The sequence below is a fragment of the Panicum virgatum genome, chromosome 6K (genome assembly GCF_016808335.1).
Source record: "Panicum virgatum strain AP13 chromosome 6K, P.virgatum_v5, whole genome shotgun sequence".
Classification (NCBI taxonomy): Eukaryota; Viridiplantae; Streptophyta; class Magnoliopsida; order Poales; family Poaceae; genus Panicum; species Panicum virgatum.
In genome coordinates this window covers 29,433,085-29,505,173 of record NC_053141.1, presented here as the reverse complement: position 1 = coordinate 29,505,173, position 72,089 = coordinate 29,433,085, and the positions used below count along the sequence as shown (strand labels likewise).

The 72,089-nt window shown below is 45.7% G+C and overlaps 1 protein-coding gene across 3 annotated transcripts; it reads right to left on the bottom strand.

Annotated features, from left to right (window-relative positions):
• Positions 1–20,313: 20,313 nt before the first annotated feature.
• On the bottom strand, positions 20,314–53,395 carry LOC120712173 (ribonuclease E/G-like protein, chloroplastic). 3 transcript variants are annotated; one of them, XM_039997890.1, is made up of 14 exons: positions 53,119–53,395; positions 52,821–52,924; positions 48,790–48,974; positions 47,025–47,334; positions 45,702–46,930; positions 44,130–44,447; positions 44,001–44,042; positions 43,110–43,234; positions 33,970–34,117; positions 33,162–33,234; positions 32,231–32,343; positions 31,659–31,778; positions 31,098–31,253; positions 20,314–20,610 (listed from the first exon to the last, which is right to left on the bottom strand). In XM_039997890.1, the coding sequence occupies exons 1-14, from the start codon at positions 53,280–53,282 to the stop codon at positions 20,578–20,580; spliced, it is 3,120 nt and encodes a 1,039-aa protein (XP_039853824.1). In that variant the 5' UTR covers positions 53,283–53,395; the 3' UTR covers positions 20,314–20,577. The 3 variants fall into 3 exon arrangements, with proteins under 3 accessions (XP_039853824.1, XP_039853825.1, XP_039853823.1); XM_039997891.1 differs by lacking the exon at positions 20,314–20,610 and adding an exon at positions 21,722–21,751; XM_039997889.1 differs by lacking the exon at positions 20,314–20,610 and adding an exon at positions 30,451–30,995 and having other exon boundaries at positions 53,119–53,394.
• Positions 53,396–72,089: the final 18,694 nt, after the last annotated feature.

Genomic DNA, 72,089 nt, shown 5'->3' with positions numbered 1-72,089 from the left:
TAGTTTCAGTGCTCAAATAACCTAAAAAAGTTGAGAGAGACATAAAAAGTCTTACGTGCATATTTTGACCTGTCTGCCAGGGCCAACCCGAAAGTTCCGGATTTGGTAATCCGGAAGTTCTGGATTTAGTACGCGTGGCATTAACAGCTAGTTGGTTTGAAAATCCGAAAGTTTCGGGTTGCTAAATCCGGAAGTTTCGGGTTCTAACTGTCACCTAACAGCTAGTTTCTTTAGGACCGGCTATTTATATCCTTTAGCCTCTGATGAGGGAATCCATTCCGACAATACAACCATGCCTACTACGCAGCAAGGACCAATGACAAGAGCCCGTACACGAGAGCTAAATTATTAGGTAAACTCGTTCCTCGTTATCCATAAATCTTCATCTCATAATTGGATGCTACTAAATCATTGTGATGATTTTATTATTATTAGAAATGATGGAGAGGAAGCTAATGGGTCAACCGATCAGTTTGGACATCAAGATTACACACCAAGTTCAGACTTCAAGTTCGTACAGCCAGGCAACATCAAATTGATTTCGCAATATTTCTCGACTTTGGATGTTGTTTGAGGCATATGAGTACTCATTGGAAAGATCTTGAAGTCTACTTTCAAATGGATCCAAGCCCACTGCAAAATTCCACCAGAGATGTTCTCAATGGACCAGAAGACGTTCGGACCTCTAGTCTTGGGCTGACAGCCTTGTAACTTGTTTGGCCCACTAGGGGCCCATATTGTGTTAGGGTTTCCACCACCCCACGCGCTCTTGGCTGCCTCCTATATATAAATAGAGGCTCCAGCCACCAGGAGGAAGGGTGGGTTTTGTTTAGATGCAAGTTTAGCTACTGCTACTTCCTAGTGAACACATGTGTTGATTAGACCACCCGTTTGCTTGATTCAGAACCCCAAACTTGTGTGTATCAGATTCATCCTTTGGGCAAGGTCTGTGTGTTGTTTGCTTGTCCACTTGTTCTTGCTTGTTCTTCGATTTGCTTGCAGGTTCAAGGTTGTTCTTGGCACAACAAGAACAACACAAATTGGAGGCGGTGTAAGTGTCGCTAAGGCGCAGCGCAGCCCTTGTGGTGTTGTAGTCAGGCAGCACAACGTCGATCCTCCTCAAATTGAGTTATCCCCCACTCTCATCGAAAGATCGGGAGCAAACCCCAGCGGGTTCCATCATGCGGTAATCAGAGCAAGGTTTTTCAATGAGAGATTCTACCCATCCCTTTACCTACAGTCCAAAAAACTCCACAAAAATAGGTTAGATTTGAAAATCCCAACAACAAGTTTGAGCTTTTGTTGTTCTGCTTAGTTCTTTGCTTGTTGAATTTTCAGTTGCATTATTTGGACTATTGCTGGTTCTTAGTGGTTCAATGTTTAGAGTTTTGAGTTCTGGTCATGTTTTAGTCACCACTAAATCCACAAAATCCATTCATATTTCCGCTGTCATTTCTGCCACCACGAATCCATCTTCCCAGATCTGAGCACTGGAAGAAAACAGTCCTATATCTTGTGTTACATGTCCGATTCAAGTGCTTAAATACAATATGGAAAACTTATTTTGTGATATTTCCAACGGATCTAACCATGCTCAAAAATTCCTTCAGAGCGCTTCGCAATAGCACTTGAGATTCGCGTCCTGCTGTCTCAAAGTTGAGACATTGAACTGATTTCAAAGGAGTTGTGTGCAGTAATCCCTTTATTTGGGTTGTTATGACACTAAACAAAAGAGTTTTAGCCCCTGAAAAGAAAAAGGAAAGAAATAAAGAAATAAAAAAAGTGTGCAAAAAAATAGTGAAAGGGGTAAAGCTGTTGTTTTTCTTGCATTCCTTGCTGTTTTGGTGTGTGACAACGTTTATGTTCAGGCTCACGTCTCTAGTTTGGTTTAGCCCTAGGACCAGCATAGGACCATCAATGAATGTCTATTCAACTTGCTTTGACTAACGTGGTTCTAATTGTACCTTGCTTTGTTTTCTTTGCAGCCACCTATAGCTCCACAAATTATCTACTACATCACAGGGTTGCGCTTGTGTCACCATTTGTGTTGTTCTTGCCGGCTGCCAACACCTTCTGCAGGTGTGGTGAGAACATGTAAGAATTTGAATAGACAAGTGTGAGTGAACATATAGTGTGCCAGCACCTATCTCCTTTAGTTGGTAGGCAACTTCTTGTGAATTTGTATGCTGCAAGCTAACCATGGCAGGAAGTGAGGATGAGGATGGTTGAGGTCTGCTTACACCTCGCACCAAAGGCATCGTACAACATTTTCAAAAGAAAGTGAGGGAGTACACCGATGAAATTAATACTGACTTACAGGTGCTTAATGAAAAGTTTGGTGTACTTGAGAGTGGACAGATTTCCACGAACAGCAAGCTTGCAGAGTTGGAGGCATCGGTTGGCGCTTTGATAAGCTCCACGCGAAGACGAATAATCAGCATAGAGGGCGTGGACAAGAGGATGAGGATGGTGCAGAGAATTCAGGTGCTGATTATGCTGCTGACACTGAAGTTGAGGATCGAGATTAGCGATGTTTACGCCATAACCATCGAGGTATGGGTGGACAGCGTCCACATGAGGTACATAACAATGACACTGCTTTTAGTGAGATAAAATTTAAGATACCCTCTTTTGATGGTAAATATGTGTTGTCGGTCGAAACCCACCGGCGAGCAGCGACGGGCAACACGAAGAGCCGGGAGGTTGCTAGGGTGCTAGAGGCACTGCTCCCTCGTCGACGGCCCGCAATTTCTGTCACGTGCCCGGAGGATGTGTGAAAACCGGGCGTGCCACCTGACCTATACCCGATCAGGAGGGTGCAGACGTGCTCCGAACAGTTTCCTGCATACAAAGACACGTGTAAACGTAAGTCCGAGCCGTGGTCGGCTCCCCGGGACGACTCTTGCATCGGCTTTGAAGAGCCGATCGAGTCCCGGTGTCAGATGGGATCTAATTGTATCCAGATATGGTAAATAAAGCAAATAACTAGAAAACTGCTTCAATTAAATCTAATTGATCTAATCCACGATAGTAACAGCTTCACTGCTAGATCGGAACATCCTACACGTGACTAGGCCTAGCAAACATAACAGACAACTAAACCACAACCCAAAACAAAGGCCTAAGAACTAGCAAGAGCCGATTCCCGGAACAATCCCTATCAAGGCTAAGATAAAGCATCTATTACACCACCGGATCATCCAATCCGTTTGCAAGGCCTAACCTAGCAGATATTATGCCAACTCTTAAGATAAGAGCAAACCATAACAGATCAGATTTACTAGACATGAAAGAAGCAGGGTGTTGCCTCTGTGTGACTAATTCTATGCGATAAGAACTAGCGTGAGATTGAAACGTGACTGCACAGAGACAACATGATATTCGCAGATGATAAGCAACGAAGCACAACAGATCTACTAAAAGCCATGCTACGAACATCATGATAACTAGTATTACTCGCCATCAAAAACGCTTCAGTACGAGTAATACCAAGGTAAAAGCAAGAACAATACTGCCCTGATCGAAAGAAGCGATCAGGACAGCATGGCACTTACTTGGATGAAACCCTAGGATTAGGGGTGGCGATGCGCCGAGAATTGTTGTTTCCGAGTCGTGATGACGCTCTCTTACGAATAACAAAGGATACATATTTATAGTCCGGAGACTTGGGAAACAATCTAAACTAATCTTGTCCCTATTGGACTCTATCTCTAACCTTGAACTAAATCTAAAGATACATGGCCCATGTGGCCCAGATGCTCACGCAGGAGCCGATTTACAAGTCTTCTTCAGTCTTTTGCTTTATGCCCATCTTGCTTTCGGCCCATAAATTAACCCTGTTAATTTATAGCGATAACACATGCCCCCTGGTTTTGGCAATGATAGTTCCAAAACCAATCCGTCGCTTCATCTTCCCGTTAATGCTCATTAAACACACTGCAACCGCCAAAGAAGACGCAACGTCTCTGCAACTGGCTCCTCGTAGAATGTGAAACTGCCGATCCGTCTTTCATCTTTTCACTATTTAATCTCACCCGAATCGGCTCCTTCCCATAGAAACTCCTTCTTCCTCCTAGAGCCAGTAGCATAGAAATTCCAATCCTCCACCAGCCATGGCCATCTCTTCTTCCTCCGGCTCCAACTCTTTTGGAGATTCCTCTTCTTCCTCCTCATCTCCTCCTTCTTCTTCTTCCCTCTTGGCCTCCTCCATCGACTCTATCCCAGAGAGCCGAGAGCCGACCCCCGAGTGGGACCCGACAGCAGCCTACGAGGAGCTGGCTCCTCTGCACTGGGATGCAGAGGAGTTCGACTTCGGGGTCGCCTCCGAGGAGGACGAGCCCATGACTGAAGGAGAAGACCTCCGGCTCCTATTCCAAGAGGAGTCGGAGAAGGATGAGGAAGAAGACCCTTCATCGGACGGAGTTGACTCTTCCTCGGAAGAGGAGATCGACTCCCCCTCCGATGACGACGAGCCGATGGGCGGAAAGCCCTTCCGGTTCCTCGGGTCCTCCGAGGAGGACAACGAGGAGGAGATCAGCGGCGACGACGACGGCTGGAGCGACTCCAGGTCTGAAGGCGGCAGCAGCGCCTTCAGCAGCGACGATGGCGACAACGACGGCAGCGACGTCGACGGCAGCAGGGATGTGCCGGCCCGAAGCCCCAAGCGTCGTAGGTACTAGGTACCTACGAGCAGTAGTAGTAGGTAGCATCGTAGGAATAGGACCTCAAAGCCGAAGGATTGATTCCTTTGTAAAATCGGCTTTCCTTGTAATGAACTTTCCTTTAATGAAATCGAGTTCCTTTACATTTTGTGTGTTCGATTGCCTTCCAAAAAAGCCGATTGCAACGCATCAGGCTTCTATAAATATCCAAGAGCCGACAGAATTCAAACTAGAAGCAACCCGCAGAAGAATAGGGTAATACTTTCAGCTTGAACCAAACCCTCGAATCCGAGCAAAATTCGAAAACCAAGCTCTACAAATTCGAGCAATAATTCCCCAAGCAGCCGGAATTCGAATCAGAATCTCCAGCAACCAAACCCTAAGTCAACAGATCTGACCATGGCAGATTCTGCAGCTGAAACGACAAGCTCTGCAATCCACGATGCGGCAATCCACGGCCTGAAGGTAATATTCGGCCTAATCTTTTAGCTTTCTTCAGCTCACCAAGCTTCTGAAACTAAAATTCTGAAACATGACACCATACGTATGCTTCTGAATCTCTAAACTTCAGGTGTCAAACATCCTTCTGCCGCATCCCTCCAATCCAAAATCCTTCTGTCTTGGCCCACAAACCCATGAAAACCCCATAGATTTGATCTCTTGTGAAGCAAATAGGATCCCTTTTGTGAGTCAAAACATCGATCTGAACCTCTGGGCCGACTGCTTAAGAGCCTGGCCTAATCCACCCGAGAGCTGGATTACATGGTACAACAGAGTAGCAAAAGCTCACATGTCCTTGTGGCAAGATTTGAACATAGCCGATGCACTTAGCCTATCACTGTCACCCCTTGAAAAAGATGAAAATCTTCTGAAAACCATCGGCTATTTCTGGTCTGATGCTCTGAATTGTTTCCTCTTTGGTCATGGACCCATGACTCCCACTCTGCTAGATGTTGTCATGATCACCGGACTAGACATTAGCTCACCCAATCCTGCTGCTCACAAAATGGCAGAAGTCCCCTTTAAACTCTCTTCCAAAGTCAACTGCACAAATTGGGGTACTTACATGAGTCAGCACATGAAAACAAAAGGTCCAGTGACTGAGAAGGAACACACAGCCTTCTTAAATCTTTGGCTAGAGCACTTCATCTTCTGTGGCCCTTCCTTAGCTCCAACTAAGAACTATCTCCCCTTGGCCTACCACCTGGCCCATGGCAATCACACCGGCCTAGGCAAGTTCTTCCTTGGAGAAATTTACAGATATCTCCATTTGATGACATCTAACTTGCTCAATAAAAAGAAACTGAGAACTGGAGGCCCTTGGTGGTTCATTCAGTTGTGGGCACAACTGTACTTTCAACACCATATCCCAAACTTCCAAGGCCTGACCAAGAACTCTTTCCCTGATGAGAGTGGCAAACCAATTAGATGTACTAGCTACGGCCAAGCTTTGTTTCTCCCTGGCAGTAAACTGAATTCAACAGATGTAGCAAACTAGTTTAGAGTCTTCTACAAAGGACTGGACAATCCTCTCTACTTCTCGTTTACTGAATCTGAATCCTTTGAGAACCCAACTGTCTTCAGACTAGATAGCTTTACCGATGACGACAGCACTCGGCATCTGTATTCTTTGATGATTCGACCTAGCTTCCTTCCTGTCGGCATCAGCACTTCTAATAGAATTATCAAGCCAGGCTATGAATCTTACCAGCCAGTCATAGCAGCTCGGCAACTCGGCCTAGGACAGGTCCCTCCTCACTTCCATATTCACCACTTGGTGGAGAGCAGAGCCGATCTGCCTGATGGTCTTACTAGCTCGAGATGCTACAGCATGTTTGACAATCTCCACATTCCAATACCAGCCGATTTGTCTTTCACTTCTTCATCAATCGGCTTTGATACCTGGTGGAAGATGTGGAAAACTCATGTCTTCAGAAAAGCTCTAGGTCCTCGACTGCAGCAAATTGATCCTGAATACGTAATCCCCGAGGAAGAGGTACTGATTCTATGCATTTATCCTTTTAAATCCTCTATTCCTTTCTCTTGGCTTAACCTGCTCATCCTGTCAGCAGCAACAAGATGGTCCAGAACCCATGACCAGTACTGGGGAGCCATTTCACTTTCTTCCAACTGCTCCTAATGTACTCTTCTGCAAAGGATCGCCACCAATGAAGAAAGTGATAATGACTGTTCAGCCAGACTTACTTTAGTCGGCTTCCAAGCGAAGACAAACTTCTGCAAGCGTTGCCCCCCGAGTCTTGACCAAGAAAAGGAAGATGATCACGAGGCGAGTGATCAAGAAGCCAGCACCAGCTTCTTCGAGTCCATCAGAGTCTAATACCAACCAGGTAACTTATTTCTCTAAAATTTCTTCTTTATCTCATACATATGTACTCTTGTTGACTGTAGTTCTATGTTCAGGATACAGCCGAAAACATCTCCAATGCAGAAAGCCCGGAACAACACGAGATGGCTGTAACTCCTGATGCACTGATGAATGCAAGCGAGGAACAAGCCGATGCAGCAGATGCTCTTGACGTCAACACCAGCTTTGATAAGACGATTGCTCTTGAACTGTCCAACACTTCTTCATCAGAACAGGTAACATTACAAAAACCAATTCTGAACCAGCCGATAACTCCATAAATGTATCTTGCACTAACTCCAGATGTGCCCATAGAGTTTTGATATTTCAGGTTTGCTTTCCTTCGACCCTGCATCAATGGGTCTAACTGTCCCTGGATCAGAAACATCATCTCTACAGCAATCGGCTAACCTAACACATCAGCTTCAACTTATCAAGGATCTTCTATCTGCCCCAATCACTGCTCTGGTTGATGATTCCAGTAAAATAAAGAACATCTTCGAGCAAATAGAATCCCAACTCCCGGAATCATTGCAAATCAAGCTCTGGTCAGCCAGCAACCTCCCATTCTTCCGGATAGAAGTCAGTAAAGCACAAGAAAGGATGAAAGCACGTCGCTCTCAAGCTTCTCTGAAAGCCAACATTACCCAAAAATGCAAGGCTCTCAACCAGAAGAAGGCAACTCTAGATATCAAAGCTGACGTGTCTGCCAACACGAATCGACTCGACCTCCTGAAGAAAGAACTGGCAGAACTCGAAGAAAAAGTCCGCATTACCAAGGAACTCATCCAGGCCGAGGAAACTTCCATTGCAAACTCCAAACAAGAAACCCAGAAAATATCTGAGCAAATACAAGCAGAGTTTGCAGAGATCAGCACCTTGAGTCGGCAGATAGTTTCAAGCAATGACAAGGATGACGAAGCGATTGTAGCACGCGCAGATGCCGTTCGTACTGAAGCCATCCACGCCATAGAAAAATTCCTGAACAAGTAGATAGGCTCAAGATACAATTAGTACTGCCTGTTAACCTGAAAGTTGTACTTGTTTAAAAATATCTCAAGTCGATGGTTATACATCGGCTATCTTTCTTTACCGGCCAACTCAACGTGTTGGCCTACCATCATCATTTTTTTTCTACCAGCCAACTCAACGTGTTGGCCTATCATCATCAATTATTTTTTTATTTTTATTTTTTTGCGGCCAACTCAACGTGTTGGCCTATTACACTGCAACCAGATGGATCTCATCGGCTTTTCTTTACTCGCCTTTCCACATGCTCAGGAAATACTTCTTCAGATGCTGTCCATTGACAGCAACAGGAAACTTGACGCCGTCCAATTCCTCAAGCATGTACGCATTCCCAGGCAAAACCTGATCAACCTTGTACGGACCATGCCAAGTTGGAGACCATTTACCAAACTTTTTATCTTTAGTTCCCAATGGCAATACTGCCTCCCAAACCAAGTCTCCCACCTGGAAATCCTTAGGTTTGACTTTCTTGTTGTATGCACGGGCGACTTTAGCCTTATTTTCTTTGATCTTTTCCAACGACCAAAGTCTTAGTTCCGTTAGGTCCTCCACGTTGTCATTCATCAAGGCTGCATACTGTTCAGCAGATAGACCATTCTGAAACTCAACACGCCTTGATCCGGCTGTGATTTCCCACGGTAGCACAGCATCCTGGCCGTAGACTAGATGGTACGGCGATGTCTTGGTGGACCCATGACACGAAATACGATATGCCCACAAAGCTTCTGACAACACCTCATGCCAGCGCCTAGGATATTCATCGATCTTTCTTTTTATGAGCTTGATGAGGCTCTGGTTGGATGCTTCAGCCTGTCCATTAGCTTGGGCATAATATGGAGATGATCTGATCAGCTTAATCCCCATGTCATCGGCAAACTTTCTGAACTCCTCCGATATAAAGACCGATCCTCCATTAGTCGTAATGGTCTGAGGGATCCCAAATCTATGAATGATGTGCTCTTTGACAAAGCTGATCACATCTCTTGACGCCACTGACCTCATGGGTACTGCCTCTACCCACTTTGTGAAATAATCTGTGGCAGCTAAGACCCATTGGTGACCCTTGCTAGATGACGGGTTGATCTGTCCAATCATATCCATGCCCCAACCTCTGAATGGCCAGGGTTTGATGATAGGGTTCATCACTGATGCTGGCACTATCTGAATTTTGCCAAACCTCTGACACGCTTGACATCCCTTGTAATATTTAAAACAATCTTCCAGCATACTGGGCCAGTAATAACCCGATCGCCTAATCAGCCATTTCATCTTATGAGCCGATTGGTGAGTACCGCAGGCTCCTTCATGAACCTCATGCAAGAGCCGATTTGACTCTAAAGGTCCTAGGCATTTAAGTAGTAGTCCTTCCAAGGTCCTGTAGAACATGTCATCCCCTATCAGAACATACTTCATGGCCTTGAGTCTTATCCTTCTTGGTGCCCCCCGAGCCGAATCCTTCAAGTAATTGAAGATATTGGCTCTCCAGTCTCCAGGTTCTATAAACTGAACCTCCACCTCGACTCCACCGGCTGTCTCCTTGTAACCAGAAGCCATTTGTGCCAAATCATTGGCTTCATTATTCAGAGTCCTGCGTATCCAGTGGAAATTGATGTACCTGAATCGTGACATCAACTCACGGCACTGCATCCATATCGGGAAAAGAACCTCGCTCTCACACCTATATTCCTCCGTGAGCTGAGAAATCACCAGCTTCGAATCTCCAAAAATTTCCACTGCTTCTGCACCGGCTTCGAGAAGCAATTCCATCCTTTTGCGAACGGCTTCATATTCCACCAGATTATTGGTGCACGGGGCAGTCATTCTGATGGAGAAGGAATAAGTCGCCCCTCGAGGCGACACCAACAGAATTCCCACACCGCACCCATCATCACAAGCCGATCCGTCAAAGAACATAGCCCAAGCACGAATAAATAATGCAGCAATATCAGTGCTGATCTTATCCGCAACAAGATCCGCCAGTGCTTGTCCCTTGACTGTTTTTGCAGGCTGGTATCGGATATCGAACTCTGACAATGCAAACATCCATTTTCCAAGACGACCTTTAAGGACAGGGGCCGACAGCATGTGTTTTATGACATCCGATTTGCATATAACAATTGTTTCCGCCGAAAGCAAAATATGGCGAAGCTTCGTACATGTAAAGTATAAGCAAAGACAAAGCTTCTCGATTTCAGGATACCTGGTCTCGGCGTCTAACATGCGTCTGCTGAGGTAGAAAACCACCCTCTCTTGGCCGTCATGTTTCTGGACTAGCACCGAAGCAATGGAAGTGTCACCGACGGATAGGTACACATAGAACGGCCTATCTTGCTGAGGAGGAACCAATACTGGAGGCTTTGACAAATATTCCTTGATTTCATCAAAAGCATGTTGCTGTTCTGCCCCCCAGCGAAACTCATCATCAGATTTGATCTTTACTAAACCCGTAAACGGCTCAATGCGTCCGGACAGATTAGAAATAAATCGCCTGACAAAGTTAATTTTACCGATGAGTTTCTGTAACTCCTTCTTTGTAGTAGGCGGCTTCATCATCTTCACAGCTTCTTGACTCTTTAGGCCGATTTCAATCCCCCGTTCATGCACCAGGAATCCCAAAAACTGACCGGCCGACACACCGAAAGCACACTTCTTCGGGTTCATTTTGAGCCCAAACCTCCGACTCCGCTCCAAAACTTGACGCAGATCTTCTAAATGCCCCGTGGCTGATTTGGACTTGACCACGACATCATCAATATAAATCTCTACTAGCTTGCCGATGAGATCATGAAAAATATAATTCATAGCACGTTGGTACGTTGCACCGGCATTTTTCCGTCCGAAGGTCATAACCAAGTACTCGAACAAGCCAACTGCACCTGGTACTCTGAACGCAGTCTTGTTCACGTCCTCTGGGGCCATGAAGATCTGGTTGTAACCGGCATTGCCATCCATAAAACTCATCATTTTGTGGCCAGCAGCTGCGTTGATCAATGTCTCTGCAATAGGCATCGGGTATTCGTCCTTTGGTGTTGCTCTGTTGAGATCTCTAAAGTCAACGCAAACACGCCATCGGCCATCCTTTTTTTTGTACCGGCACTACGCTAGAGATCCATTCTGCATATCGGCATGGCCTGATGAACCCAGCATCCAGCATCTTTTCTACCTCTTTCTTAACTTCTTCTAGGACTTCGGCCTTCATCTGACGTGCTCGTTGCTGAAACGGCCGAAACCCTTTCTTGAGCGGGAGACGATGCTCGACTATGCTTCTATCCAGTCCAGGCATCTCGGTGTAGTCCCATGCAAAGCAATCCCGGTATTCTTTTAGCAGTGCAATCATCTCCTCTCGCAAAGCCGGATCCAACTTTTTGCTGATAAATGTCGGCCGTGGCTTATCCCCAGGACCGATGTCAACCTCTTCAAAATCATCAGCTAATGTGAACCTGTACCCGAGTTTGTCGTCATCTAAAAAATCAGCCGCGAATGCAAGCGAGTCTTCACTATCCACAAGATCAGCAGCAAACACAGGGAGATGACAAGAAAAATTATTTGGCCAACCGCACGGGCTGGCCACTTCTATACTTCTATTATTTCTCAGAGCCAAATAGTCAATGGATGGCCAACTGCTAGAGGAGGCCATCATGTGTACATGATGTAACAGTTCTGACCAAAAACAGAATTTTTCTATTTTTCGGGGCCGATCGCCGGGACCGGCCTCTCTATTTTTATTACACCCCGTGGCTAGCCAGGGTGCATCTATTCTGTGAGGCCAGTGGATAAGACCAGCCTCAGTCCGTTTTTTGTCGCCTCGATCCGATCACAGTCTTCCAGGGCGATCCCTGAGATCGGCTCTTGTCCTTCCGCATCCCAGGCGTTCATATCTGCGACCGAGACCTCGCTGGAATCATCTGCAGGGACCACTTCTACTTCATCGCCATCGCATTGGACGAGGTACTGGTGCATTGTGGAAGGGATACAACAGTTGGCATGAATCCAGTCCCTTCCAAGCAGCACCGTGTATGTACTCTTGCTGTTAACGATGAAGAACGATGTCGGTACAGTCTTGCGGCCCACTGTCAGTTCCACATTAAGAACCCCTATCGCCTCTGATGGTTGTCCATTAAAGTCATTAAGCATCACATTGGTCTTGATCAAATCGGCAGAAGAACGACCCAATCGGCGCAGCACAGAATATGGCATCAGGTTGACTGCGGCACTAGTGTCGACCAACATCCTGTTCACAGGCTTGCCGTCGATGAAGCCCTTGAGATATAACCTCTTCAAGTGTTTGTAGCTCTTCTCCTTGGGCTTCTCGAAAATGATTGGCCGTGGGCCGAGATCCAGCTGCGCGATGGCCAATTCCTCCGGTTGGGGTGCTCGAAACTCCGACGGGAGCACGAACACCATGTTCACATCAGCCGATGGCTTCTCATCGGCTTTTGTCTACTTGGGGCGCCACTCCTTCCTTGGGGGGCGCCTCTCTTCCCTCTGCGGTCGCCTGACTTGCTCCGAGAGATCCGGACTCGCTTTCCTCAGCACGTCAAGATACTTTGCTTCTGCCTCTTCCAGATTGCGCAAGCGCTGTACTCTGCGCTTCTGCGACCGATTGAGCCCGTCAGGACACCACCGTGGGCAATGGTACCTGTCTTCTTCCTCTAGCTCTGAATCACCCCCGGATGGGCGCCTCACATGGTCATCCTGACGTGTTCTGGGCCCCAAATGCCGGAACACTGATGTCTTGTCCTACTGGTGTCCTCGAGGCCTGCACTCCTAGCAATCATCTATAGTAGGTAATCGGCTCATGCCGGAATTCCAACAGTACCTGAAGAATGGGCAATGCCAGTGGTCGCGTATAGCCTGGCGCCTCCCCAATGTCCTTCCTATGCGGTGCTCGTACTCGTCTTCTTCCGATTCATATCGGCGGTGTAGCTGGTACTGGTACTGGTATTTTTCCAGAAACCGATTAGAAGCTGGAAGCTGATTGCGGATGTGACGCACTTGCTCTTCAGTCACATGCTGCTGTTCCAACTTGTGTTCATTCTGCGGCCGCTTGCCAGAAGCGGCCTCTCTCCTTTGCTTGTCATGGCGGCGCATGGGTCCCACCATGTTGATCTGGAATGCCAGATCCTGGCCCTCGGACCTGAAGTCTGACAGTTCCACCATGTTAGCTTGTGGGAAGGGCTTCGTGTCCACCTTCATAGTGTGTTGAGCCAGGATTAATCGGCCTTGCTCGATAGCCGATTGGATCTGATGACGCAGCTGCTTGCATTCACCCGTGGCATGAGTAAACGAGTGGTGCCACTTGCAGTATAGCCTTCCCTGCAGCTCTTGTGCCGTCGGTAGCTTATGATTTTCTGGGAGCTTCAGCTGTTTTTCTCTGAGGAGCAGGTCGAATATCTGCTCTGTTTTGGTCACGTCGAAGTTGAAGCCCTTCACAAGCCCCTGCTGCTTGATCCACTTGCATGGGACAGGATTTGCCCCCCGAGTCCACTCTGCCACGGCCACTTCTTGCTCTTCACCCGAGTCATCACATTCATCCGCCTGGGCCATGTTCACATGGCGTTTGAACTTGTCCTGGTACAGCTCAGGATGATAATGCTCGTATGCTGTAAGCTTCTGCACCAGGTGCGCCAGAGACGTGAGCTCCAACTGAAAAGCCGCATCCTTGATCGGCTTAGCAAGTCCCAAGACAGCCAGATCGACTGCCTCTTTCTCTGTGATGCGTGACGAGTAGCATCGGTTCTTGACCTCCCTGAAGCGCTGTATGTACTCTGACCCAGTCTCTCCTCGCTTCTGCCTGACTTGGGCGAGGTCGGCAATTCCAGCTTCTGCAGCTTCCGAGTGGTACTGGGTATGGAATTGATCTTAAAGCTGCCTCCAAGTCTGAATCGAATCCGGAGCTAGTGACGCATACCATCCAAAAGCTGGGCCTGTAAGGGATTGGCCGAAGAACCGGACCCTCCATGGATCCGACACTGAGATCATCCCAAGCTGCGTTAAGTATCGGCTCACATGCTCGATGGAGCTGGCTCCCTCTAACCCGTTGAACTTGGTGAACTCAGGAAGCCGATACTTGGGTGGCAGTGGGATCAAGTCATAGTTGCTTGGATACGGCTTGGAATAGCCAATCGCTTTCCTCTTGGGCAGGATGCCGAACTGGTCTCTGAGTATTGCACTGACCTGCTCCACACTAAGAACTCCTGGGGCCGATGGCTCAGCACTCGGCCCAGTAGCGTACTTTGCCAGCCACGCTTGTTTTTTTGCGTCTGCTCCAGAAGTTCCTGGGTTCACCATCTGCACCGAGCGTGCTGGACTGACGCTGTCAGGGATGTAGGCGCACGTGTAGCCGTGCGGAATCTCCTTAGGTGGCTCGGTGAGGAACTGGCCTTCTCCAGGATCACTGCCGATCTTGTGGACGACGTAGATCGGCGAGCTCTGTGGTCTGGGAGCTGCAAATGGGAATGGCAGTTGTGGCCTAGAATGCAGTGCAGCTTCCTCTGTGTGCCTCCCCAGGATTGGCCCCGATGGAGAGTACTGGTTCTTGATTATCTCCTGGATGAGGCGATGCGCCATGCGCTCGAGTTCGTTCATCAGGCTCTGAGAGTGCCGATGAAGCGCATGGGCCACCATGTAGTTCATCTCCTGATGCAGGGCTCTGGTGCGTTCTTCAGATGGTACAGACAGATCTACATTGTCGAGAGCGCCTTCTGGTGAGAACCCCTTCCACCTGATGCCATGGTTGTGAGTCCTCTCAAAAGAGCCGATGCGATCGGCTTCCAGCAGAGTTTTGATCTCATCATACTTCTTCTTGTGTTCAGGAGGAAGTTCTTCATACGTGACGGGCTTGGGAGCGGGTTCTTGATCTTGAGCTCCAGTCATCGTTGTAGTGGATGTTGTTGCCGAGAGTTGTCCCACCGAGCGTGCCAGAATGTGTTGTCGGTCGAAACCCACCGGCGAGCAGCGACGGGCAACACGAAGAGCCGGGAGGTTGCTAGGGCGCTAGAGGCATTGCTCCCTCGTCGACGGCCCGCAATTTCTGTCACGCGCCCGGAGGATGTGTGAAAACCGGGCGTGCCACCTGACCTATACCCGATCAGGAGGGTGCAGACGTGCTCCGAACAGTTTCCTGCATACAAAGACACGTGTAAACGTAAGTCCGAGCCGTGGTCGGCTCCCCGGGACGACTCTTGCATCGGCTTTGAAGAGCCGATCGAGTCCCGGTGTCAGATGGGATCTGATTGTATCCAGATATGGTAAATAAAGCAAATAACTATAAAACTGCTTCAATTAAATCTAATTGATCTAATCCACGATAGTAACAGCTTCACTGCTAGATCGGAACATCCTACACGTGACTAGGCCTAGCGAACATAACAGACAACTAAACCACAACCCAAAACAGAGGCCTAAGAACTAGCAAGAACCGATTCCCGGAACAATCCCTATCAAGGCTAAGATAAAGCATCTATTACACCACCGGATCATCCAATCCGTTTGTAAGGCCTAACCTAGTAGATATTATGCCAACTCTTAAGATAAGAGCAAACCATAACAGATCAGATTTACTAGACATGAAAGAAGCAGGGTGTTGCCTCTGTGCGACTAATTCTATGCGATAAGAACTAGCGTGAGATTGAAACGTGACTGCACAGAGACAACATGATATTCGCAGATGATAAGCAACGAAGCACAACAGATCTACTAAAAGCCATGCTACGAACATCATGATAACTAGTATTACTCGCCATCAAAAACGCTTCAGTACGAGTAATACCAAGGTAAAAGCAAGAACAATACTGCCCTGATCGAAAGAAGCGATCAGGGCAGCATGGCACTTACTTGGATGAAACCCTAGGATTAGGGGTGGCGATGCGCCGAGAATTGTTGTTTCCGAGTCGTGATGACGCTCTCTTACGAATAACAAAGGATACATATTTATAGTCCGGAGACTTGGGAAACAATCTAAACTAATCTTGTCCCGATTGGACTCTATCTCTAACCTTGAACTAAATCTAAAGATACATGGCCCATGTGGCCCAGATGCTCACGCAGGAGCCGATTTACAAGTCTTCTTCAGTCTTTTGCTTTAAGCCCATCTTGCTTTCGGCCCATAAATTAACCCTGTTAATTTATGGCGATAACAATATGATCCTGATGCTTACCTTACTTGGGAGATGGCTGTTGAATAAAAGTTTACTTGTCATGATTTTACTGAAAATGCATGTGTTAGGGCTGCAACTAGTGAGTTCACTGATTTTGCTTCCGTTTGGTGGATAGAACATGGAAGAAAAATCCTAATAACATGCCACAAACTTGGGATGGTTTGAAACGGGTCATGAGGGCTAGATTTGTTCCATCTTACTATGCACGTGATCTTTTAAACTAGCTGCAGCAGTTAAAACAGGGTACTAAGAGTGTAGAAGAATACTATCAAGAGCTGCAAATGGGCATGCTACGCTGCAATTTAGAGGAGAATGTGGAACCTGCTATGGCTAGATTTTTGGGCGGGTTAAACCGGGAAATTCAGGACATTCTTGCTTATAAAGAGTACACTAATATAACCCATTTGTTCCATCTTGCTTGCAAAGCTGAAAGGGAACTACAGGGACGACGTGCAAGTATCAAGACTAACATTTCTGCAGGGAGGAAATTTTCCACGTAGCCCCGCTCGAGCATTCCATCAACTGGACGTGTTGCTACACCTTATTCATCGTCAGCTTGGACAGCAGCCCCACCTTCTAGCGACAAGCCTCGTGACAGCCCCGCAAATTCAGCAGCAAAGACCGCGCAAAAACCTGCTGCAACAACTTCATCGGTGGCATCCACAGGTAGAACAAGAGATGTTCAGTGCCACCGCTGCAAGTGATTTGGACATGTCATGCGTGACTGCCCAAGCAAGCATGTTTTGGTGGTAAAAAATGATTGTGAGTACTCATCTGCTAGTGATTTAGATGAAGAAACAAATGCCTTTCTTGCTGCTAATAATGTAGGGGAAAATGAGGAGCACATTGGAATGGAACATGCTGAACACTATGAGAGCCTCGTGGTATAGCGAGTGTGGAGTGCACAAATGGAGAAGGCTGAACAAAATCAGCGCCACACTTTGTTTCAAACCAAGTGTGTGATCAAGGAGCGTTCTTACCGAGTCATCATTGATGGAGGGAGCTGCAACAACTTGGCAAGTGCTGAAATGGTGGAGAAGCTTGCATTGTGCATCCAGCCACATCCGCAACCTTACTACATTCAATGGCTGAACAATAGTTGTAAGGTGAAGGTAACACGGTTGGTGAGAGTTAATTTTGCTATTGGTTCTTATCATGATTCTATTGACAGCGATGTGGTACCCATGCAAGCATGCTCTATGTTGTTAGGTAGGCCATGGCAGTTTGACATTGATTCTTTGCATCATGGTAAAACAAATCAGTACTCTTTCATGCATAATGACAAGAAATATGTTTTGCACCCCATGTCTCCTGAAGCTATTTTAAAAGATGAACTTGCTAGAACTAGTTAAGTCAAGAATCAAGAGCATGCTAAGAGTGAAAATCAGATTGTGACAAATGAACTTGAAAGGCACAAAAAGAAGAACACCAAATCCGCCCACAATAATAAAAATGAGATTAAGCTGAAAGAGTCATGTTTCCTTGCAACCAAATCTGACTTGGATGAGATTGATGCTAGTGTTGTTGTTTGTTATGCTTTGATTTGCAAACAAACTTTGTTTTCACTTGAGGAGATACCTTCTTCTTTGCCTCCTGTAGTCACTAACCTTTTGCACGAGTATGCGAATATTTTTCCAAAAGAGGTGCCACCGGGGCTGCCACCAATCTGTGGGATTGAGCACCAGATTGACATTATTCCCGGGGCCTCCTTGCCCAACCATGCGCCATACAGGACCAACCCCGAAGAAACTAAAGAGATTCAGCGCCAAGTGCAAGAATTGCTCGACAAAAGTTATGTGCGTGAGTCTCTGAGCCCCTGCACTATTCCTGTCCTTTTGGTTCCTAAGAAAGATGGATCTTGGCACATATGTGTAGATTGCCGAGCGATTAATAACATTACAATCAGATATCGTCATCCTATCCCTAGGCTAGATGATATGCTTGATGAACTGAGTGACTCAATTATGTTCTCAAAAATTGATTTGCGTAGTGGTTACGACCAGATTCGCATGAAGCTAGGAGATGAATGGAAAACAGCGTTCAAAACTAAGTTCAGCCTATATGAGTGGTTAGTCATGCCTTTTGGTCTTACTAATGCACCCATCACTTTCATGAGACTAATGAATGAAGTTTTACACGCTTTCATTGGCAGATTTGTTGTGGTATATTTTGATGATATCTTGATATACATTAGATCACTTGAGGAACATCTTGATCATTTGCGTACTGTTTTTAATGCTCTACGTGATGCATGTTTGTTTGGTAACCTTGAGAAGTGCACCTTTTGTACGGAACAAGTCTCTTTTTTTGTTATTGTTGGCGGTCGTTTTTAGTGAATTCTACCGCCAATATTCCTTTGGATTTCATACTTTCAGGACCATAATACCATGATTTTAACTAACATTAACAAATTCCACAAGTTTTGGTGAGTATTTGATTTCAGGAACAACATATACAAAATTGAGCCAAAATGGAAGAAATCCCAGGCCGGCCTACCCCTGTGGCAGCTCGTCATGCAACTTCTCCGTGATGGTCCTGAACACAAGATCAAGTGCCCTACACAAGTGTCATAAGTTAAAAACGAAAGGCGTACACCAAGCCCAATTGGGTCCACTTTCAGTGACAAACAAATCAACCAATACCCAAACCGACTTGAGGAGCAACACATGACCCTTGATCAACATGTCAGAGCAACAGAGGGCCGAGATGTGCCAGAGCCAGGCCGACCAGCCTAGGTGAGGCCGGCCAACCTATCAACCACGTGCAAAATGCCCGCGCAACTATCAATCGCCTCCAGGGAAGCATCCAAGCCATCCAGGGGAAGGTCGGTGCCAGATGGCACAATCCCCAGGCCGGCCAGCCTAGGGGAGGCCGGCCAGTGCCACATGTCAGCCACTGGTGTTCTCCCTTCGTATGAAAGTCAAGCAGAGAGTGTACTTCGCGTACAAGTGAAGCTCCGCTAGATACCGACCTTGAAGTACTATAAAAGGAGCTCCACCCCTCACTTCCAAAACACACCACCCATTAGAGAAGAGTGTTCACTTTGTACTCTCTTGTATTAGAATACGGAGAGAGTGAGGTGAGAGCTTTGGTGCAAACCAAGCTAAAGGAGCGGACTCGAGTTCTCTCAGTCTTACTCCATATTTTGTATTCAGTTCGGAGGAATATATCTTTGAGTAAGTTCCTTGTCTCAACTTCAGTTTCTCGCTAGCTTTACTTCCTGTTGTAGTTACTTGTTTAATTACTTCCTTTGATCTGCGGGATCCTGATTCTGCGTAAGTAGCAAGTTCTACTTATTTGAGGTTGCTTTCTGTCTAAGTACACGGTAGGAGCAAGTAGCTCGATAGTTGTGCATGTGGTGCCCAGGCTTGGCTAGCTATCTCGGGTTGTGTTCCACCCCACAGAACCATTGTGGTAGGCAGCAGGTGGTGACAGCCCTATCCATCCCTCGTAGTCCACCACGTTAGGGTGTTTTCATAGCAGTAGTGCCGACTGCCGTTGGACTCCCTTCTCACCCCAGTCTTGGTCCTTCCCTGAGGCTGCCGAAGCAGATCAAGTTAGTAGTTAGCTTGTCGCTAGGTAGAATAGTAGGTTATCTGGAGTTAGGCCCTCTCCCCTCTTACCTTTTCTCTCTTGATGTGTCCGGTTGAGTAGTTCTAGATTTGGTAGAAGCTTTACCGTTCCTTGGATTCGATATCCCAGGTATACTCCCTGGTGAAGGCTACATCGGTCTCCGTACGCTTGTGGAGTAATTCGTTAATGCTAAGGAGTGCCAACAGTTATGTTGTGACCCCGCAGGGAATTGAAGTTGATCAAGCCAAGGTTGAAGCAATACATAGCTGGCCGGTTCCCACAACGGTCACACAAGTGAGAAGCTTTCTCGAGCTTGATGGATTCTATCACCTATTTGTGAAGGATTTCAGCACCATTGTGTGGCAGAACCAGTTTGAATTACACCAGTTCGAGTTCACTAAACATCTAAAAGCACCTCAACCGGTATAATCACTGGTCTGTCGGGTAACATCCCGATAAAACCACAGAATATCGGATCGTAACACAAGTATACATCTCGCACGAAGGCGAGTCAGAGATACAACAATCCCACAATGTTTTACATCACATAGATAAGGGTGTAATTTACATCGGAGTTGAAGCTAGAAAGTTGAAGAACTTTAAAGTGGTTTGACAGAAACTAAGTTTAAAAGAGAAGTTCTGCAATGGAAAGGTAAAACACAACTATACACATACGTCGTAGGGTAACTGTCATGGTAAGCCCAAACATGACATCATTCTGCTGATTTATTGCTGGTCGAAGATGGTTCCCATTCCATAGACCAGCCAGGTGGTAAAACACTAGGCCAAGTCAAACTAGTGTTTGGGTCTTCCAAAGTAATTCCTGAAAACAAGGTCACAAGCAAGACTGAGTATACTAATACTCAGCAAGACTGACCCGACTAAGGGTATATAAAATCCCTTTAACTAGACATGCAAGGCTTGTAAAGGCTCTGGGGTTTCTTTTGCTGAAAAGCAACAAAGAGTAGATCCTTAATTTCAAATTTTAACTTTGAAGTTCTAGTTTCATTAACCATTCTAGGTTTGCATCTATTTATACAAGCATGGTAAAGAAATTATTTGCATCCAACAAGATTGAGTATCATCATTGTTCCACTTCTTACTCTATGTGGCAAAGAGATTAAGCAGTCTCAATATCTGTGAGCGGCGGAACAGTTCGAACCGAATTTCAATCCTTGGAAGGTAAACCTAACACACACGCTTGGAGCACTGTAGAGTCACTCCCAAGCAACCTTTTGCCTTTCCTTCCGGTTCGTGGATCAATGCCACTCTCCCTGACTATAGGGCACCAACCTCGTCCCTCATAGTCGTAATTGTAGCGCTACAGTTTTTAATAGGGAACCAACCTCGTCCCTCATCCATTTTATTCATCCTATCCCTAAGAGAGAGTGGGGGTATGTCCACTTGCTGGGCCGATTGGTTACTAGGTTTGCCGCGTACCATATTTACAGCATGTGGCTAGTACTTTCAAATGCTTAATCAACACCACCACACACTATGGCCTTAACAAATTCATCTACACAGGCGGAATATAAACATGAATCTCGTAACCAAATCCCGTCCATGATCCTTATAGTGATTGCAGAAAGTAAACAATCAACTCCTATAAGCTCGCGAGTGACAGGCAATCACTCGACTTTTACCGGTCCTATTAGCATAGCATCTATTCGGACTCTGTTTCTAGTGTTCAAACAATAGGTACCTAGAATTATGCATCTAAGGTTTTCATTCAACTCCAATAACTTAAATGCACAAGTAAATAATAACATAAGTTGTATAATTGAAAATAATAGGATTATGCACCGGAGCTTGCCTGTAGAGGTGTCTATAGAGTCAGTATAGTGGGGTTCTTCCGAATCGGAGTTCGGGACTTCATATTTCAACAGTGTTAACTTGAGCTTCAGAGAAATCCCCGTCTGGCTCCTGGATGAGCTCGTACGTTCCATCGGCTAACGATGTTGTTTCTATATGCAATGCAATAAAAGTAATTTAGTGAAGTGCTTGGGTATAGCTTTCCTTCACTAAAGAGTTGAAAACCAATAAAGTAAACATTTAAGATTAACTTATAGAGTTAAAGCAATTGTTTATAGAGTTAAAGAAAACACAAAAAATTCCATAAAATAACATGAAGAAGGAGTTTTTTATTTCAACAAAATAAACCACATAAAGGTTTTTAAATAAATCTTTCAAAACATAGAGAAGAAAATTTTAAAAGCATGACGAAAAGTTCACTAATGGGGTTTGAAAATTTTTTGTAAAGCTTGACATGCTTCAAAGAACACATGGTTCAAAACTCATTTAAAACATGGCTCTAGAACAAAAATTATAAATAAAAAGAGCCATATTCTAACCCTATTTTTAGAATTAAATACAAAAATATTTAGCTCAAACCCACAACATCAAACTTGTAGAGCTAATTACAAGGAAAACAACAAAATTAGTTTGGCATTTTTCTGAATTTTCTACATTTTTCTAGGAATTTTTTAAGTTCACTGAAAAAGTAAAAGAAAAGAGATTTGAACTTTTGCATAAAGGACCCTAGAATTATTTGAATCCCTTGCAATTGGGTCCCTGGGTCGGGTCAGAGGTGGGAACGGGCATTGACTGGCCAGATTCCGGCGAGGTGATCGCCGGCGGCGAGGGCTAAAGGGCCAGGGAGGTAGAGGGGGTCGAGGCGAACCTACTGGTGGGTCTGGAAGATGGAAATGGTGGCCGGAGGAGGTTTGTCGGCGTTGGCGTAGAGCACGGCGGCGAGGGTGCTCGTCGACGGCGAGCTCTGGTGAGGGATAGGCGATGAGAGATGGCGGGTTGGCTTCACGGGCTCGGGGTGAAGCTCGCCAGGGGGTTGTGGGGGTCGGAGGAGTGCTAGAGTGACGTGTCCACGGTGGCGGGGCTCGTCGGAGTAAGAGGAAAAGGAGCGGCGGTGGTGGTCGACGGTACTGGGGATCCGGTCGGGCTTTTATAGGCCAGAAACAAGAGAATAAATGAGAGGAGGATGCAGGGAATGAGTTTGGTTGAAGGAAGAGCGAAATTGGCGACGGCGGCGTGTTTCCGTGGGTGGCCGGCGAGGTGTCGATGCAGGGGAAGTCTCGGGGCGGCGTGGCGGGGTGAAGGGGCGCCAACAGAGGCGGTATGGGTGACGGCGGTGCTCGAGGCATGACGTGTGGAGGCGGTGGGGGTGTCGAATAGGGGCAGGGGGCGGCTTCCCGCGGCTGTGCGCTCGCCGGAGAAAGAAAACAGGGGCGGCGATGCAAGGAAGCCGGAGGGGCTGCCAGCAGAAGGGATGTGAGGCCAGGGAGATGCCCGGGAGGCCGGGTGGCACCCCAGAGGTGGCACAGGTGCCAAACCGTGGCGAGGAACCAGCGGCAGCGGCGCAGCAGAGCTCCGGGGAGGCTGGAGCTAGAAGATTAAGTGAAGGACTTATTTGTAAATCCAGAAAAGTTCAGGGACTCAAAAGTAAACTAAAATTTCCCACTGATCTAGGGCTCAATTGAAAAATTTCCCAAAATGAAAGTTGTTCAGTTTTTCAAGACCTACAACTTTCATGTTGTAAAAATTTTCACTAGATCAAAGGATTTTGAAATATTTTGAAAAGTTCAAAAGAACTCTATTTAATAAAAGAAAAATACTTTTTGGTTGCAAATTTCAACAAGTTTGGGACTTATTTGCAATAAAGTTGCCAAGTAATGATTACTAGCATATTTGCAAGAAGGCCCTTCACAAAGTTGAATTTGCTCCCTAAGTTTAAAAACTTTTACAAAAAGGGACTTGTAATTTTCCAAAAATTACAGAAATACCCATAATTTTGCATTGAATTTTTTTAACTACCAAACAAAGGTAAACACAAAGTTCACACATTATTCTATGTTCTAATATGGTAGACACCCGAGGTGTCACACATTGCAGCCCCATTGCACGAACTCACCAAGAAGGGCATCACATTCACTTGGGCTGCAGCACACAAGAGTGCTTTCGACACATTGAAAGATAAGTTAACCCATGCCCCTTTGCTCCAACTTCCTGATTTCACTAAAACTTTTGACCTTGAATGTGATGCTAGTGGAATTGGTTTGGGAGGTGTTTTGTTACAAGAGGGAAAACCTGTAGCATACTTCAGCGAGAAGTTGAGCGGGCCTTGTTTGAACTATTCTACTTATGATAAAGAATTTCTTTTTATAGTTCGGACTTTAGAAACATGGCAGCATTATTTATAGCCCAAAGAGTTTGTTATACATTCTGATCATGAATCTTTGAAACATATTCGAAGTCAAGCAAAACTGAACCGCAGGCATGCTCGCTGGGTTGAATTCATTGAGTCTTTCCCTTATGTCATCAAACACAAGAAAGGGAGGGAAAATGTAATTGCTGACGCTTTGTCTAGATGTTATATCATGCTTTCACAACTTGATTTCAAAAATTTTGGCTTGGAAACAATAAAAGAGCAATATGCCCATGATGGTGATTTTAAAGATGTATTATTGAATTGCAAGGAGGGAAAAACATGGAACAAATTCGTCCTCAATGATGGGTTTGTATTTCGAGCTAACAAGCTATGCATTCCAGCTTGCTCTGTGCGTATGTTATTGTTGCAGGAAGCGCATGGAGGAGGGTTGATGGGCACTTTAGTGTGAAGACAGAAGACATCCTTGCTGATCATTTCTTTTGGCCCAAGATGCAGAGGGACATGGAGAGATTTGTTGTTCGCTTCACAACATGCAAAAAAGCTAAGTCATGCCTTAATCCTCACGGTTTGAACATGCCTCTATCTGTTCCTAATGCACCATGGGAGGATATTTCAATGGACTTTGTTTTAGGACTGCCTAGAACAAAGAAGGGGAGTGATAGTGTCTTTGTGGTTGTGGATAGATTTTCTAAGATGGCACATTTCATACCATGTCATAAGACCGATGATGCTACTCATGTTGCTGATTTGTTCTTTCGTGAAATTTTTCGTTTGCATGGAGTGCCAAACACAACTGTTTCAGATCGTGATGCAAAATTTCTTAGTCATTTTTGAAGAACTTTGTGGGCTAAATTGGGTACTAAGTTGTTATTTTCCACTACTTGTCATCCCCAAATCGATGGACAAACTGAGGTTGTGAATAGAACTTTATCTACCATGCTTGGGGCTATTTTGAAAAGAACATAAAAATGTGGGAAGAATGTTTGCCTCATGTTGAGTTTGCTTACAACCGTTCACAACACTCTACTACTAAAAAGAGCCCTTTTGAGATTGTTTATGGTTTTGTGCCTCGAGCCCCTATTGATTTGCTGCCTCTACCAACTTCTGAGAGATTGAATTTTGATGCTAAACAACGTGCTAAATATAAACTTGCTGGTAGCATAGGAAAGAAGCATGTCACTTTCGAACTAGGTGATTTGGTTTGGCTGCACTTGAGAAAGAATCGGTTTCCTGATTCCAGGAAGTCAAAGTTGCTTCCGAGAGCTGATGGTCCTTTTAAAGTTATAACTAAGATCAATGACAATGCATACAAACTTGAGTTGCCTGCAGATTTTGGGGTCAGCCCCACATTTAACATTGCAGATTTGAAACCATATTTGGGCGAGGAAGATGAACTTGAGTCGAGGACAACTCAAATGCAAGAAGGGGAGGATGATGAGGACATCCCTTCCAACGATACAACCATGTCTACTACGCAGCAAGGACCAATGACAAGAGCCCGTGCATGATAGCTAAATTATCAGGTAAACTCGTTCCTCGCTATCCATAAACCTTCATCTCAGATTTGGATGCTACTAAATTATTGTGATCATTTTATTATTATTAGAAATGATAGAGAGGAAGCTAATAGATCAACCGATCAGTTTGGACATCAAGATTACACAACAAGGAAGCACAAGATCAGACACCAACTTCAGACTTCAAGCTCGTACAGTCAGGCAACATCAAATTGACTTGGCAATATTTATCGACTCTGGATGTTGTTTGAGGCATATAAGTACTCATTGGAAAGGTCTTGAAGTCTACTTTCAAATGGATCTAACCCGACTACAAAATTCCACCAGAGGTGTTCTCAATCGACCAGAAGACATTCAGACCTCTAGTCTTGGGCTAACAGCCTTGTAACTTGTTTGGCCCACTAGGGGCCCATATTGTGTAAGGGTTTCCACCTCCCCACGCCTCTTGGCTGCCTCCTATCTATAAATAGAGGCTCCAGCCACCAAGAGGAAGAGTGAGTTTTGTTTAGATGCAAGTTTAGCTACTGCTACTTCCTAGTGAATGCGTGTGTTGATTAGACCACCCATTTGCTTGATTCAGAACCCCAAACTTGTGTGTATCAGATTCATCCTTTGGGCAAGGTCTGTGTGCTGTTTGCTTGTCCACTTGTTCTTCGATTTGCTTGCAGGTTCAAGGTTGTTCTTGGCACAGCAAGAAAAACACAAATTGGAGGCAGTGTAAGTGTCGCTAAGGCGCAACGCAGCCTTTGTGGTGTTGTAGTCAGGCAGCACAACGTTGATTCTCCTCAAATCGAGTTATCCCCCACTCTCATCGAAAGATCAGGAGCAAACCCCAGCGGGTTCCATCATGTGAAATGATGAGGTCATCCTCCACTATTACCCATTGGCAAAGACGCAAGGCCCAGTTGTAGTCGGACGGCGACCGTGTGAGCCTCTGAATAATCTCACCTTGCTTAGCTTGGGAGGAGGATGCCACCTTAAAAGAGATAGTCATCCTTCCCCGATCAGACTAGTCTTTTAGGGAGATTGGGCATTTTCCCGAGTGGGTGCGCACTAAGAACTGTTGGGGTCCGGACAACCTTAATTTATTGGGCCTCGGTCAACCCTACTTGGGCCGGATGCATCATTTGGTATCAGAGCTGGGCCATTGTTTAAGGGGGTGGGAATGATGAGGACATCCTCCACTATTATCCGTTGGCAAAGGCGCAAGGCCCAGTTGTAATCGGACGGCGACCATGTGAGCATCTGAATAATCTCACCTTACTTAGCTTGGGAGGAGGAAGCCACTTTAAAAGAGAGAGCCACCCTTCCCCTATCAGACTAGTGTTTTAGGGAGATTGGGCATTTCCCCGAGTGGGTGCGCACTAAGAACTGTTGGGTTCCAAGCAACCTTAATTTATTGGGATTTAAATGCGATACAAGCGTATATGAAGCTCTATGTGATGTAAGAATGAAGAGTTGGAATTCGAGATAGTGTTTCGAGGGACTAAGCTTGGAGAAGGGCAATTGGATTGTGTGTTGGCGTTTCTTAGCGCAATCACTAGGAATGGTTAATCCTTAGCGACAGCGCCAGAAATGCCTGTTGGCGGTCCTTAGTGCAATCACTAGAAATGAGGGTGCCGAACCCATCCTAGCAACTGCACCCAAGGGGTGCCACTCTCGTGGTATAATCAATATGATTACAGATGGATCCGCAAGCGCATGGATATACCGTTGTAGCATTTCACCTGGAGAGTAAGGGTATCGTCATTTATTTATGTCCCAAAGGACGGCAGCGGCAAATGTATTGTACTCAACATTAACTATGACATTGTGCCTCAAGCAATAGGCAATACTCTAACAGGGGTAAGTCCAGATAAAGAATAAGCAAGGGTAATGCGACACAACACACATCCACACTCCAAGAGGAAGGAATAAAGGAGAGAAACTATAAAACAAATGACTACTCTATCCTACGCCAAGTCAGCTGGAGCTTAGGCTAGGTTAGGTGTCCTAGTGCTTCTATCCAAAGCTGGGGTCATGTTAGATCATGGTTACGACTGCAGGTGCTAGGAAAATGGGATAGCGGGGAGAAGGTCCCGCACTGGAGAATGTCCAGTTCCGTTACCTCTTTACATGAACTCCTACACCGAACCCGAACGTCGGGGAGTACACTAAACGCAACACAGCTGTTACGCCGGACGGACAGGGCTGTCACCACCTGCCGTCTACCCCAGTCACACTGTGGAGCACGGTCATATCCGAAGGATCCCGCATATCCGAGCACCACGCTCGTGTATGAAGTCACTACTCTAGTGCCCCCAGGTCTCCCACCCTTCGGATGGACGAGTAAAACACTAGAGCAAGCCCGAAAGCACAACGAACCTCTATCCGTACCCAGATCATCTGGCCTAACCAAGACCGTAGCATAACTTATGAATGAACTAAGCATGGATTGATAAACTATCAAGATAGTAAAGCAACCATGACAAAACTTTATATTATGAATAGAAGTGTGACAAGTCGGATACAAAGCTATACCAGGAGCCGAGGATTGCTCAACGACTCCGAGGACGACTTGCTCGCTAAAGAAAACTAGCCTAGCTCCACTACCTAGCTAAGAGAGCAAGAGAGGGGAGAGCCTTCTTGGAGAGAATGGAATGAAGTGTGTGTGTTGAGAGGGGTGAGAGGGGGCCCTATTTATACTAGTGGAGGTCGGTTCCCGCCAAATACACGTATGGAAGGTGATCAGGAGAGTTGGGGGCTACTCCTCGAAATGTACCTGGGACCCAGGGGGTCGGCCGGCCCCACCTGGCCGCCTCTCGTCCTTATCCTTCTCTGGCAGGCTGACATGTGGGCCCTGATGTCTTTCCTTGTATGCGCGCCCGTTTGCTCTGCCAGATGGGCCCTCTTTGTAAGTGGGTGACGCCCGATGCGATATTCTGCGTAGTTGTATGGCGTCTGCTGCGTGTTTTCGTCTTATTCCGCTCTTGCTCATCGGAAATGTACAAAACTCGAAAACAACTGTGGAGCGAGGTTAGTGATACAAATATGTGAGTAAGGCATGTAGTTTTCCTTTATTATTGAGTATAGTTGACGGGTGAAAATGGCACTTAAGCACCGTCAACATTGTGTCGAAGGACCAATGCTAGGGTGAAGAAATATTCCATGGAATGAACTTGAGGAATCTTGGTCATGTATGGTGCTCATATTGGCAAAGTATCAAATCTTTCTAGAATCATATTGTGAAGATGGTGATTTGAATTAGAAGTGGATTTCATTCAAAGATAAAGGTTCAAGTCACTAGCCCAAGGAAGATGTGCTCAAAGTAAAAAAAAAGTTGGATGCAATCCTCAGATTGAGTTTGATCAACGCACGACATGAGATACAAATGAGAAGCTCAAGGAGTTAAAATGTAATTTATCTTTGATCCTAATTATAGGTATGCCGTACTATCAAGAGATGCATCAAAATGATCTTTGATTTAGTCTTAGTGCTCAAGTAACCTAAAAAAGTTGAGAGAGACACAAAAAGCCTTACGTGCATATTTTGACCTGCCTGTCAGGGCCAACCCGAAAGTTCCAGATTTGGTAATCCGGAAGTTCCGGATTTGGTATACGTGGCATTAACGGCTAGTTGTTTGAAAATCCGGAAGTTTCGGGTTGCTGAATCCGGAAGTTTCGGGTTCTAACTGTCACCTAACGCTAGTTTCTTTGGGACCGGCTATTTATATCCTTTAGCCTCCTTGGTGGGCTGCTATTCCATGCATTGTTCTATTGCTAGCTGGTCGTCCTAAAAAGCTTGGTAGCCATAGTTGAGCTCTCCCCAACCTTTTTTTGTGAAATTGTGTGATTCTTGTAATATCATTGAGTTGGGTTTGGGAGAGAGATTGCTAGAGAGCACAACAAACCTTAAGCACTTGAGCTTAGCCGAAATCGTGTGTTTCACATTTGTTACTCTTGGAGCGTGGCTCCTAAACGGCTAGGTGTTGCCCGTGAGCAACCGACGATTGTGGTGTGTCTCGGGAAGTTTGTACTACCTCTACATCGAGAAAGAACCCTTAGTAACTCGGGTTACTAAGGCGAGGCTAGATAGCTCAAGAAGAAGGTGTTCTTCTTGGATGCCTTAACGGAGGCTAGAATTCACATGTGGTGAACGTGGTGAATCTGAACTTCGGTGAAACAAATCCTTGTGTCTCCGTTGTTCTACTTTTCATTGCACTCTTTGTGAGTTTTGTGATTTTGGTTGATCTACTCGGTTGGTAGTGTTTCTATGTGCAAGAACATTGTGAACTCGTCCAAGGAGCTTCACTGAGTGCTCTACATTTGGGGTTTAAACTTATATCCCTTTACTCGCACTGTATTTATCTTAGTCACTCTGCTTTGTGTGTACTGGGAAGTTATGATTTGCAAAACCCGGAAGTTCTGAGTTCACCTGCTGTCTTACCCAAATCCGGATTTGCAAACCCGGAAGTTTCGAGTTTGGCAGACAGTGAATTTAATCCGCTACATTTGAGTAAAAATTTGTAGGTGCGCCTATTCAACCCCCCCTCCTGGCAACACCACGATCCTTTCAGGAGGTTAAAATAAAAAAATGCGATGGTATAGAGATGCCTGCGAACTTTTTAGTGAGGTGGACGTCAAGGTTAACTTTTGTAATGACATACACGTAAAAGATTCCAAAATCTCCCCTTCCACCCCCTCAATCCATAGGCTCCACTCAACAACCTCTTGTTGGATCGACAGAGGCTGAAATATGAAGGCTCTTGAATTTGAATGCATTATTTGGTGGTTCTGAGATTGGGGCTAACCTCCAAAAGCTTTATAAGAGGCTTAGGGGCTGAAATATGAGGTCTCTTGAATTTGGATGCATTATTTGGTGACTATGAGATAGGGGGCAACCTCCAAAATCTTTATGAGGGTCTGTGATTTGGGAAATGAATCCATCGACTACACGCCTATCGGAAATGTTTGAATAAGGGTCATTAATGTTTGAATAACGGTCTTTATAATGAATTAAAAAAATCATTGGAGTTGCTTCAAAGTCTAGCATGTTAAATGCTCTAAAGCATAGAAAAGCTACGCTACTAGAATCTCCCTTGGAGGCCTAGACCCAGAGCCTCCTGCTCCTCACATACTACTAGTCTAGTTTCCGTCCGAAATACCCTTCCCACTCTTCCTAAAACCTAGATATTTTGCATTACAGAACTAAAAAAGGAAACTTTAAGTGTAAGTTGGTCATGAGGCCATCTGGATATCTGACACTTGGCTTGGATCTTTGCGAATCAAATGCATCAACGTCTTCTTGATTCTTCGCTTGTTATAATCTGCGAATGGCCATGAAGGGCACATACCAAGAGGTTCACTTTGCTCGTTTTGCACGGCTCATCCACTTCTTGATAGGAAAAACATGCAGTTTGGGGCTTCCCTCTATCTGTGGTGACTCTGATTCCGTTTCTTTCTCCTCGTGGTTTTCCTTCTCTGAGTATGGTAGCAGTTCAAAAGCACCACGGGAGAAACCTCTTGCGATCTAACGTATTTAAAGATGTTATAATTACCTCACTAACCGTTACCAAAGATAAAGAGATCCATGGTAAGAATACATATGAAGAGGGACCAGCAGAAAGTTTACCTTCAACAAAATCCACACTTTGAGGGAGCTACTCAGAAGTCCTAGTTTTGTCTTCTTTCCTGATGTCAAATACGTGCACATCTCATGATCCACTCTAAGCACAAATCTTGGCCATGATTTTGGTTTCTCAGGATCTGATTTTCGCCGGGAAGCAGCCTGGTTCATGAAAAGATTAACAGAAACAAGTTCTGGGTTCAATTCGAAACTTGAATGAACACTCAGTTATGTCTCGAGTATTCTACTTTAACATTGATGGCCATGCAATAGTAATGGGAGTCTTTACCAAGTAGGTCAGAGCATTCATTTGAAGTATATAACTTCCCTCCATTTCAAATACTTGTCACAGCTGACCTTTACTGTACCAACTTTGACCAGCATATTTTATTTAATGTATACTTAAACCCTAATAAATGTGCAATATTACTATAGTACTACTATATCAAATCTAACAATCATGTTTATCTTACATAATAAATATTTACAAGTTATTAAGCAAAGTGATACTGCTGCTAACACACAGATAACAAAGAGAAAATATTGATAAAACCCTATAGGACTTACAAGGCGTCGACATATTTCACGTTCTATCTTTGAAAATGATGTGTCTAGAGCCTCCACACGACCAGTACCATGGCAGCATGTGCAAGGCTCACTGATCATGAAAGTAACACTTGGTCGAACCTGAAAATAACAGAAATCCATCTTAATACTACATTTAAAAAAAAATCAACTACCCTGTGATGAGTAAATAATAAGTTTAAATGAAGAAACAGAAACTACTTTTAGGATGAGTATGATGTGTTAGCTGTATTATTAACAGCTCCATGTAAATTAAATTATTCCATTCTTAACCCTGAGCTTAAGGATAAAGTTCATGCATATATAGCCAAGCACGCTGGCTTCTTAGCTACTGACCCTCATACACATATGTCTAAACCTATTATTGAATAGAAGTGTCTTTGTGGATGAAGAACAAATTCAGAGCCTCTAAAAACCAATAACTGGGTAAGTGTGAGCAGGCTGACAGAAGTGATGCAAGTAATGATCACTAATTTCTCAGAGGAGGAAAATAAATGCATACATCACAATAATATCCATGAACATTAAGTGACTTATACAGCTAGTGCACATACCCTTTTTCTAGTTATTTCCATCAAACCAAGTTTTGATAATTCTGAAACACCAACTGTTGACCGATCCTTTTCTACTGCCTTCTTCATTTCTTCATAGACTAGCCTTTTGTTCACTGGAAAATGTGAAATTAGTGTGAGGGAGAAAAGAGAAGCAACAAAGAATCTGCATCATTATCAGGAATCTAAAAGGCATATCAACAAATGTAAATTGGAATCATAATCAAGAATATATCATCAGACATAGCAAGAGCAAAGCACAAATTATCTAGATAATAAATTACTGGCTGCTAAGATTTTCTATTAGTGGTGCTAATTAAAAGATGTCTTCTGCAATCCATGAATTTCATAAAATAAGAACCATAGTCCTAAATAACTCGATTCGACATGCACAAAATTCAAGCCGAACTATCCCTTAATTGTGGCAAAGAAAATCCATCGAAGATACCAAATATTCTCATAGGGAAAGATACTGAATGAAAAAATGAAATTCAGTCCAAACTCAACTAAAAATTACATGGCAAATATGAAACTATATTGCTTAGAGGCAAACAGCATTTAGTTTATATATACTAGAATCCTCACTTGCTCAGATTCCAAATGTACATATTTTAGCCTTCTTGACGATTCTCTAGAACTTCTAGGCAATTTTTCATATTTTTGTCCTCCTTTGCCCTTGCCTAATAAATGCTACTACTCTCACAAAATACATGTGTGGTCTTTTCCAATATAGTATAAATGAAGGGCAGCAAGGTCATTTGACCTAAAACATACATTTGGAATGAGAGAGAGTAACTTTTTAAGAGTCAATTAAATAATAGAAGATTGGCAGCAAAAGCATCAATTGAAAAACAAATGGTTCAGAAAGTAGCTTGAACAGTCAGTTGCGAAGTATCAGTTATCTTATCAGAGTAGTGTCTGAAATCATACTCACAATCATCTGTCATGTCAATAAAATCCACAACAATAATACCACCAATATCCCTCAAGCGCAACTCACGGGCGATCTGCATTCATGAACATTTTTCATGGTTACTCATAATGTAAAATAGATTTCAAAAAACTATAACATATTTCCTTCTTCAACTCTGTTCAAGCATGCCAGCAGGACTTCAATATGCTCTACCAAACACAATTTCTATATTGCTTCAATGTTGTAAACAATAGGTATGAAACATGCTTTTGAGAACTGGAGTCAGCATCAGCCCTAAAACCGGACCCAGGGCAGTTGTGCCCAATATGAATATAAAATTTTAAGAAATGGAAGTTAGGTCATTAGGACAGTTGTCTGGTTTATGAACTGTTTGCCGTGGGAGTCTGGTTTAACAGTATGGAAGTTGTTGGTACTACAAATATGTTTCTATGGAAGCATAAGAGAAATGGAGATTCTTTAGGATAAACTGTTCCTTTAAAAAATCATACTGATCTGCTTTCACAGATTTATGGTGTGGACCAGAGTAACATCAAACAGTTCATGAGAGCAAAGTATATATTCATGATAAACATAAGATTCCCATAGAATTGGGAAAACAGAGGTGCATTCTTTCTGTGTCAAACTGTTAAACAAAATTGCAGGACAATAAAAGAACTACGGTATGCATTTCTTAAAAGATAGATAAATGTAAACATAAATGCAACGATACCAAATGCTTGATTGGTTAAGCTGAATATGACACAAGAGTCATTGGGAACAAATAAAGCAAGCTACTACTTCCTGGAAAGTTCCAAGATGCATCACGTACTTGTTTTGCAGCTTCAAGATTGACTTCTAAAATAGCCTTCTCCTGGGATGTTCCCTGACCAAACATACTGTGACCACCATTCACATCAATTGAAACCAGAGCTTCAGTCTGTTCTATGACCAGAGAACCCCCATTGTTTAATGGTACCCTGCATCCACAAAGAAAATCACAAAATATTACAGAAACTAGTCCCTTTATGACTTTCAATAGCTTAAAGGTCAAGACTCAAAAGTCTACAAAAAATTAAATTAAAAGTGAATTTTGAACTGCAACAAGCTTTGCAATATCAGTTTTCGATCAAATGTTCTTTTTTAAAAAATAAGCAAAACAAAGACGTAGTATCTAATGACAATCTAGCTAGCACTAATTACACACCAGATGATATGTTCTTTTAAAAAAACTGTACAGCGGGGGAGGCCCCCACTCACCAGATGATATGTTGTGCACGCATTCTTGGTATTAGGCATTGTATAGGCCTATGTATTGTTTAGGCCCATATTGGGCGTGTCGGCCCATATTGGGCATGTACATCTTGTACTCCAAGCCATTGGCACTATATAATGAAAGGTCACCCCCCCCAATTAGGGTGTGCGGTGTTTCCCATCTCTCTCTACCTTTCTACATGTTATCACGAGATTAGGGTTTTAGATCCTCTCCTTCGCTTCCGCCCTAGGTGCTAGGGTTCTTTCCCTAGCCGCCGCCTCTCCTCTCACACGCGTAGGGATTCCCTCCTGCGCGTCCACCCTCGACGCCGCGCCGCCGATCAACCCGATCCGCAGCGCGCCGCCGCCAGCCCCGCGCCGGGATCTCCCTCCCCGCGCGTCCACCCCGGCTCCTACACCGTCACCCTGACCGTGCAGCGCCACCCCCCCCCTCGTCGCCATGACATCCACCGCCCCGACCAACTCGGCCATGACGAGTTCCTCCAGCGCCTCCTCCTCCAACGCCTCCTCTGGCCCTAGCGATCTGGCGCCGGCCATCGTCATCCACCCCGCCGCCGCTGTGTGTGTGAAGACTCACGTCCCCTTCACGTTGGAGATGTCCTCCAACTACTACAAGTGGGCGTCCTACTTCAAGGTGCTCTGCGGCAAGTTCGGCATCCGCCCACACATCGACGCTCCTGGCACCCCGCAGCCCGACGATCCTTACTGGGTCATCGCCGCCTCTTGTGTCAAGAGTTGCCTGTTCGGCTCCGTCGGCGACTCCGTCCTCGACCTCGCCATGGCCGGCGACAATCAGACCTCCCGGGAGCTCTGGTCGGCCATCGAGGACCTCTTCACAGCCAACCAGGAGCCGCGTGCCGTCCTCCTCCTCGAGCAGTTCCACACGCTCACCCAGGGCGACTCCACCATCTCGGAGTACTGCCAGCGCATCAAGCTGAAGGCTACAGAACTCCGTGCCGTCGGCCATCCCATCGAGGGCCGCCAGCTCGTCCTCGCCATGCTCCGTGGGCTCCATCCTCGCTTCGCGAACACCGTAGACGACATCACAAACTCCACTGTCCTCCCGACGTTCTCCCGCGCCCATGACATGCGCATCCTCAAGGAGACCCGGCTGTCCAATGATGAGAAGGCCATCGCCAACACCGCTCTCCTCGCATCCGCCGGCTCTGGTTGTACCAGCCCGGGCAGGTGACGCTCCACCACCTCCAGCGCCTCCTCCAGCAGCTCTGGTGGCGGCCAGCCGACCCCACCAAAGCCTGCTGGCAACGCTGGAAACAGGAGGAACCGCGGCGGCTCCAGGAAGGGCGGCGGTTGCGGCAACAACACTAGTGCCGGCGGCAGCCGCGCACCACAGCCCGGCAACAGCAGCATCGCCCCCCAGCCCTACCGCCCCATGGGCCCCTGGATTTGCTATAATCCCTGGGCGCCTCAGGGGCTCTTCCCCACCGGCGGCGCGCCACAGGGCACCACTGCTGGTGCCTGGCGTCCCTCCATCCTCGGCGCCCCTCCTCAGGCGCACACCGCCTTTGCACCGGTTCAGGTGTCCTCCCCCGCGCCCACGTGGGATCAGGCGGGCCTCATTGCTGCCCTCAACCAGATGGCTCTCCAGAACAAGGCTCCCTGGGTTATGGACTCTGGTGCTTCGTCTCACATGAGCACCACGAATGGTATACTCCTATCACGCCTTCCTTCCTCTCATTATTTCATTACTGTTGGCAATGGTCAAACTCTGACGCCGAGAAATTGGTCGCCTACTCTGACGCCGACTGGGCGGGCTGCCCAGATTCCCGCCGTTCTACATCAGGCTTCTGTGTCTTTTTGGGAGACAGCCTGGTGTCCTGGTCGTCCAAACAGCAAACCACGGTATCCCGGTCCAGTGCGGAGGCCGCGTACCAGGCGGTTGCTCACGTCGTCGCCGAATGCTGCTGGTTGCGGCAACTTCAGGCACTCCATATTCCGCTGAAGGTTGCTACAGTCGTCTACTGCGACAACGTCAGCGCTGTCTACATGACAGCCAACCCGGTCCACCACCGCCTTACAAAGCACATCGAAATCGACATCCACTTTGTCCGGGAGAAGGTGGCTCTTGGCGAATTTCGTGTTCTTCATGTGCCGTCACAATATCAGTTCGCCGATATTATGACGAAGGGGTTACATGTTCAGCTGTTCCAGGATTTTAGGTCCAGTCTTTGCGTTCGACTGCCTCACGCTTCGACTGCAGGCGGGAATTAGGCATTGTATAGGCCTGTGTATTGTATAGGCCCATATTGGGCGGGTCGGCCCATATTGGGCATGTACATCTTGTACTCTCCAGCATAGGGATTTACTCAAGTAAATCAGTTTACAAGGCATTCTTTGTGAGCTCAATGAATATGCTCCTTGCACGAGAGTTTCAAAGTTGTTAGCATTTTTATGCTGTAAGTTCTTTTTGTGGCTAGCAATACTCAATCGCTGTTGGACTGGTCAAATAAGGCCTGACATCCTGCAGCTTGCCTCTCTGTGACAAAGCCGAATTTAAAATAATAGAATTGGTGCAATTGGTGGTTATATTGCACTGAGGCCTCGGCCGGTATATATGAGTACAGGAGATTTGGAGGACAAGGCATCTCCCAAGACATATGGCAGTCTACGATACGTATATCTACAACAACCAAATATACTCTAACATTCCCCCGCAGTCACAGTGGGAGCACCACAGACGATGAGACTGGAGAAGAAGATGAAGGCAAAAGCCGACAGAGTGACATCCCCCCCACAGTTATAACGTCGGCGCGGTGCGGATGCTGCAACTAGAGAGAAAATCGATAAGTAACTCAAGTAGATGATAACCCTTTGTGTCAGTGTCGAGGTAGCCGAGATGAGGGTGAATAGCCATGGTCGAGGATGCCGTGCGTAGGGTAGCCGTGGTCGACGTAGCTATCAAGGTTGCCAAAGACGATGGTGCCGCACATGAAGCCGTGGGCGCACCAAGGTGGGCGTGGTGGCGCATAAGGGAAAGCGCCATAGACGAAGACGGTGACGTGTCGAGGTAGTCGTCGAGGAAGATCGATGCCAAGGATGAGGTCAAGGCCGCCGTGGCGACGCTTGAGTTAGGTTTGCCAGACCCGAGAATGCGTCGAGGACGAAGGCACGCACCGATGTTGTCAGTATCTGATGTGCAAGGCAGAAGGTACAACCAGACACGTCATTATATGTGGGAATAGCAAAGAAGTCCTCCACAGCGGTCGCAGGCGTAGAAGAACGACGGGGTAGAAGATGTGTTGCAGCCTGCTTGTAGATGGGGAAGAAATGGCGACGCTGGCTATGAGGTTGTGCCAGACAAAGCGAGACGGAGAGGGTAGGCGGACGGTCTACGGTAGGGCCAGACGATCCATGGGTAGTGGGCGGCGAATCTAGGATTTTAAGTTAGGGTGGTCCAATAGAAATTATTTTTAAAATATTTTAGTTAATAAGTCAATACAATCTAATAAAAGATGTTATTTTTTCACTTTTCACCATCTCAATTCAATTATCAATTGCTATTGACAAAAAATAATTAATAGCTATTTTTTCTAGTAGTAATAAATAAAATCTGTTAGAGTATATTAGGCAACTCCAGATATGGTAGTTTAGAATTGATGTAATCCCGTGATAGCCTTCCTTATTTCTAGGGGAGGTGCCTTACCCTCCAAGCCTTGTACTCCTATATATACCGCCCAAGGGGCTCATTGCAATATAATCGACCACATTATAAGCATCCTATCATTTCTACATGGCATCAGACGCCTAGGTTACGAGATACTAACCCTAGCCGCACCGCCGCTTCCGCTGCACCCGCGTGCCCCCGGGGAGATCGAGATTGATCTCCGCCAGGGGCAGCGCCCTCCTAGGATGCGCCGCGGATCCCTCTGACCCGCGCCGCCGCCGTCATCAAGCCCAGCAGAAGGACCTACCTCTTCCCTAGCCGCCCCATGGCGGCGCCGCTCGACGTCCCCGTTGGGTACCACATCGCCATGGGGGCGCCACTGGGCCTGCATGCCTCCGCGTCGTCCTCCCTCTCGGCTCCGCATCTGAATCCGCCCGCCCCTCCCGCGCATCAGGCCAGGCGCCCCGACTCCTACCAGCGCCACCGCACCGCTGCCATGAGCGCGAGTGCGTGGCTGCGGAGGACCACTGCGGGGACGCCAGGCCACTGCGCCATCGGCGCCGTTGGGCCACCGCACCGCCGATCGTCGTCGCCGCCGGGCCGCAGCGCCCAGGGGCGAAGCCCCTCCCGCCTTCCATTGCCAGCTCTCTCCTCTGCGCAATCAAGCCTGTGTCCCCTTCGTCCTCAGCGCCGCTTCCGCCGCCGCCTTGTGCGCGAGGATGCGGCTGCGAGGGCGGCCCGGGGCCGCCGGTCCACCCCGCAGCTGGAGCAGAGGCCGCTCGGGTCTCGCCCCCTCTGTTTTTGCCCCTTCCTTTGTCCTCTGGCCAACAGGCGGATGAGGATAAGGTTTGGGGGGCATTACTTGGTGCACCCGAGATTGTACCCGCAGGTTCGTCTTGATGCTACTGCTGATTTTCCCTTTTTCCGATCTAAGATCGGTTTGCGTCGCCCTGCCGTTCGTCTTCGATCCATCGTCGACCCTCCCGAAGGACGAGGTTGTTGCGCCCTCTAGGCTGCAGCGACAATGTTCGTGATCAAGCCACCCTACCGGTGTCGCCGCCTTTTCAGGCGGTGGCGCCACTCGCCACCGGTCTTCGTCAAGCAGGCGCTCGATCCGCCTCCGCGCCTCCAGCCGTTCTCGCGCGGACATCGCCGCCGATGTTCCTGATGGAAGACGTCGTCGCCACCCCTGATCTGAGCGCGACACTTGCTGCAACCTGCGCCGTCGCCACCCCTGTCCTGAGCGTGACCTAAGTCGCAAACCACGCCGTCTACCATCGTCATCCGCCGCACCGTCCTGCTGCTGTCTTCGGCAAGAAGCTGCTGAGTTTGCGTACTTGAGCACCTCGACGACGATTTGACCCGCGCCCTCTCCACGGCTTCGACCACGTCCACCTCGACCTAGGCTACTACGGCACTAAAGGGCTATCATCTACATGAGTCTCCAGTCAAAGCTTTCGCACCGGCGTTTCGACTGCAGGGGGGATACATCTCCATTGTTCTCCAGTCTGACCGTTCGTGTTGCTACCGCTACGACTGCGGGGGGAAGTTAGAGTATATTAGGCAACTCCAGATATGGTAATTTAGGATTGATGTAATCTCGTGATAGCCTTCCTTATCTCTAGGGGAGGTGCCTTGCCCTCCAAGCCTTGTACTCTTATATATACCGCCCAAGGGGCTCATTGCAATATAATCGACCTCATTATACGCATTCTACCTTTCCTACAAGATCAAACATGAAAAATGGAGAGGGTGAAGGTCATTGGGCCAAATCTTAGGGTGGGTCGAGGCCACCCCCTAGTCCGCCCATGGCAGCGGCAGCAGTGCTCAAAGAAGACGAAGAACTCGAACAGGGTGATAAAGACCATGCGCGCAAGGCGCACCGACGGGTAGTCGACGACGAAGTCGAGGATGTGGTCGTCGACAATGAGGATGCAACGGTGGGTGAGACCACGGGTGGTGCTAGTGCTGCCCGAAGAGGCGATGCAGCGTTAGCAATCCATACTCAGGGAAGTGGCGAGCAGTACGAGGACGCATGTCATGGGAACCATGTGAATCACACACATGGGCTCATCAGACCAAGTATGCATGAGACGAGACGACAATGGGCGAAGTTGGCAGAGGCGTCCAAATCGTGAGGCGACGACGAGCCGGTGGAGGATGAAGTGCAGGGCGAGACGACGAAGTGGGTGGCGCAAACTGGTGTCCCCTAGGGCGTCATCCATCTTGCCATGCCACATAGTCGTAGACGAGGAAGAAGCCGATGAATTCGACGCCGATGTCGAAGTAGAGGCGTGAGGTCGACGGGCGGTGGGCGATGCAACCCGATCTCTACAGCACCAAATAGAAATATATGTGTACACCTCATGTACCCATAGCTTTGCCTCCATCTTTCCTTTCTTCTGGTGTTGACCACATGGTGAACGCATGTCCGCACAGAAAATAAAATACAGAAGGGAGCACGGCGAGGAGGCTAGCTAGTGGTCATGGATGGTTGTACCTGCAGCTGAAGGGTGCCTGCCATGGGCACTACGTAGGCTAGCAGCACTGGTGCTGTGGCAGATCGAGTCCGGATGGGGGCATGGCCCCTGTGTGGCCCAACGGCGCAAGGCAAGGCAGGGCAACAATGGCGGTGAAGGCCCTGTCAGACAGCGCCGCCCGACTGAAAGCAGAAGCCACCCAACGAACGCCAGGGCATAGCACCTACAGGATGCCCAAAGTTCCAAAGGCACTCGGCTGCGAATCTGAGCGCTACCCCAATCGGAGATTAATCTCCCCGGGGCGGTGCGAGGAGCAACAGAAGAGTTGCTCACGATCTAGAAAAAACTAAACTCATGATACCATGTAAAATAATAGAATTAGTGCAATTGGTGGATTGTATTGCATTGAGGCATCGGCCGGTATATATGAGTACAGGAGACTTGGAGGGCAAGGCACCTCCCGAGACATATGGTAGTCTACGATAAGTATATCTAGTTATCTACAACTAACCAACCAGCATATTTGGTCACATGTGTGGTTTTTAGACAAATTTGGTATTTTGGTTTACCATCTTGAATCCAGTTGGTTTGCAGCCTGTGGCTGAAGTCAGACATAACAAGGTTGCCAGGTTGGCAAGCAACTCAAAATGTGGTTTAATTCGTTGATCATATTAGTTACCTTGGAGATTTGGAATCAAGGGAATGATAGTGTCTTCAATGGAACTAATCCTGATGTGGCTGCTGTAGTACATGTTGTGACAGATCAAGGCATGTTCTGGTGTGCTGCAGGTGCTAAGGACCTCCAAGGTCTAGTGGCTAGATAGTCTAGGGCATTCTTTTGTCGTTTTTATTTTCTTTCAGCGGAATGAACGTCTTGATGTTTCTGACTTACTGTAGTTTGTACTTAATATCTCTTCTTTGATGAAATGACACACAGTTCTCATGCATGTTGGAGAAAAAAAGTAAGCTATCTGGACATATAATGCCACATTTGTTTGTGTATTCAAATATGTGTCCCCCCTAATAATAGTCTATTAGAGTTTCCTTTGCAAACTGATTTTTTAACATGAATCAACATCACATTTGTCTTTCCTGCTTAACTAAACTTTTGACTTTTGCTTACAACAACAACATGGCCTTTTGTCCCAAACAAGTTGGGGTAGGCTAGAGATGAAACCCAAAAGAAAAAAGGATAAGAGAAACACAAAAAAAGACACAAGACAGAAGGTAGAGATAGGGGTAAACAGAAACAAAGGTCTCGGTTCAGGCATGTTAATTGCTAGTTTCCAAGCACTCCTATCCATAGCTAATTACTTGGAGATATTCCACTCCTTAAGGTCTCTCTTAACCAACGTGCCCCAGTTCAATATAGGTCGACCTCTACCTCTCTTTAACTTTGTTGGACTTGTCCAAACCACCCTATCTCGAATACCTTCGTTCCGGACTCTATCCCATCTTGTGTGCTCACTATTGAGTTGCATGCACCGATCAGTTTAACCCAAAAGCTTAAGCTGATGGGGAGAGGTGGGCAATTCACCTATATTCCAACACTCGCCCTCACTTGGAGCTCCCTCAGGCTTCGGACGTGGAATAGGAGCGAGCGGCAATTATTTTATTTAATTGCGCTAACCAGGATTTGAACTCGAGACCTCTGGCTTTGATACCATATTGAGTAGCATGCACCAACCAGTTCAACCCAATAGCTTAAGCTGATGGAGAGAGGTGGGCAATTCACTTATATTGCAACACCCACAAAACCAGTGTGACATACGCATCTCTGCTACACTCAATTGCTGGACATGTTGCCTTTTTGTAGGCCAACATTCAGCACCGTATAACAATGCCGGGTGAATCGCTGTCCTATAGAACTTACATTTTAGCTTTTGTGGCACCCTCTTGTCACAGAGGACGCCAGAAGCTTTGACTTCTGCTTGCACCAAACAAATTATGCCTCAGCCAACTATACTTCAGAACTCACATATCTTAGTGAAGAAACCAACTTCATAATTCAATCGACTCATGTTTTTCACAATAAAAAGATGGCGCTTCTGGTCAGTGTTTTTCAACACCAATATATAAATTTAAGCTCACAAAAGACCATTAAAAAACCATGTGCCACTGATTCTGGACACTACCAACTTATTTTTCTGAGGCCATAAATATTTTTCGATGCTCTCCCTACATCAGTAGATGTGCCAGTAATCATCAGGTCAATATATCCTCTATTTCTCTGATAGCTTTCTTTTATGCTGGTAAATGGTGATATGCCACAACAACTTCTTTAGTAAATCTTGTTCTGCTACCAAATACTAGCATTTTCTATTACCATGTCAGTGCACAACTAGACATGCTATCGAACTGATTCCATCTAATATCTACGTCTTAAAGCAGTTTTTGCGTACTGAAACTACTCAGCGAAGTATAACTGTATAAGGTACTTCTAGTAACTCCAATTATTGTTCTACAGAAGCACACCACTTACAGGGATAAAAGAATATTACACCGAAAAAAGTGACAAGTTAAACAACCATAAAAATATGCTTACTAGCGAAAAATTGCATCAACTGAAATTAAGAAACAATGAAATATAACCTTTTGCAAAGGATATTGTCTATCTCCTTCTCAATGTTGTATTCATCAAATATAGGTTTTCTTTTCTCATAAAGATCAACTCGACTACAGAGCTCAGGTGCAACTTCTTTGAGATAGCTTGTAACCTAAACACAAAAAGAAAAGTGTGCTTCACCAGATTTAAGAAAATATTTCTGTATAAGGATGCACGGTTCACAGCAACCAACAGGTTAAATGTTCAGCATAGGCAAGCAAATCCTGCTATGTTGAAACATAGTGCAGCTCGTTGAGCTCCCTTAAAACATAGTGCTACTCATTGTTCTTCCCTACACTAACTGTTTCAAAAATAACAATTTTTTTTTCTGAACGGCATCCCACATTATGTTCATTTTCTGACCCATAACAGATAAATCAAGGGAATATAAAGGAGCATGACTGAGATTTGAACAACACAGGCAATTGCCCAAAATATCCTCTTTTTACAACACTTAACCAAGATGCGAAGAAAGGAAATCCACAATACCAAAATGGAAGAAAAGAAAGATCATCAGAACCAATTTAGATGAACCAGTTGGTGTTCTAATGATTAAGTTGCAGACTAAATCAGCATCAGGAATTGACATGTTTCCAGAGTTTTATACTTTTATAAATCATGTATGCATGTAAAGAGAAATTAGACAAATAAATATTTGTCAATGAGTTCTAGATAAGTTGAAGAAAAAAAAACAATGAACCAACCTAGGATGTCTAGGTGGCATTGTAAGTAAAAGAAGAAATGGACACCGAAACTAGAGCCGAAGAGCACCCAAACCTCGGTGGTGAGGTGTAAACACACAACTCCCACTAACTAGGCTAGGCTCAGTTTCTGTTTTAGATAAAGTGTTTACCAATTGCCATCATCAAGTTCCTTACCTCATGATATGTTCGAGGAGAATCCACAACCAATCTCTTCACCTAATTGAATAATAAGTTAAAAAAATGATCTTGGTCGAGTTGAAATATAAAACAAATTTGAGTAAATTGCATCATGAATTAATTCACCTTCTCATTGAAATCATCTTGAACAACAGATAGAGCCTGACCCTTTGCTCTGTGCAACATTACAGGAACAGCACCATCCACTCCCTCCTCAGCAGCCAAGGCAGCAGATTGAGCATGTTCTGTTATTACTTTCCAGGTAGATAGCAAGCCATCAAGATCCCTCTGCAAGTCCTCCCAAGAATGACCAGCAGCGACCGTACGAGCTGTCAATGTAAATCCAGGAGGCCGCAATAATTTTGTTATTCCCTTTAACCTGGTGCGCTCTATACCAGTAATCTTTTTGGATACTCCAACTTTGTTACCACAGGAAACCAATATCTGGAAATTCAAAGATATATCATTGAAGTTAATCCTAAAATTTCCTGCGAGTTATGTTGATTTTTTTTCATTCAGGAACATGATGAAATGTAAAAGAATAATGATAGTTGATCTATTGATAGCTATTTGAAGAAAACAATATACTTTATAAGATTATTTCAGCCTATCATGCATAGTGATTGTTGTGGACTCCTTTTACTATCCACGTACGTATCAAAGGAGGAAAAGGAAAGAGTCCACAACAGCAACAACTTCTACAAGTGGCTGATTTGTTTCTTTTTAGTAGATATTGCTTCGGAGAGTTATATTATGTTTGTTAGGAAAGTTTGCTCGTGAAGTCAGGCCTGATACTATAAAGACTAGTAGATTGTACTAGGGTTGTTATCGAAGAATAAAGACTCTCCCAGTTGGGGCAAGTTATCTTCGATGGTGGCGAGGAACACTTCCTCACCGGCCGACGAGATAACATCGTCGCCGTACTTGCTGCGTTCGCATTCTCAAGCCGCTCTGCTCTTACGCTCTCCTCTACGCACTCCTCGCAAACCCCGACGCCATATCAGTGATGTATAACTAGTTGATGCATAAACCATAAATCAAAGTGTCATATATCTGTTATGTTGAAGATAGAGAAAATTTTAGGAGTTGCTTCCAGAAAGAGTTCCTCGCATTCAGGATCTGGTGGTCCAATGTTAGGAAGACACCTAACAAACATTGAGATCTTAAAGAGGTTTCGTTAACTTTTTAGTACTAGCTCAGTTGCTTTCGTAGGTTTTCATTTGCTTTTGTTGTAGAGATAATGGCCCTCTTCACAGTAGTCACAACAAGGCACATTCGGTTGAAGACATTTTGCTTTTAGACTGTCATCTTGCAAAACTTTTTTTCGAACTCTCTTTTATTGATCAGCCAGAGGTTATGTTCTATAATTTCAAAAGGAAATACTCTACTCCATCCAATACTTAAAAAGAAATATTCTACGACTTCAAAAGGAAATAATCTACTCCAATACTCATCAATTAACACTAGTATTTATAATTGACATTCCACTAGGTTATGTCATAACGTCATTTCAAGGTCATAATCAGAAAGCATTATCCACACATCCCATGTTAGAATCAATTTCATTAGTTATTGTACAATTAATCTGTCACTTTCATAAATATTTATTTGTACCACATGCAAAAATTACCAATGACATATTCTAAAAGATTGCAAAGCACAGCAAATTTAATGATGCAGAAATCCCCATGATCTTACCCAAAATCGGCTTCGCAGGCATGGAAATGGACTAAGTGTTGGACCTTTCGTACCCAAGCCTTCCTTGACTACCTGAACCATAATTTTAGTGCCCTTGCGAACTTGAGACCACCTGCTTCCATTTGTGTCGTCATTAGATTCTCTCAAAGCATGTTGAATTGAAGATAAAGTCTTAAGATCATTGGAAATTTCTGACTGATCTGCTTGCAGTATTTCCTCGATATATTCATCTTCCATGTGATCGTTTTCATCATCTTTGTCTTCGTCATAACCAGAAATGCCTTCAAATTCAGCACTATCGGCAATGTCTATCTTAGCATCAGGTATTAATGTCATGCCTTCTTCATTATCTGTAATATTCTCAACCGGAAATGATGACGAGGCATCATGAGTTTCTTCATCTGCAAACTCATCATCACTCATATCATCATCTTCATCATATGTTGGAAGGTTCTCTTCATTATAGTAAGAATCATCAGCAGGATCTGCTCTACTGTTCTTTACAACTTGAGGATACACAAAAGGATCTCGGTTTTGCTTTATACTCATAAGAGAAGGCCTTGAAATTCCAATATCTACAAATGCTCCTCCCATATGAGGAACAAGCTTTGTTACTATACCTAAGTAAATACTATCACACTGTACGTTGTTCTTGATGGGTTCCAGCAAGAGTTCAACTAGTTTTCCATCTTCTAATACTGCAATTCTCTGCATAGTGCAGACAGAGGAGTTAATAAGTATAACTCTTGATGAAGGTTCACCAGTAGTTGGCTTATTCTCCTCCAGAGGTTCTGGCGGTTTTTCTATTTTCCTTAGCTTTCTGATAATATCCTTAGCTTCTATTTTTCCATCAGCATGAACTAAAGTTTCATTTGCCTCCACCATAGATTCAAATAACCATGGCTCTTCAACAGGCTGATCCTCTTGAGGCATGCATTCACTAGCTCTGCTCGAATCATGCTTATTATTGACAAACTTCTTTTTGCCTTTTTTATCTTTGACTCTTGCAACTGGTTTCTTTGAAGCCACAATAGATTCAAGAATCCATGGCTCCTCTATAAGTTGATACCTTCCATGTTGGTTTATATTATCGGCATTTGGTTTGTCGGTTATATTATTGGCATTTGGTTTGTCGATTACATTATTGTGCATGCTGGTAGATAGGTTCTCTGATAACAGCTTTGCATGTAAAGGTGTGCCATTCCCGATTTTCAATATAATATGCTCACCTGCCAATCCACTGGAAACATTTAAGTGTTCAGCACCACTAAAGAAACTACAATTAATTATTATTTGTGAAAAGATGTGGTAATGCAACATTACCTACAGATAAATCTTGATCTGCTGTATCCCTAGCAGAGTGAGCTTCTGCTATGCTCCAATGATTTCCACCCTCAAAATATTCACCTTCAAGAGAACCAGCTTCCATCAGCCATGATCCCCATGAAGGAGCAGGAAGACCTGCCACACTGGTTTTCATCCATAGATCTTTCACAACAATGAACTGTTTTTTCCGGCCAACTGAAGGTATTGATAAGGAGTAATCTGGACCTGGCCTCCATATAATATCAGAAGATGAACCTTTTTCTTCTCGAACAAAATAATTATATTTGAAGTGCACCCCATATGGCACCTGAAAGAGTAAAGAATGTGATGTTCAAAAAACTTAAAAAAAATAAGAGCTCCAAAAATAGTTAAGTCACCACCGCATTCATCAAATTCACGAAGCAAGCCTATATATTACTGATCTACTATCTATGTCTTGAGAAACAAATATTTCCTTATTGAACTAACTTGTTCCCACAAGGCCACAAGTAGGGAGTGAATTGTTCCCATGAGTAACTTGTGAACATGTTATTAATTAAAAGGTGAACAATATAATAACATGGTTTGTCTTATGTGTTAACCAGCACCAGAAACATTGGAATATAAGAAACTAAACTACTGTTGAAATACAGTGTAAAAGGGCCACACTGGAATACAAAGATCCACTTAGGCCACACTAAACAGATGGCACAACATACCACTGTAGCTGCTATGCACCAAAAGATGGATTATTGTAGCTTCCCTGGGAGAATATATGTGCTGGTCTGAGAATATTTAATCAAGATGACGAATACTAAACGTCATCCAAGACAACATGTGCCTAATGCAACAAATCTACCCCTCATAGATTAGAGATTTGAAAAAGGACATCAGATAGGCCGTACATTCTTTGAACCAAATGCACCAGCAACGCAGGAAATACAAGAGGTATATGCAGCATACTGCATCATATGTGTGCCGTAATGGGCAGTACAATTTAGTCAGGAGTACAAATTAGTAAGAGTTATGTCAAGATAGTAAGGTTTGTTCACTGGTTGAGTTTGTATTCTACCATATGTTCAAGTCTTGTTAGAGCTATTTTCAATTACAACCTTCTTATGTACTTCTCTACATAAATAGAGCCAACCTGTTTTGGTCATTTTGCCAGGCAAGAAAATGATTTAGTCACTTCTCAACACAAAAAATCCTCTCATCTATCTTCAACTTTCAAGTTCCAGTACACTAATCTCCTTCAAGCCAAGCCATATGGCCTTCCTCTGCCGGTATTTCTACCATACTCCCATTGTGACGACAACAGAATAAGAACTACAGCATGATAACTACTATATCAAATTATCATCTGTAGCAAAATGTGAAATCAACTAAAGATGAAGACTTTTGCTAGAATAATCAACTTTGAATGCTTCTTGAACTATTAACATATGGTTTGTTATCCACACAATAGTATGCTGAGTTACTGGATGTTGTTAGAAAGTTATGTTTGGCCAGGCCTTTTTGGGCCTTTCGGCTGCAGCCTTACAAGCCCATTGGACTTGTGCTCTAGGGTTTTGTCGATGATTTGGTTAGGCAAGGACTCCCTGATTCGGCACTTTCTATAAACCAATCCTAGGATCTCCTTGCCTATATATGTAAACGTGCTATGCACCCCATTGATCAATCTACTATTTTCCCGAGTCGTATCTCTTTCAGATGTTATCCTGTTAATTTAAGGAAGTTGGGATTCATTTCCACAAAATAATTTCACTGTTAAATGAAGAAATACCTTTATTTCAGCTGTCCATATATTATTGCTTTCAACAGAAGGAGCCAACTGAATAGCCATGTTCGATTCCCAACAGCCCAGGGTAACAGGGTCTCCTGTTATGAATATCAGGTAACCATCTTGTATATCTGCTTTCAGATTCCATGATATTGTACAGAATCCTTTACGGGTTATGGTAGAATCGTCTGCCAAACAAAATGAACAGGAAAGAGGAAATACTGCAAATGTCAGACAAAAAGGAATTAACTTACAATATTAGTGTAAACTATTTTAGCTTTTCCGTGTTAATTTAATTGAACCTTGCAGGCAGGCATTTAACTTAAATAAATCAAAGTGATACGATAAACTGAATTAAACTTCAGAAGTAATATGTAGAAAACTGAATAATTTGTTTGCCAAAATATATTAAAAAAAGGGCGTACCCAGTGCCGTAGGCTTCCCGCACTTCCCACATCGAAAAAAAATCATAAGCACGGTAAGTGTTGGTGTATATTGAGCCCATGTGTATAGAGGCCCATCTAGAGGCCCATGTATAGGTATTATATATACCCACCCTTCTAGGGTTGGAGGAATACCAGCAATTATTCTCTCCATCATGGTATCATTAGCCTAGGGTTAGATTTCCTCTCTCCTCCCTCCCCTCCCAGCCGCCCGCAGCAGCCGTCGCCGCCGGCCCATGGGCGGCCGGCCGGCCGCCGGCCTCCTCCTCCCCCTTTCCCCTCTCCTCCTTCCCTCCCATCCCTTCCTCTGCTCCGCGCGCCGCGGGGGCTGGCACTCCGAGCGCCGCCTGGGCCGCCGTCCCATCCTTTGCCCCAGCAGCCGCCGCCGCCTGGGGCCGCCTGGGCCCCGCCGCCGGCGCGCGCGCGGGCGTGGCAGGTGCGGGGAGCGCCGCAGGAGGCGCTGCCGTCCCGGCCGCCGCCGCCCTGGTCACGCCGGCGCCTCTGCCCGCAGGCGCAGGAGGCGCGGAGGGCGCGGGGGGCCGATCTGCCGCCGCCGGGGCCCGATGCGGCCCCTCCCGGTCCTCTCGCTTGCGCTCTCGCGCTCTTGGCCTGTGCAACAGCTGGATGTAATGAATGCGTTTCTTCACGACACTTTGTCAGAGACTGTTTACTGCTCTCAGCCGGCGGGATTTGTGGACTCGAGTCATCCGAATATGGTCTGCCGGCTCAACAAGTCTCTCTATGGTCTGAAGCAGGCTCCTCGGGCTTGGTACTCTCAATTCGCCACGTTCTTGCTGAAACTGGGGTTCACCAAGGCCAAGTCTGACACGTCTCTCTTCGTCTACCGCCGTGGGGATGAGACTGCCTATCTACTGCTCTACGTCGATGACATTGTGCTCACAGCTTCCAGTCAGCAGTTGCTTCAAAGTGTCATCTCCTCTCTGCAGCAGGAGTTTGCTATGAAGGATCTTGGTTAGCTCCACCACTTCTTGGGCGTCACTGTTGAGCCTCGCCCGTCTGGTCTTCTCCTTCACCAGCGGCAATACGCACTCGATATTTTGGAGCGGGTTAGGATGACTGATTTGCAAGCCCTGCTCCACTCCTGTCGACACTCAGGCGAAGCTGTCTGCTGATCTAGGTGATCCGGTGGCTGATCCTACTGCCTACCGGAGTCTGGCCGGCTCTTTGCACAACCTCACCTTCGCCAGGCCGGACCTCACCTACGCTGTCCAACAGGTCTGTCTCCATATACATGATCCCCGGGAGTCACACCTTGCTGCCCTGAAGCGTCTCCTCCGCTACGTCCGTGGCACAGTGGATCTCGGCCTGGAGCTTCACCGCTCGTCCTCTACTGAGCTGGTGGTTTACACCGACGCTGGCTGGGCTGGCTGCCCGGACACTCGTCGCTCCACTTCTGGCTACGCCGTCTTCCTGGGCGGCAACCTGGTCTCCTGGTCGTCCAAGCGGCAGCCGGTTGTCTCCCGCTCCAGTGCTGAGGCGGAGTACCGGGCTATCGCTAACGGCGTGGCGGAGGCGTCCTGGCTACGACAGCTCTTGTCGGAGCTCCACAGCCCGCTCGCCAAGAGCACGCTCGTCTACTGCGACAACGTCAGCGCCGTGTATCTCTCCACCAACCCCGTCCAGCATCAGCGGACGAAGCATGTGGAGATTGACCTGCACTTCGTGCGCAACAGAGTCGCCATTGGCGATGTTCGGGTACTCCATGTCCCGACTACCTTCCAGTTTGCTGACATCTTCACTAAGGGACTGCCCTCCTCGACTTTCTCGGAGTTTCGCTCCAGCCTCAACGTAGCCGGTGGCTAGTTGTGTCTGCGGGGGTATTAGCCCTTTGTACTCTCTTCTTGTTCAGTCTTGAACACCGCTGCGCCGGTTGTTCAGACTGCGGGGGGGTGTTGGTGTATATTGAGCCCATATATATAGAGGCTCATCTAGAGGCCCATGTATAGGTATTATATATACCCACCCTTCTAGGGTTGGAGGAATACCAGCAATTATTCTCTCCATCAGTAAGCGTTGTGCCTCATCGCACCATAAATTACACAACAATGATCATCAAATAAAAAATAATTGAAGTTGCATTCACTAGAATTTTACAGCTAGTTTGTAAAAAATAAACTTCCACTAAGTGTTTTAATATGTTTATGGAAACTTTCATGATTCTAAAAAAGGAACAATAGGAAAATTTCCTCGTTTGCTGAGAAGGAAAACAAGAAGTATCTCTAGCACTCTAAGCCATCAATCGGTAGACCACAGCTTGAGGAATATCCATTGTTTCTTAGCAAAAATGAAAAGACAGAAATTTAGAGACTTTTACCTGTATATCCTTATGTTAAATGCTCTTGACCTCCATACTCCTAATTTTTTCAGTCGTACCTGTATGTCTTACCGCCAACTCATCTTTATCCCTATACCCTTTTGGACGGAATGAGCACTAACAGTACCTAACGGAGATGGGAAAAGACAATTTTGCCCTTATGTGGAGGAGGTGTACTAAGTACTAAGTTGACTAGTTTTCATCACATAAGTATACTAGATTGGCGCTCCATGGCGTCGGCCTCAACGCGTGCGAACACGATGGCAGCTTGGCGCAAAGCTGTTTCCGCCGCTGGCGCTCCCGAGGTAGACGTTGTAGCACGCCTTGACCACTTGGCCCAGGCACTCCCCGCTGACGAAGACGGCCGGGCACCGCGCGAACGCGACGAGCACGCGCAGCACGGCGAGCTCGAGCGCGTCGTCGCCGCCGCCGCCGAGCGAGATGCAAGACAGCACCGCGGCAAAGAGCCTGGAGACCGAGTCGAGCACGAGTAGCAACGCGGCGAGGGCCGCGTCGGCGGTGGGCGCGAGGAGGCCCGGGACTGAGGAGGCGGGATCCGAGGGCTCGTCGGGCCCCGGCGCGGGCGCGGAGGAGAGGAGGTCGATCGCGGACTTGGGGGCGGCCACGAGCGCGGCGTGCCGATGCCTAGAGGAGTGCTTGATGACCTTGTCGAGCGCGCGGGCGAGCACACGAGCGCCCGGGGAGGCGCGACTAGGCGGCGGTGGCGGGAGGGCCGGAGGCGGGGCGGCCGGAGGGGGACCGGGCCGGAGGGGGGGCGGCCAGCGAGGGAGAAGCTCTCCCGTGCCCCGGCGCGCGGTTGGCCGCGACAGCGCCCGCACGGGCGGCGCCTCCCGCGGCGGCCCAGACGCGGCGCGGCCGGAGGGGGGCGGCAGGGGGGCGGAGGCGGGTGCGGCCGGAGGGCGCCGGCCGGGGGCGGGGGTGGCGGAGGGGGGCGGCCGGCGGCAGGGGGGCGTCGCCGAGGAGAGGGTAGCGGGGCGTCAGGAGAAAGGGGAGGCCTTTTTTTTTACTTGAGATATGAGCAAAGGGGTACCTAGGGGCAATGGCGTCATTTCCATTGTTGTGTCCCACCTATCAGGGATTTGCTCCCGTTATCTTCTAACGGAACATGGACGGAAGGGTATAGGGGTAAAAATGAGTTGGCGGTAGGACATACAAATGCGACTGAAAAAATTAGGGGTATGGAGATCAAGAGCACTTAACATAAGGATATACAGGTAAAAGTCTCAGAAATTTACCATTCCCATTAGACATCGAAGCCTTTGGGGAAAGAGCCAGGTTCACTTCTGCTTGAATATTGCTTCCAAGACCATCCATGAATTGCACCGAACACAAGGAATGCCTACAAAAGGATGATTTCCCGATTGAATACCTTGCAGGCGGAAATAAGTGAGCATACAACTCACGAATTCCATTTATCTGGTCACCGCAGCTCAATTTTTTTAAAAAAAAAGAAACAAAGATTGCATTCTTGGTACTCGGAGAAAGAGGAGGCAAATGATACAGAGCTTGGGCGAAGCCAGAAATGTTCGGTACCTCCCCCGAAGGCCGGACAGGGCAGGGCTAACCGCGGCCCCGCCGCGCCGTGCGGCATGAGCGGCCGCGGCGGAGGCCTCCGTGACGGGGGAGCCGGCGGGGGCGCGCGGGGGCCCCCACATGCTACCTAAAGGAGATGGTGGGGCCAGCGTGCGGGCAGCCATCGGAGCGCATCAGTAGGTCTTCTCCCCTCCTCCGCGGATTCGGGGCTCCGCCGCTTCTGCGGCTCCGCTCCCTGTTTCGGATTGGATGGAGGTCGGATAGGAAGGAAGGGGTGGTGCGCTCTGAGGTTTTAGGCCAGGGGATAAGAGAAGGGTGTCTCGGTAATTTTTTAGTGACTTGTATGAAATTGAGTTCTGCGAAATCCTTCAAATGGAATCCGAATATTTCAAAGGATCACTCTTTGACATGAAGAGAATCCAGCCTTTATACTATTCGTAGCTCGCCTTGTTCACTTTTACTTCTTGTGTGAGGATACTCAACGTCATTTTTTAAATGGAGGCAACTACGTGAAGAGCTCTCACCACTTAGCGTAAGTGGAGAGCCATGCTAGTTACTATATTTAGCAACTATACATGCACCGAAAATGGAAAAAATAATTATGCCTCTCCTACGTGGCTTCTGGTCCGTGAGCTCGGAATGCAATCCCAGGGGCAGCCACGTGACATAGCGCAAGTGATCCGGTGCAAGTTAGAAAAATCTATAACCCTACAACCACATATGCGAATCAAAATTCAATTATACCGTTCTGTTTGTTTTATCTAGAGCTTCAAAACAAAATCTCACATGACTATGTTTTGCTCAAAGTGGTGATGTTACTTTTTCAAAGACAAATCTTACTTCCTCTGCCGTATAAACTAGTTGCAAGTTACTTCATACCATATATACTATTAGCAAGTTACTTTACTTTTTGTCACAAACCAAAACATTACTTTTTCTAAAAATACTATACTACAATGTTACTTTTTATTTAACTCTCACCAAGTATAAAAGTTACTTTTTCAAAAACAAATCTTACTTCCTCTACCATATAAACAAGTCACAAGTTACTTCATACCATGTATCATGTATGCTATTGGTATGTTACTTTATGTCACAAACCAAAAAGTTACCTTTTCTAATATCTTTATACTACAATATTATTTTTTTTAACTTTCACGAAATATAAAAGTTACTTTTCTTAATAAAGGCACCAATCCTTAAAGTTACTTTTTGTTATATTAATGTATTACCAAGTTACTTTTTGTAATTTCCACAGAGTAGAAAGTTACTTTCTTAACACTGGGTTATAAAATTATTTTGAAGATAAAAATAACAAACTTTCTATTTTTGGAAATCTGGTGGGATTATACTTTCTGTTTTAGGAAAGTTTGAGGGCTCTCCCTGCAAGACTAAAAGGAGAGGGCCCTCCATTTAAATTTTCCGTTTTTAAATTTTGTTAGATAACAGGAATAGTTCCGGATTAAGCATCTTCTACAGTACTAGTATATCCAACGGCCCGTAACCGTAATCTCATCTTAACAATCAAAACCTGGGTTATTCCCCGAGCTCTTATTGGGCCTCGTCATCAAAAAAAAAATTCAACCGCTGGATTCCAATCGGATGGATTTCAGCCTCCCGTCACCACCCCACCCCAAAATCCAGATGCCTCCATCCGTTTCTACAGCCATGAGCCATCGAGAACAGCCGCAGTCGATTAAAAATCATGCTTGATGTTTCCTATTCCACTTCCCAACTCCCATTCAGTAAAAATCACCATCGCCCCTTGCACTTCAGTGTCGCAAACAAAACTCATCCTTCCTCTGCCGACGTCAACCCCGCCGGAATCATCCTGCTCTACCACCTCCTAGTCCTAGGTATGCAATCTGCTTCAACTCCCTTACCTTATGCGCTCACATTCCATCGTGACGGCATAAGCGCTGCAGGTGACCATCAACACCGCACTCCGCGCCAATCCAGCCGTGGCCTCCATTACGCTGTACTCATATGGCCCCCAATTTGACAGCGACCTCGGATTTGGGTCTCACTGTTGAATAATTAGGTAATTGTCTGATTAAATTTTGAAATAAATAAATTATGAACATGATTAGAACTAGCATGAACATCCCTATCATACTAGTAGCAAGACGCAGTAGAAACATGATTGAAAAACAGATCAAACAACAGTATACGTACTGAGTCTTGGCTTTAGGGAAGACGAACGGCGCTGACGGGATGACGATGGTCGTACGAACGTAATGCAGCAGACGACGTCGCAGGCGACGATGCGCCGCAGCACCAGACTTGGACGGAGGACGAGCCGTGGCAAAGATCGTTGAGCAGTCGCGCTGAGCGCTTCCCAAAAACCTTATTTGCCTTCTCCTGGTGCAGGATCCCAAAGGTGAAAGTTTTCGGAGACCTGCTCTCCCGTTTGCCGGTGCACGCCGGCGCTCGGGATGAAGAAGACTACGGTGGCGGCGTAGCAGCGAGAGGAGGCAAAATCCCAACTCAGATTTATATGTCCTTTGGTGCAGCCTATGTGTTAGATATACAGGAGAGCCACATGGTCTCCTCAACTTCCACTAGCAATGTGGGATTAAAAGTTTGCACCACATGGACCTTTGAGATTTATTTGGAATAATTGAAATACTTAATGAGCCAAGCCCAAATTCCAACAATCCCCTACCAGATCTCAAATGCCCATTTAGAGATTTGCCTCTTTCTCACTACTATTTGATATACCAGCATTTCGATGAGGACTGTTAAGTTGAACTCTCACCTAGAGCTTCAAGCTACACTTATCCACAACTAGAACAATGGACTATGCCTTGAATTGCAAGTTTGGTGCTGTTGACGCTCCTTAGCGCCCCAATTTATATACCGCAAGCGCACGGATCGTGGTAGCTTTTCCCTTAGAGTATTCCCCCAAGGTTTATCAATCCGTGGATCGACAATGAACTTACTAGGGTTTTCTATCTAATCTAACGGATCTATCCTAACATGAAGCATTGATTGCATATAAAGGGTAAACCTTTGATAGATATGAGTGATGTACAAAGATTGATCTCATCCATGAACATCGGTAAGGATAAAGCATGACCGAAGGCATGACTAAACCGATCGCTCGCATTCTAGTTGTAGTTCTAGCTAAATGAGTAAGCACAGCATGCATCTCATCCAAAGCCTCTTTAAACCAAAACCTCCAATCCAACCCCTCAGGAACCCCCTACTCAGGCCGCACCCTGTCACGACACTCCCTTTGGGACTAAGCCCCTAGAAGCACGCTAGTGCCGAACCCCCCTGGATAGATCCGGTATGAACTCCTAGCCACCATAGCTACAAGAACACCCCATGCAATCTATCTCGAGAATAGATCTAGGAATAAGCACACCCAAGGCAAGAACGAAATCAAAGAGGAGAGACATGATCGCTAAATAGATTGGATGACATGAAGACATTACTCACATAATAGATTCGTTTGGATCGTCACCACCGCGTATACACCATTGACGACTCCAACTAGCTCATGAACTCCACCATGACACAACCACGCAGGGAGGCCATGGCGGCTAGGGTTGGCCTAAGCCATCTCCTAGACAACTTCGTAGACTTGCGGTGGCCGTCGTCTCCCTCTGGTCTTAGCCCTAGGTTTTCGTCGAGTTCTGGGTGGATGGATGCCCCGAGTTGAATAAGGAGCGAGCTATTTATAAGCCGAGGAAGTCACCGGTCGAAAGGGAGGCCGAACCGCCTTGGAAACAGACGAGGCCGGCCGGCCCCATGGGCCTAGGCCGGCCTGCCTACCCTCTTTCGGGCCCGCCTCGGTCTCATCTTTCGCGTGTAGACTCCTCGTATCTTCTAGAGTTTATGTCCTTCACAATTGCACCCCTTTGGACGTCGTTATCTTGGAGATATCTTCGAGGAAAGGATGAGATAGGGAATCCTTCCTTAAATCTTCATTTACTTTGCTTAATCCTGAAGTATCTTGATCTCATCTTCGTGGGCTTGGTCCTTTGGGCTCTCTTGGAAGATGGATGTGCATGGATGGGCTTCGAATCAACATGGGCTATGGTCCTTCCTTTGGGCTTTGGCCTTCGTCTTTCTCCGTGTTGGCGCTCGATCACGGGCCTCGTCATTTCATGCTCTAAAATAGGCCAAAAACATGCAAAAACAAAGTTTCTCCAAAATATATGTGCAAACGTGAAAATGACCAATAATTAGGCCGGGGTTAGGACGGTTAGTGATTTTGATATTAAATTCATGCCATTATCAAGGATAAACAAGGGATAAAATGGGTACTTAAGGAGCGCCAACATTCCCCCATGCTTAAACCTTGCTCGTCCTCGAGTAAGTCCAGGAGCTTTGCTTATAAAGAAATCAGCGTTGCCCCTTAATGTCCTCTCTGCACTTATTCATACATAACAAGACATATTGCTCTCTCAAGTATTTAGCATTTAAGTTCATGTTGTGACCGGGTACTTTTTCATTATGGAAGATAGACTAGCAATTAAACAACAAGCCACAATAATAAATAAATGCAATGCTCTCAAACTTAAGCGAACTCCAAACCTTTACCTTGTTTCATCGTGAAGAGTTTTCAAAAGAATGCATATCAAACATAAGTGAGGTTCTCTTGCAAAAGATCATGGAAATACTCATCTCATCAAGTCGCTCAAACCTACATTAAATTGTCTTCAACCTATTCTACTCATGTATAAAAGTGGAAGACTTATGTGGAGCTTGGTAGGTAAAAACAATCCTAGCAAAACATTATACTTGAAATATTATCAAACTAAGAGAGAGATCTAATGGAATTACCGAGACTAGTAAAAAAGGCCATTGGAAAATAATGCTGGAGAGGGAGAAAGATGAGACACACACATTTAGATAGGTGGACATGTGCAAGTGGCAAATGGATGATCCCGAGACACAAATGAAGTTCTCGTTATCGGATTGCACATGGTTGGAAGATTTGAGTATGGAATAGTTCTTCAAAGTAACATGAAAAATTAATGAAGTCAAAAAGAGCTAAGGAGCATTTTATTCTTCTCTCTTTTTTTTCTTTCCTTTTCTCCCTTTTTTCATTTTTCTATTTTTCTCTTTCTTTCTTCTTTTTTTTCTTTCTTTTTGCTCCTTAGAACTTTTGATAACATAGAATACTTACCCAGCCATCCCCCCATGCTTGAACGAATGCTCGTCCTCGAGTATGAATAGTGGGAGAACCAACTAGCTAGGGTAAGTATCTCAAATTCACCTTCTTCTTCGTAGAACTGCTTGAATCTCCGGGGAGCCTTGTCTCCCAAAACTTTTTTTTATATGGTGCCCTTGATTCTTTTGATTCCGTCGAAATGATAATCCATACTCAAATTGGGTTGTGGTCAAGGAGGTAATCACAAAAAGATATTTTTTTGTTTAGGGTGGATATCCAGCGAGGTTTGCAAAATTTCCGAAGTAAAAACTCACAATGCATGGATAAATAGGCTAGCAAAAAGAAGGTTACACAAAAAAAAACCGGAATGACTAGCTTCTTAGTCTCATACCAAAGAAATCAATCTTAATCCAACTCATCAAAATATAAGTTTGCAATCTAAAGGTTTCATCATGAAAGAATATGTATGTATAGGCTTTGGTAGGTAGAACTTTTGCAAGAGATTCACAAATGTAGATAGCATAGGAATTAAGTTTTCAAATTAAACAACACAAGGTGTAAGGTCATCGGTAGACTTAAATCAAAAAGCAACATAGAATATGTGGGTCTAGAATTTAGTCATTTAACCTCCACAAATAAAAGAGCCGGTATTTAATCATTTTAATTCCATTTAATTGACCGCAAATGGTCAAGTCATATACAACATAGCGTAGGTAAAACAAAGCAGCAACTTTCATCACTTTTCCATAAGCAAGAGCATATAAGAATATCACCGTGGTGAGCTCAAGGTGATGGTGGTTATCATTCATTGAAAACAAAAACAAATCTAGGTTGTACTCCTAGTAGCCATGTTATTATAGGGAGAGATATACAAAGGTTACATCTATGGTTGAAGGCATATATGTACAAGTATTTAGAAAAAGAGAGAGTTGAGGAAGAATTACCGTCCTTCTCGATGCTCGTAATGAAGTGTAGCGCGACCTCCCCCATACTTAAGCATTGTGCTAAGCATGGAAGAAGAATCATGAGCATCTTGTGGCAACTATGATTATCTTACTCCATGAGATCTTTCTTCCTTGTCCATGAAATCCTCCCCCATGCTTAGCATGATGCTAGGCGTGGAAGGAGAAGATGGACCATCTTGCAATTCTTGAAGTCCTTCCCTCATGTGTATGAATATCATCTTCAATGTGTCTTCACCTTTGTTGCCTCAATTTCCTTAAACTTCTTCTTGTACTAAGTCATGGTCCCAATCATTGCTTCACATCATCGTCGCCTCCTTCAATTCCTCGTTGTCCCATTGCTGTCTCATCTTCACAAATTTTTCTTTCAATTTCCAGAACAGAACATATACTGAAACATTGCTCCATTGCGAAGTGCACGAATTTTTCTTTCCAAAGAATATTCATTCGCCCAAAATTGATTCCGAACAAGAGAGTTATGTCCATTTCGTCCCAGCGCTGCAATCTGTCCCGACGAATTTCAGAACGCGCAACGTTCAATGTTCTTGCCATATCTCCTTGTATGGGTCTTCAAATTCATTGATCTTGGATGCGTTCGAACGGGAATTTCATGGAGCTTCTGAATATCAACTTTTTCTTCCTTGTACATCTCTGTCCATGTGCAAAATTTGATGAAAACAGCGGGGCTTGCTCTCGAACTTTGGAGATGTTGACGAATTTGATTTCTTCTTTGATCACGAATTCATGGGAACACTTTGTCATGCCTGCAAAACAATTTAAGTGCATGATCTACCCCCAAGGTGACAGTTGGGAGTAGAAACAATTGCCAACAAACCAAAAACATCCCCTAAGATACTTAACTTGTGGCATAATTAGTCTAGTGAAAATTAAACCTAATGGGTGTATGTTAATGCAAGTGGGAGGTGTGTGTATGCAAATGAGAGGAAAATGGATTGCTATCTTGGTCAAAAGAGCTTAAAGATGGAGGTCCGCAAACAAGTTTAAACACCACGTTTACACAAGACTGCAAAGGGTAAATGCTATCATGATTAGCATTACATAGATAGGAAAGCATACATAAATAAGATTGAGATCAAGCTAGCAAAATGAGGGCATGAACAATGGAATGGATGCAAAGTGCAAATACAAAATTAGCAAAAACAAGTGTTAGCAAGGTTGAAAGGACCTTTCGATGTTGTTCCACAACTAGCTTATTCAAAAATAATTGCTAAGAGTGACAAAAAGCCTTCGCGACACTTCATAAGAAGTGAGGCTTTTGTCAATGAAAAGTTTATTTATCGAAAAAGGACCAAGCAAACGAGCTAACAAGGTTTTAGAAGTAGGTTTATGGGTTTCCTATATTTTTTTGGCTTAAAACAAAAATTTTGAAGAGAGAGTGTTGGGTATAGAAATTTTATCTAAGGTGGTTTCAAAAAAAACTAGAGAGAAACAAAACTTAGATTTTTTTTTGAATGAAAAACATAACCTATGGTTTTAGGATTGCTCTATGAGTGGTTTTCCTAAGGGTTTTAAGATCTCAAAAGCGAGGCTAGTCAATGTTTTTAGAAAAAGTTTTTTTTAAATGCAACATGTAATGCAATGCAAGGGTGAGACGAACAACATGGTATGCAATGCAACACGGGATGGGTGAACAAAATGATATGACATGATGAGGTGGTCTAAAACAAAACAAAAAGTTAGCCTAAGTTATCTAGCCACAAGTTTAGAATCAAAGGGTGGTGCAATGCTTCATAAATCTCTCTAAAAAGACACAAAGAAAAAGACACAAAACACTAATAGGCACACAAAAAGGTCTACAAGTTTTCCAAGATCAAATAACAAAGTGCTCCCTCAATAACATTTAGAATGAACAACATGAAGTTGTGGTTTTTGTTAGAGCAATGGTACAATGTTACTTGATATTCCGATTAAAGAGTGCAATGTAGACGGTCATATTAATATTTATAAATAAAATGAATGGGTTGCCTCCCGCAAAGCACTTCATTTAAAGTCATAGAGCTTGACTTTCTCGCATACCTTCTCATTGATGTGAAGCCATGGTCCTTCGTGCGAGAATTCGAATTGTCCATGCAGCTTGATGTCGCCTCTTGTAATCCATCGCGGTTTGCTTGCAACATCTTCGTTTGTCGAAGGTCGACCGCTTGTACCTTCATTTGTCAATGTCATTGGGGTTCTTCCTCTGCTCCAAGCCTCTGATTTTTATCATGTACGCTTGATGAAAGCGTTGCCCAAGCTCCTCCTCGTTGTTGTCATCGTCATCTTCTCTATCTTGTTCTCATCGCGTTGCTCCTGCCTCTTCTTCGTGGAATCTCTCCTATATACTCAACAGAACATATACCAAAATATAGCTCTATTGAAAATTTTATGAAATTACATTTCCAACAAGTGGTCATTCGCTTTAAACGGAGTCCAAACGAGAGAGTTATGACCGTTTTACTTTAGCGCTGCGTGCTGTTAAGAAAATTTCAGAGTGCATGACCTTCGATGTTTTGGCCATAACTTCTTGTAGGAAACTTCTATTGACTTGGTTCTTAATTCGTTGGAACGGGAACTTCGTGGACCTTTTGAATATCCAAAAAATATGCTATTATTTGCTTCTGAGGTCGAGCTGGACATTGATGAGGACAATATCTTCTTGTGAATTCATCCGAAGATGTCAATGATCTCGATCATGTGGTCTTCGGAGTGTCTTGTTGTGCATCCTTGGCTTCAAGGTCATCACCATTGATTCACCAGCAAGTAGCATGGCTCCAATGGTCTGTCTCCATGGTTCTTTCTTTGCCTAAGGTGTCGGGATCGAAGGAGGCTCCCATGCTTTGTGTCGATGATCAGAGCGGTCTCTTTCTTTGATTGCACTCGACTAGAATCTTCTTGAGCATCCCATGGAGAAGATGGGTGGCATCATGGTTCCTCTAATATTGTTTCCTCCAGCGTTGGTCAACTTTGAATCATCAACTTTTGTGCACAAGGTCCTCCAAACATCTTGCGACATCGTCATCACTTTCTCCATTGTTTGTTGCTGCCTCTTCTTCGTTGAATTCCTTGATCATCCTACACAGAACATGTACCAAAATTCTACTCCATGGAAAACCTTATGAAATTACCTTTTCAACGAGTGGTCATTGATCCCAAACAGACTCCGGATGAAGAAGTTAAGGTCGTTTTACTCCGGCACTACACTCTGTCCCGAGACATTTCAGAACGCGCAGCGTTGAAAGATTTTACCATAACTCTTCACACCGATCTCCAAAATTCACGATTCTTGATGCGTTGGAAAGAAGAATTGATGGAGCTTCAAAATAATCTATTATTTTCTCATGGTACTTCTCTGATCTTGGACGAAAATCTCATAACAACAGTAACACTTCATAGATGATGATGATCACACGATTTTCTTCGCGGGCATGCTTCATACCTATTGCTTGAACAAACAATTTTTTCCAAAAACATCAGTCTTTAAAATCAATTGACACGGCGGCGTACCTTATTTATCATCTTTTGCTTTGGGGAGTGGGGACTCGATAGCGGATGCTAGGCCACTAATAAAAGTTAGCACCTACCACTAAAGAGCGGGTCTTCACATAGCCTTCAACTTGCTTGAGTGAGATTGGACTTGTCAAAGTACGGACGTTGAGAACTTTTCAATCGCTTTGTGTCTAGGGTTTTACCTGCATTCATGGACACAAACAAGAAACACAGGATATATGCAATAATAAAAATTAGGGTTAGTCCAAAAAAAACTAGATAGATCGCCCTAGGGTTCAAGTTGCCGATCCCTGGCAACGGCGCCAGAAAAGCTTGTTGATGCTCCGTAGCACCCCAATTTATATACCGCGAGCGCACGGATCGTGGTAGCTTTTCTCTTAGAGTATTCCCCCAAGGTTTATCAATCCGTGGATCGACAATGAACTTACTAGGGTTTTCCATCTAATCTAACGGATCTATCCTAACATGAAGCATTGATTGCATATAAAGGGTAAACCTTTGATAGATATGAGTGATGTACAAAGGTTGATCTCATCCATGAACATCGGTAAGGATAAAGCATGACCGAAGGCATGACTAAACCGATCGCTCGCATTCTAGTTGTAGTTCTAGCTAAACGAGTAAGCACAACATGCATCTCATCCAAAGCCTCTTTAAACCAAAACCTCCAATCCAACCCCTCGGGAACCCCCCTACTCAGGCCACGCCCTGTCATGACACTCCCTTTGGGACTAAGCCCCCAGAAGCATGCTAGTGTCGAACCCCCCTGGGTAGATCCGGTATGAACTCCTAGCCACCATAGCTACAAGAAGACCCCATGCAATCTATCTCGAGAATAGATCTTGGAATAAGCACACCCAAGGCAAGAACGAAATCAAAGAGGAGAGACATGATCGCTAAATAGATCGGATGACATGAAGACATTACTCACATAATAGATTCGTTTGGATCGTCACCACCGCATATACACCATTGACGACTCCAACTAGCTCATGAACTCCACCATGACACAACCACGCAGGGAGGCCATGGCGGCTAGGGGTGGCCTAAGCCATCTCCTAGACAACTTCGAAGACTTACGGCGGCCGTCGTCTCCCTTCGGTCTTAGCCCTAGGTTTTCGTCGAGTTCTGGGTGGATTGATGCCCCGAATTGAATAAGGTGCGAGCTATTTATAAGCCGAGGAAGCCACTGGTCAAAGGGGAGGCCGAACCGCATCGGAAACGGGCTAGACCGGCCGGCCCCATGGGCCTAGGCCGGCCGGCCTACCCTCTTTCGGGCCCGCCTCGGTATCATCTTTCGCGTGTAGACTCCTCGCATCTTCTAGAGTTTATGTCCTTCACAATTGCACCCCTTTGGACGTCGTTATCTTGGAGATATCTTCGAGGAAAGGATGGGATAGAGAATCCTTCCTTAAATCTTCATTTGCTTTGCTCAATCCCGAAGTATCTTGATCTCATCTTCGTGGGCTTGGTCCTTTGGGCTCCCTTGGAGGATGGATGTGCATGGATGGGCTTCGAATCAACATGGGCTTTGGCCTTCGCCTTTCTCCGTGTTGGCGCTCGTTCACGGGCCTCATCATTTCATGCTCTAAAATAGGCCAAAAACCTGCAAAAACGAAGTTCCTCCAAAATATATGTGCAAACGTGAAAATGACCAATAATTAGGCTGGGGTTAGGACGGTTAGTGATTTTGATATTAAATTCATGCCATTATCAAGGATAAACAAGGGATAAAATGAGTACTTAAGGAGCGCCAATAGGTGCGAACAAGTTTCACTCAAAGTCATAACCAGTACGTGGCTGCCAGTAGCCTACTCTGCGGGTGGAGCATATACGTCATACTCCCTGGTCTTTTCATGAGCTTGCTAGAGATTACCCCAGTCTCATAGATAGCGACGTTCAACAGTCGGGCTCATATAGGTGTGCTTCTTTCAAGAATGCTCCGTAGGACAACATCTTTGCTTAACCAAGCCAACAAAAACACATTAAGGCACATAGCCAACTGTTGACAGCCACAATTTCACATTCTGACCGTCAACTTCTCGGAAATAAATCGAGCTTTACACTATGTTCCATTCATATTTTATTTAATTCTAATAAGTTCCACAAGTTTTGGATGAGTTTTGATTTCAGGGGAACACATGACAAAAGAGAACGAATTTGGGCCAAAACCCAGGCTGACCGGCCTATCCTAGGCCGGCCGGTCTGGCACCCCCACATACACTGCCACGTCTTCAATCCAGGGACGATGTCATGTACTCAAGTGTCTCTGAGCCGAGGATTGGATGTCGGTTCGATCGAATGGACCGAAAGGCTTGCACAAGGATCAAAGGACCCACCACTCAGTGCAAAGGCATGTCCATGTCATCAATCCAACTCCCTGGGAGATCACAAGCGTCCACTCGCAATGACGGTGCAACAGAGGGCCGATGAGAGCCAGAGGGAGGCCGGCCGGCCTAGCACATGTAGTCGTTGAAGCTACGCAACCTCCACCGACTCCAGGAAGTAATCAGGGACGTCCACGCAAAGGCGGTGGCCAGATGGCCACACTCCTAGGTCGGCCGGCCTAGGAGATGCCGGCCGGCCCCACCTTGCAGCCACTCAGGTTCCGGCTTCGTGTGGAAGCTAAGCACAACGGCCACAACCGCCTCCAACCGACACCACGTGCTTCACCTGCTCAGAACCGACCTTGGAAGGGCTATAAATAGAGCACTCATCCCTCACTTGTAACACACACCTTGGAGCTCATTTCTCTCTTCACTTTCTAGAGTAGGATTAGTAGTTTGGGAGTTAGAGTCGAGTCGAGCTTTGCTCGGGATTCCGGAGTCCTCGGAAGTCTGGTAAAGCTCTTGTATCTTTCTTTCGAAGTTATCAATATAAGTTATCTTCTTTACTTTTCTGAGTTAGCTTTACTTTCTGCTTTCCTTATCTTCTCAAGTCAAAGTGTTCAGCTCGAGTGCGGAAGTTGTGTCCTTTAGCTTAGGCTAAGTTATCTCACTAATAGTCAGGAATCTATCTTACGGATTTTCTCGCTCGGACTAGAGTATCTAAAGTTAGTGCTCTAGGTTGAGGGGGATTTCTCTCGAAGGCCTCGAGAGAAATCCTAACACCAAGTGCAGACGTGGTGTCTGAGCATAGTGTTAGCTAGAAAGTGTGTTCCATCCCACGGTACCGTTGTGGTAGGCGGCAGGTGGTGACAGCCCTGTCCGCCCTTCGTAGTCCACCACGTTCGGGTGTTTTCATAGCAGTAGTGCCGACTGCCGTTGGACTCCCTTCTCATCCCATTCTGAGTCCTTCCCTGAGGCCGCAGAAGTAAACTCTACTTTCCCTAAGATTAGTTAGATAGTTAGTCTGATCTAGAGAGGCTAGCTCGATAGTTTAGAAGTGTATCAGGTATCTTATCTCACTCGTTGTCTTCCCAGCTGCTACCTCTCTAGGGAATTGAGTCTCCGTGTGTCACTCGGTCATAGACTGGCCATTTCTCTGTAACACAAACTATGAGGCTCTAAGGTTGGCTAACTCAACTGCATTAGCTTTTAATCTTAGCAAAATTTTATTAAAGCTAATTACTACAAGTGGATGAATTACCATAAACCCAGTTACATAGTAATTAATCAAAATTAGTTATGAACTACTGAGAACCAAACCAAACCACCCGGGGAACCCCCCTAATCAAAGGAAGATAACCCCACTAATCAAAAGGAGGATCTGGGCCGCTCATGACCGTGAGCACGGCTAGTATACCAGTTTTACACTCTGCAGAGGTTGCACATCTTTACCCACATGTCGTGAGCTACGCTAGTTGTTCATCACACTTCCTTAGGTGAGATGGCTAGCAAGCACACTATGAGGCCGTTACAAAGAATCTCGTTGGTAAGGCGTAACCGCGAAGAGTTGGATCAACGACGATGGGGCCCACCTCACGGGGGTACAAGACATGTAGCATAGACCAAGCCGGAGGAGCAGGGACCATTGAAGCTCACCACCCTTGCCCCGCAGGTAAGTTACTCCAAACCAAAAAGACCTAATTAGTAAGCCAAGACCGTCTCATTCCAGTCTTGTGGTAGCGCTGTTGTCCCAGGTTGTCGCTCTATGAACCGGTCCTTAGGGAGAGTGGCCAACCAAGCACTAAGCACCGTGCTGGCCCCCTAAACCATGTTTCTAGAAAAACCAATTTTTAACGAGACGTGAGCCACTCAAGCACAGATCACAGAGGGCCACTCCCAGAATTAAGTTGCATATACCGTTAATCAAATTAATAAAGAAGGACCAAGTGTGTTATAGCGCGGCACCTAGCACAACTAACCAAATTGCAACCCAAGGGATATATAAAGGATATGAAGTGGCTAGGAAAATCCTTATAGGCATACAATATTAAAATGCAGTATGAAATTGTATTTAAAGGTGATAGGTGTTGTTCATGTTATACTTGCCTTCCTCAAAGTTCTCCTAGTGCTCAAACTGCTGTGAAAACGGTGGCTGCTCCAGCTACTGGTACTCCTCCGAAGGATCAACGTCTACTCACGATCGCTACGCCAAAACAAGTCCAGCAATACATATACATACAAACAAAGGCAAACACTAAGAAACAGTATGACAATACATAAAAACAACAAACAAAACTGAGTTAGAACTATTCTACGCGTTACAACGATTGCGTGGACATAAAGAACACCTAAAATGGAGCTAAAATGCGAAAACTAGGCTTAAAACAAGGTCTAGGGGCTAAACTGCAAGAAAATCAGAGTTCTAGGGGCTTCTGTGCAAAAACTAGGGGCTAAAACATAATTAAAGGATAGATCTAGGGTCTAACTCGCAAAACTATAGGGACTGGATGGTGGGTTCTATTTCTGGAAAGGTCAGGGGCCTAAACGCTAAAAACTGGGCCTTTGTGTAATTACTTCTGAACTGCCTAGGACCGCGGGTTGATTTCTGGAAACTGCAGGGGTTCTTTTGCAAAAGGGGCTGGCGCTGACCGTTATCTGCCTGAGTTGACTTGGGCTGGATCTGTTTTGGGCCGTTCGATCTGGATCGCGCGACCAGGAAAGGTCGGGCGCGGGAGCGGCGGCGCACGGCAACGGGTCGCCGGAGTTTGCCAATCCGGCGCTCCAGGGCTCGGTTCGGCCTATGGTTTGGTCGTGGGTGGAGTACGCGACATGCGTAATCCACCTGGGGGGTTAGTGGGGTTTTGCAGGGCTTGGAACGGTGCGCGCCATGGCGGTGGCGGGTCTGCGCGGCGGGACATCACCGGCGAGCGGTGCCGGGGCTCCAAGGGTGCGCTCCAAGTGAAAACGTCTAGCGCAAAAGGACGGTAGGGGCTTGGGGGTGCTTACCATGCATTGGGTCGGTCGGAGGGTCATCGCAGGGAGGCCAGCGACGAGGTTGCGCGGTGGCGTTCGGGCAGCGCTCGGGCGGAGCTCGAGGAGGAGACGCGGTGGTGGATCTCCGAGCTCCTGGACTCCTTGGATTGACTCGGGATGGGCCTGCGGAAGTGCTGCGGGGGGTCAGGGCTGCTTGAACGTCACCGGCGGCGTGAAATTGCACCAGCAGAGCAACTCACCGGAGGCGGGTCTCGGGTCGAATTCCGGTGCAGACGTGGTTCGGACCGGGGCAAGCGAGCTCGGGGTCGGTCTTGGGCACGGGACGGAGCTCCAACGGGGTTTCTTGGTGGCAGAGGTGCAGCAGAGCGGCGAGGGCACGGCGGCGCATTGGGTGTTGCGTGGCGGAGCAAGGCGAGCTGCGCTAGGGTTATGGTGGCGGCTGCGGGGGCGAGGATAGAGGAAAGGGGGGTCACAGGGGGGTGTTTAAAGGGGGTACTGGGGATCTCGGCGTGCGCGCCCGATAAGGAAGGCCGGCGAGGTCACGGCCGGGGATCACGAGGTTCCGTTGCGCGTGCGCGGCGCGAGGGAGGCGGACCTGGCAAGCGGGCCATCCCTGTCAGCGAAGACGGGGGCATTTGCAGGTGGGCCGGGGCTGAGCGGGAGCGGGGCGCTTGCGCCGAGCATGGGAAGGGAAGCTGGGCCACGGGCCACGCGGGGAGAGGGAGTGAGCGGGCCGTGTGCGCAAGTTGGCGCTGAGCGCGGAGGGCGCGCGTGCTGGTCGTGGGCCGCGTGGGGTGAGGGTGGGAGAGAGGTTGGGCCAGCTCGCGGGTTGGGCTGGCTGGGTTGCTGGGTTTAGGTCCGGTTGGGGTTTTCTATTTTCCTTTCCTCTTTTCCTTTTCAAACCAACTCAAATCTATTTGAATTCAAACACAAGTTTGAATTCAAACCCTATGCACTCAACCGAAATAAAACCATGCACCAGCATGAATGCACAAACAAGTTCAAACCTAGAAAAATTTTAATTACTTGTGAAACAAAATTAGATTAATTGCAAGACTAATCATAATAAACCTTAGAAAATTAAATAAAACCAATTAAATTTATTATTAAATAGAAAATTTAAATTAGGGTGTTACAAATCCTACCCCTTTATAGGAATCTCGTCCCGAGATTCTGATGGGCTGGCTAGCAAAGAGAAACAAGGATGAGATTAAGTTCTACGCACACCTGAGTCGGATTCTCATACCACATTCCTTGAGTTGGAAGTATGTTGAACCTCATGCTCAATTTGCTCTCTTGACGAGGTCTGGACCTTTACCACTCTTTTGGTAGGCTGCATCACAAGTTTGTTTCGAACTGACCAATTTTGACCAAGAATGATGTCGATTCCTATTGACTCCATTACAATAAGGCCCTCCGGGAAGGTTGCCTTACCTACCCTCATGCTGACTCGAGGACATATGTAACTGGAGATCTGTTCTTGTCCTGATGATTTGACGACCATTTTCATTCTCAGGGGAAGCTTCAATATCTCATGCTTAGCAACAAACTGCGTTCTAATGAATGAATGTGTAGCACGAGGGTCTATCAACACTGAGGCTGGAAATGAGTTGACTGGAAGCATACCAAGAATGACTGGACTATCATCTCGAATGGTTTCTGCTGACACATGGTGAACTCTACCCTGGAGGTACTCTTTTGGTCCCTTCTTGGATCGCTCACGCTTTGTACGATCACTGCACACTGGTATCACCTGCTGCTGATCCTGATCATTCTGGGCACCCTGCTTGGAGCAGTTCCCGGAAATAAGCTGGGTCTCGTCACCACTGGTACGCGGGACTGGTTAAAGGTCCTGGACTGGTGCTACCGGTGACAGGCGCTTCTATGGACATCTTTTGGCATAATGACCTTTTTGCCCGCATTAGTAGCACATGCGGTGGTGGTGAATGGTGCTACTTGGTTGACGTCCCTGTGAACTTAACATCCCATCTTGCATTATTTCTGCTGCTTGCTTTTTGGACTCCTTGCGACCGCGTGGCTGAATCACCTTCATAGTGATAGTCAACCCATCAACATAATCATAGAGGGCTTGGTTCTTGACCTGTGTATCTCTAGAGCACTCAGGACCCTTTCTCTTCTGGATGGTCTATAGCTCATCAACTGATGGAAAGTCAAGGAAAAGGGAATCCTCTGCTAGCTGCTCTTGATGAGTCATCTTTCTCTTTGTACTGGAGAACAACCTCTGGTTCCTCCTAGTTGTGGCTTCATCTTCAGTCGCACGAACTTGACGACAAGGAACGCCATAGAATTGGCAACACGGGCAAGCTCTCACACCATTCTTCGGGTGGTATGTTGTTTGCGAAGACTGATCTTGTACCGTTATCGGTTGCTCCACGGAAACTGTTGCATGAACACCATCACCCATTGCACTGTCTCCAAGGCCTTTTTGTTTTGCCGACATCTGAGCTGGGATAAAAGGAAGCATAGATTGGTAAGGTCAAAGAAGAGAGAAAACCCCACTATGTAAGGTTCTATCTTATTAGACAACACTGCTCATGCATCACTGCTGCTAACTCTAGATAGGTGTTACATAACTCCGAAAAAGGGAACTATAGCATAACTCTTCTGCCTCGTCTGAGAGATTCTCAAATTCTCCCGTACTATCTGTAGGCTGGGGTGTCACATCCCTACCCCCTTACAGAAACCGACGTCCTCGTCGGTGAATCCCTGGGTATCACATCTTCTTCGCACTATCCTTCTTCTCAACAAGCAAGACAGGAGAAACCCAAGACATGATAAGGTAGAGGGAAACAGAGTGCCTAGTTTTACCCCCAACGATTTATCTCATTTTTATTAATTAGTTAACTTTAACTTAAGACTGATTTTCATTAAACAAATTTAACTACAAAGCTATGCAATCAACCAAAGATCCAAATCAAACATTTGCACAATAACAGGCATACAAAATTACACTTTGGCCGAGTTTAACACACAACTCGACTAACACAACGCGTCGCTGAACGTTCTATCGTGATATTATAAAGGGGTCATTTAGCTTACACCTATGATGGTCAGTCGACTTGCTTCAGGCCAGAATCTACGTAAACTATTCTATAGAGAAAAATCAAGGCAAGACGAGTAAAAATCTTAGAATTCAAGGAATATAATAGCAAAATAGTTTCAGCAGAAAAGGCTTAGAGAGAAGAAGACGTAAAACTCGATCAGTTCTATCTAGGCTTTTGTCCTACAGTCGATATAGCTCTGATACCACTCTGTAACACCCAATTTATAAAAGGACATAAACCGAGCAATCATATACCTACCAGGATCAAGTCACACGTATATACAACAGAATGAACAGTATATCACAGCACATATCATGTAAAAAGATATAATAAAGTGAGTATGAATGTTATTTATTACATAAATGACAAATGTCTGATACAGAGTATGCGGAAGAGTAAAACAAGTACGAAACTCGGAAGCTGGGCGCCACAGGGACATCGACTGGGAGACGAACGCCCAGAAGTCCTCGTGCTCTTGGTAGCTCCGGGTGAACTCTTCCGCGTCGCTGGGAACTGAGCAGCAGTAGGGTATCCCCAAAGAGAACAAGAGGAAAAGAGTAGAGTAGGCAAGAGTGAGTACACAACTTGTAATCAACAAGTATAACACAAACTATGAGGCTCTAAGGTTGGCTAACTCAACTGCATTAGCTTTTAATCTTAGCAAAATTTTATTAAAGCTAATTACTACAAGTGGATGAATTACCATAAACCTAGTTACATAGTAATTAATCAAAATTAGTTATGAACTACTGAGAACCAAACCAAACCACCTGGGGAACCCCCCTAATCAAAGGAAGATAACCCCACTAATCAAAAGGAGGATCTGGGCCGCTCATGACCGTGAGCACGGCTAGTATACCAGTTTTACACTCTGCAGAGGTTGCACATCTTTATCCACAAGTCGTGAGCTACGCTAGTTGTTCATCACACTTCCTTAGGAGAGATGGCTAGCAAGCACACTACGAGGCCGTTACAAAGAATCTCGTTGGTA

Bases quoted from the DNA above. Each gene is read 5' to 3' on its own strand.
- LOC120712173 (XM_039997889.1), bottom strand. From the start codon at position 53,282: ATGGCTGCCCGCACGCTGGCCCCACCATCTCCTTTAGGTAGCATGTGG. The intron at 47,335-48,789 runs GTATTTCTTCAT...TTACTCTTTCAG, and splicing joins TATGGACAGCTGAAATAAAG to GTGCCATATGGGGTGCACTT. The intron at 46,931-47,024 runs GTAATGTTGCAT...GTGGATTGGCAG, and splicing joins AGATCAAGATTTATCTGTAG to GTGAGCATATTATATTGAAA.